The 67,745-nt window shown below is 37.7% G+C and overlaps 3 protein-coding genes across 3 annotated transcripts; 2 read left to right on the plus strand and 1 right to left on the minus strand.

Moving 5' to 3' along the window:
- Positions 1–12,711: 12,711 nt before the first annotated feature.
- On the minus strand, positions 12,712–31,525 carry LOC117344088 (dipeptidase 1-like). The gene is made up of 11 exons (XM_033906737.1): positions 31,273–31,525; positions 26,447–26,696; positions 26,028–26,208; positions 24,904–25,036; positions 21,576–21,726; positions 20,918–20,981; positions 20,363–20,539; positions 19,693–19,789; positions 19,220–19,295; positions 15,973–16,108; positions 12,712–14,578 (listed from the first exon to the last, which is right to left on the minus strand). Exons 2-11 carry the CDS (start codon positions 26,665–26,667, stop codon positions 14,483–14,485), a joined length of 1,332 nt encoding a protein of 443 aa, XP_033762628.1. The 5' UTR covers positions 26,668–26,696; positions 31,273–31,525; the 3' UTR covers positions 12,712–14,482.
- Positions 31,526–42,846: 11,321 nt separating this feature from the next.
- On the plus strand, positions 42,847–43,872 carry LOC117344177 (glutenin, high molecular weight subunit DX5-like). The gene has a single exon (XM_033906833.1). The coding sequence runs from the start codon at positions 42,847–42,849 to the stop codon at positions 43,870–43,872; it is 1,026 nt and encodes a 341-aa protein (XP_033762724.1).
- Positions 43,873–49,925: 6,053 nt separating this feature from the next.
- Positions 49,926–51,071, plus strand: LOC117343255 (uncharacterized metal-dependent hydrolase YabD-like). Its single transcript, XM_033905598.1, has 2 exons — positions 49,926–50,062; positions 50,150–51,071. Exons 1-2 carry the CDS (start codon positions 49,926–49,928, stop codon positions 51,069–51,071), a joined length of 1,059 nt encoding a protein of 352 aa, XP_033761489.1.
- Positions 51,072–67,745: the final 16,674 nt, after the last annotated feature.

Raw genomic sequence — 67,745 nt, forward strand, 5'->3', positions numbered from 1 at the left:
TTCTTTCCATTCGTCCTTAATAGTTAATTAACACCAAATATGGGATATCAGGAAAAACGTTTACCTGAATTATAAGTGTTTTATGTTCCATCTAAGAATCGGTGTGATAAATGTTGTCAAGAAATCAAATGAAAGGTTTTAATTTTATTTCATGTATTCACTTTGAGAGATGTTTCCCAGAAAATTGGACATATATTCTATATATATATATATATTATACATATACATAATAATGTTAATAACGTAAAGTAACGTAAATAGAGCAGAACCTATGACTTTAAGAATTCACAATGCAAAAATTTTATCACCGAATACTTGTAATAACACCAAAATGCAACTCGATTGAAACAGAAAGATGTACCTTCTGTTGTGACGGGACCGGAGCGAACAATTACAATACTTGTATTATCAGAATGGTCTTATGTATTGTCTTCGGTTATCTGTTATGTATCACTTGATGTCTGAATGGGAAATTGACTTATCATGAGACCTATTACTGTTATTTGATACTTTTGAAATTAATAATGAATATAACATATATTTCGTGATTTTTATATTTAAAAACTGTTATCTCCATCTGTGCAAATGATTTATCTTTACATTTACTGGATCGAAAACTTACTTTGAAAAAAATAATTGCAAGAGTGCAGACTACATTAAAAAACATATCATTATATCCTTTTGACAAACTATTACATCGATACGTCTACATGAATAAATTGGTACACACAACATTCTTATACAACCTGTAAATAAAATCACATATGTACATGGCAAAGTTAATGTACATTTTGTTGTTGTAATTTTTTCGGTTTATCGGCTGTCAGCGTCATTTACAGTCAATCAACACTAACAAAAAGACATCCACAAAAATTAAACACCAAGGTAGACAAAAATACATTAAGTAAACGGTTAAAAATTCTTATCAGTACATCACCATATACAATATCGTAAACATATATAAACGGTTGTAAATTAATTGGATTTGAACGATCATATTTATGGTAAGTGGCAATTGTCTTATGACGGACAAGGACAACCTTGCCTCGTCGATTGACCGTTCATCTATATTTGCTTTGCTGTAAACATGGAAATATACGCGAGGGGAAATTTACGCTAGTAACACGGAGTCTTTTTGATCGCGAAATTTTTTTCCACGCGTTTTATGTTGATATCAATTTGCGCAATCTCGAACTTCAAACGAATGTGGATCGATCGCGAAAATTACTCCAACTCGTGTAGTTTACGTATCCCTCCTGGGAAATAACCAAATTTACAGTAACTGGGTGTGATTTTTTCCCCATCCCTAGTTTTTCTATGTTATATTTTTACAGCCATTTTGACTCCATATAATCAAATATAGCATTACCGGGCATCAAGAGATGAACACAATCCTGTTATAAAAATAGGCTTAAAATTAGTTCCTTTGTTATACTGTATCTTTGTAACCAGCAGAAATATGACGTTGCTTTGATGTATATAGTGTTTGACTTGCACAGACCGTTGGCTCCATCCTTAGCGGCCCTGATAGATCCGTCAGGTTGGAGCGTTGGAATCGTAACCTCGTGTAAGATCCTATGTGCCTGTTTTGACGCTCCCTACCCGCGTGAGTTTGTGTTTCCCGGGTATCTGAGAAACGGGTCGGTCGGTGTTGTTGTGGGTCTGTCCTTGAACACATTTTACCCTCTTTACCAAAACCAACAATCTACATTGTACTGCATTGTATTGTATTGTTTTACGGCCTATCGACTATCTGAGTAAGCTACATGTAAATGATTAATTTTTCTTTGTTTTCATGGTAAATACTCAAATGTGATTGGTCGAAAAATTCCTTTCATTCTTCTATGAAAGAAAGTCCGAGAATGGCGCGAAAATTGACGTTGCGTATTGATTTGAGAAAAAGAATCCCATTTAAAACCAATAAAATTGTACATAAAACATGTTTTAAATTAGAAAATCATTTTCAAAAATTAATTATAAGCGTTGATGTCAATTATTTTTTAGTTTCATCGGCGTAGCGGATTCTTACAGAAGTTTGCAAACAAAATTTGTTTCATGCCCCGATGAAACTAAAAAAAAATGACATCAATGCTTAACAGCAAAAACTCTGGTCTAAAAGGACGTTCACCAAATAAAATCCATCAAACTCTAGCTAAAACGTTTATCAAACGGGCTGGTTGCGCATCTAATATAAGTGAAAACTAATATGAAAGCAATTTTCTGTTACAACTGCATGGCTTTGATGTTTGACACAAAATAATGTCCCTGAACGATGTTATCATTCTAATTTATCTCTGCTAATACGTGCATTACAAACGCAGAACAACCTCTAAACCAAATGTGAAGGACATAACCAAGGGCGTAAGGCGGGCCAAGGACGGTTTACCCCAAACACGTGGTTGGGCACAAACGAATATGAGAAGTCGACAAACAACCTAAAACGCAGCAAAACTAAACAAGCATAGTCGAATCATTATTTAAATTTAGTTTTTCTGTCAAATACAAACGCTAAAACTTTATGATGATGCTATCCCTATCTGTCTACTCTTCAATTACGTGTATTTTAGTAATTAAGCTCATTTATATGTATGTACACCCGATAAATTGTCTATTGAATATATATACATACATATCAACAATGCTAACACAAACACGTGATACAGCATGAAAGTCTGAACCTTAACGATATTTGTCGTCATTCAACGTCATCTGATATGGACCTGGTGCAGCTGTTAAACAAAAACCCATTTTTAACGTGTTAAGTAATTTGTGCGCAAGTTAACATTTGTGAAGTTTTCTCTAAACATGTCATACATATTAACACGTCAATGGACAACACTGATATTGCTTCCTTTATATAACATGAACCTTGCACATCATACCTTTCATTTGAACACACTATAAAGTAGGCCAGTTCAAAAATAGTAATTAATTTGAACCATATGATAATGGAATACGCCTTTGGTATATTTTTATTGTCCTTTTAGCTCAATGCCTGAAAAGTTCAATAATGCAAGAGTCAACGATACATGTAATCACCCGAATTATATGCCTATTTTGAAAAACCTAACTAATATACATATAACCAAACGTCACAGGTCCAAAAGTGTCATTGATACGTTTTAAAATGGCAGTATTTGCTACTTAACTGATAAATTGATAAACAAGTCGTACTTGTGCCAAATGTCACATTCTGATCAAGATCAACATATATGAACAGTATGTTCCATTTTTCTTACAAAGTTGTTAATACGGAGGTCACAATCTGTGCCACTAGAGGTATGATAGTACTCCATTTGTTGGTAACATGCCAATTGAAACTTTCCATGAAGCGTCACGGTTTAAATCTTACAACACTGAAAAATAACGAAAGTGCTAGTCCAAATAGATTGAAAATTACCTTTTTTGAAACTGCCTGAGACGGTAAGTGAACATGCCAAAGGAAAACCAACAAAACCATATTATGTAAAACAGTCTCTGAGAACACAACCATGTAACCTTTTTTTGTGAACTGATCGTGATTTCAGAATTGCCTGTCTGAGAATTAAACATTTATATTATCAATATTTTTATTTCATTTTTGCCAGTGTAATATAGAAAATTATCAAAGTAATAAAACTTATATTTTCACTGCAGCGATGTGCAATTTACAAATCGATTAGGCAGTGTCATTACCTACATTAAGTCGTTTCTAGATTAGAAAACACAGAAAATAAACAAGGTGCATATTACATGTAAGCAGACAACGTTTTATTTTAATGACGTAGACCCAATTCATTGAATGAATTCAAACCGCATTTCAGTATGTGCGAATATGTGAAATCTATTTTTTATGACAATCCCGTCACTTGCTCACTATTTTATTTTTCTTCTTTTTGATGTAAGGTACAACAGTTGTATTCAAATATTTAACGTTGTTGCAGTTTGCAGTTGTTGTTTGTCTGTTTTTTAGCTTATGTTGTCAACCCGGCGTCGGCGTCGGTTTTTCAATTGTTTCGTTTTTGATGCAAGTATTGAATGGCATAGTAATGTATGGTAATATGGTCCTTGTAGGGGTTAAACCATCCCCTGCCAGAGTTAAACTAAAATACTTTTTTTGGTGGAAAAAACAGATTTTTGATTTTTTTTGGACTTAGAAAATGTTTGCTTTAAGTTTTTGGTGCAAGTGTTGAAAGATATTTAATGCATTACTTTATAATTATACTAGGCTGCTGATAATTGGAAATAGTGTCCATTTGGAGTAAAAGTAACCCTTCCTGGAGGAAAACTAAAACAATGGATTTTTTCTTTTCAAATCTGTTTCTTTTTTTTAATATTTGTACTTTTTGCGTTAAGTTTATGTTGCGAGTGTTGAAAGTAATACATGGTATTAGGGTCCCTGTGGGGGTTAAACAATCCCTTGCCGGATTTAAGCTGAAAGATATTTTTTTTGTGCAAGTGTTGAAAGCTATTAACACATATTTGGTAAAAGAGTCCCTCTGGAGTTATTCTTTCCCTTCTTGTAGTGAAAATGAAAAAAAACAAAACAAAACAAAACATGTGAAAATGCTTACTTTAGACAATTGATACGGTTCCAAATTTTTCAAGGCAGACAACTCTCATTAGGATAATATGTTATCAAAAAATTGAAGAAATATGTCCAAAAGCAATTATTTGATATATTTATTCAATCTACAACAGCATAGCCTGTCTCCCTAATGTTTGTCAATAAATAATCAACATATATAAATTGGTATGGTTTTGAAAATTGCATGAATACACAATACACAATATGATCAAGTAAACAATATAAATATTATTAATGCAATTTGCGAAACCATACCAATTGATATATTTTGATTATTTATAGACACACTTTTGCGAGACGAGCTATGCTGTTCTCCAACAGCTCTTGTTTTACATTAGATGACAGTGGTCCGTACACAATGATCAGTGATGAGATAAATCCCAGAAAAAACGTTTTCTCAGGTCAAGATTAAATGCTTTCCTAGTAAACCTAAACAACTAGGCTGCTCAATCTTGTTTAGTCGGCCTTTGTGTACAAACGACAAACACAAAACATAAACACATTATATCACTCAGAGGACAACATGTCACAAAAAATCATTTCCTTCACCATCAATTAAGTTTGGACTCTTACGGCTAACACCTGTATTGTTTAATTCGATAAGTTCAGGCAACTGTTTTCTTGTTATCTGAAACACAGTTAGTAAAAGTACGGTGCTGTTCATCAAGTGTGCGTGGATACAAACCATACAATAGCTTATTTTTATTTCAATAAGCTACTGCATTTAACGGAGTTTTGTTTCTAATTGTTATATTGACAATAGAAGAATGAGCTTATGAGATGTAAATGTGATGAAAAAACCTACGTTTCCTGCTTGTACATGTACATAAAATGGAAGAGGTACTGCAATTTGACCGCAACATTGTTTATGGCCTAGTAATCATTGAAAGCCGGCTTCGCTTGTAACGATACGAAACATTTTATCTTTGAGGTAGATTAGGATTTCCATTCGAAATAATTGAGAATAAAAAATAAAGTTGTATGTATTTTTGAAACGCGTATACGAATATTTTAAAAGAATATGATCAAAAACTTGTTCAAGTATTGAAAGCATTACAGCATTACACAAATAATCAAAATAATCTGGAATTTTGCCCACGAACCAATTTGACCAAAACCAGGTTATTTGTAGCACCCTTAGAGTGAACATTTGAAATATATTTGAACAATTCAAAAGGTTCCAGGGGGCTGTGATATGGCTAAAGTTGCCCATTAGAAGTGCAAAGTGTTCGTTGGCAAAATGCTATTGTTCGTGAAAGAGGTCCTTTAATATTAAAGATGCAACAGTGCCGACAACCTATACACAGCATGTCACAAAGATGCTTCAACGCCGACAACCTATACACTGCCTGTCACAAAGAAACTACAGAGCCGACGGCCTATACACAGCATGTCACAAAGAGGCTACAGCGCCGACAGCCTATACACTGCTTATAACAAAGATACTACAGCGCCGATAGCCTATACACTGTCTGTCACACAGATGATACAACGCCGACAGCCTATACACTGTCTGTCACACAGATGCAACAGCGCCGACAACCTATACACAGCATGTCACAAAGATGCTACAGTGCCGACAACCTATACACAGCATGTCACAAAGATGCTACAGTGCCGACAACCTATACACAGCATGTCACAAAGATGCTACAGTGCCGACAACCTATACACAGCATGTCACAAAGATGCTTCAACGCCGACAACCTATACACTGCCTGTCACAAAGAAACTACAGCGCCGACGGCCTATACACAGCATGTCACAAAGAGGCTACAGCGCCGACAGCCTATACACTGCTTATAACAAAGATACTACAGCGCCGATAGCCTATACACTGTCTGTCACACAGATGCTACAACGCCGACAGCCTATACACTGTCTGTCACAAAGATGCTACAACGCCGACAGCCTATACACTGCTTGTAACAAAGATGCTACAACGCCGACGGCCTATAGACTGCCTGTCACAAAAATAATACAGCGCCCCTTTCTGTTTCCTTCATTTTTAACCTTGCTACCAAACTGAATTACTAGAGTATTGACATAGAAAACATTCAACAAGATACTCCAACGACCAAGAACAATCGATTCTTAACAATTACTAATCAATACAATATAATTGTATATATTTATAAATTTGGTTTATAAGCTGAACAGATTGATGTTATTTAACATTTTAATGTAAATGAACGTGCATTCAATGGAATCATATCAAATCTAAACACATTGAGTGTATGACACGGGGACTTTTAATTCAAAAGATACCAACAGAAAATAATTTTTTGGAAGGTGGTAATAGCATAAAGTATCAAAATTTGGGTATTGTATTAATTAATCAGAATTGCCCTTTGCCGGTCGTAACATCCGTAAGTAATCAAAAATGCTTTCAGTATTTAAATCGTGGCTAAATCGCTCGTTGACAAAAGGGAGTCGGATGAAATAAGATCCTCTTTTTTAAATTTACTTTTATATGTGTTAAGTCGTCCATGTTGTGGTATTCGCCTCCTACGCTTATTTGTTATTGTCCAGTACGGATATAGTTGACGGCCAAAACAGAATAATTGACTTTAACCTAATAATGAATGGTCATATATAAATCAGAATGCTACTGACTAAAATACCAACATACAGTCAGTTACTTAATTAGCTGAATTTCTAATGGAAACCATTTGTAACAAATATATTATATTGATATCGTTATCCACAACACAAAGCCACATCTCTTACCTCTCCTTTAAATTGCAGGCGTCTGCCAGTCGCTGTGATGATACTGGTTTCTCAAGTCTTTTAAGCTCGTCAAACAGTCCTAGGTCCTTTCCTATTGTGATGGCAGATGTTATGTAGCCTCCAGCGACGAAGTCTAATATAGTTTTCGAGTACTTTTCCAAATCCATTTTTTGCTATCAGATGTTAAACAGCGTTCCTCGACAGGGACCAGTGTATTAGCAGAGCGAAACAAGTATGAAAAACTGTGCAACGGTTAGCCAATTTTATGTAAGAGTTAGCATAAAGTACGACAACTCTTTAGTGCCGTAACGAGGCTTTCATTATTAACATACGTTGTAGTTTAAACTCGTATTAAAGATATCTCATTGCGTATATAGGACAAACAGAATAGTAAAGTGTAAACAACTTTTTTATTTTATTTTCACAAAAGGCAGTGTTACGGCATACTGTAATTTCATATCTCAATAGATTGTTATGAATTAACTTGTTAAAAATTAACGCTTCAGGCCTACTATAAAACACATATATGTACAGAATCATACATCAACAACGTAAATTAACTAACATAAAATTCATATAAGATTAAAAAGTCGTCAGATAATTATACTCAAGCTCACGTCACAGTCAAATAGAAACTACAATGTATGTCTGAACGCAACAACACAAATCTACATACACAGGTTAAGTCACAACCTTGAACTGGTGAATTTGTATACTGTACTCCATAGAGCCTTCAACAGAATAAATCAGCAATTATACTGTGATCCTATTGTTTTTCGACATTTTCCAATACTCATTTGATTACATTTACCAATAATTTGCTGTAGATGCTATCATTTTCTTCTATAGAGTTACTTTATGGTAAAATAGTAAAAACAGTCTTCTTGCCATTTCGAGAGTTCTTTATGGTATCAAATAGGAGCATTTTCGACTTTTGAAATACTTCCTTTATGCCATATTTGTGCGATATTATTCACGACCGCCATTTGCATTTCAAGGTCAACATAAAACAGTGTTTATACATAAAATAATGTCGAATCTGGTTAAACCAATTCTCTAATTTTGTGCTTTAGACACTTTAGAGCAAAACGACATGGCTATTTTCTGCAATATATGCGATTGACATGAGCTAATTATAACCCCTGGAATATGCATTTTTCGTATGATTTGTTAAAACAGCTTAACAAATCACACGTCAGCAGCAAGTCCCACGGTTTGCCATGATCCATACTAAAAGTTCATCAAGTTATTTCTGTTAAATTGCACCAAAGTAGGACTGCATAGGCTTGTAACATATCACTGTTTTGACTGGATTTGCTGTTTAAATGCCCCTAAAGTGCTGCAAATACTCGATGTGTACTGTTTTTTTCTCTTGTCTACGTGGCTATGCATATACAATGTCTTTTGTGACAAATGACGTGCTGTTAAATTGCACCAGGTGGCTGTGTACTTTTCATGTTACATCATAACATGAATTCCATGCATTGTATGACTTCTATCACTGGTGTCGGGAAATGAATGTCTGAAACGTATATTTTGTTGAGATAATGATCTTACAATATAAAAAACAATACAGGATAGCAAACCAAACCTTAAAACTCGCGCTACTCATATTACATGTGCTATTTAAAATGCAGAAGTGTCTGAAGATTGTTTATCACATTATTATTACTTCATTCTACGCTCAAGCCATGGCATAGCTTAACTCCTGGACTGTTTACTTAGGATACGGTTATTTGAAATTAAATACCTAACACTACCTATCACCTGTGAAAGCACAGGACAAATGCTGACTTTAAAGTGCTACCTCACTGAAGTATACTGTCCAAGACATCCAGCAATTCACTGTATCGAGTCTCATTATCATCCAGTATTATTGATATTATTATGCTCATCATGTACTAATGCTCTTATATTGGTGTCGACGGACCGTTAACAACTCGCATGATCTGCTTCCGGAGTTTCCGGCCGGTGGGTATGCTTCGTAAACTTCCTCCAGGCGAGGTCTGCTTCGTGAGCCACCTCCTGGCTACATGTAGGTCTGCTCCCGAGAACCCGCTCGCTGAGGCATGCTAAGGTTTGGGTTGGTCTAGTATTGTTTAACGTTCTATCAAATGAGATGATATGGAAAAAACGACCTACCTGCAGAGCATATTTGCTAAGGCACTTTCTATTTCTTGATATTAGTACTAATCGCTATAATTGAAGAATTCACCTAACTTACTATTCACTATGTGTTTCGATTCTATTCTATACACATGTTCTAAACAGGAAAAACACTTTTCGTTTAATCACACCATCAAATATTTACATTTAGCGCCACAGTCCCCAATTAATTACCTTAATGCTATTATATAAACGCATATATGCTATTTAGATTATGTACATGATGTGATCGTTACACCCTTTTGACCAACGTCACATAAAATGCCTCGCATGGAATAGACTGAAACATGGGCCTGAATTGACATGATAACCTTAGAATTAGGCAGGAATTGTTTGTTTATTTTGGTTTTTAGGGGTTTAACGCCCTCGCGAATGCAAGGATTATCTGAAGACGGACGGCAATGGTCTAATCTAGGGTTAGAAAACAAAGTACAGAAAAATAGATAAATAAGGAAAGAAAGGAAAGATATATTAAATACGAAACGCTGCATCAAAGAGTCAGGTAAATGAAATCGTATCAAAAACTTTGATTTTACAACAATTGCGAAACAGGTTATATACACTTATACAAAATGTAATAACCACGCTGTGTTGGCGCGGATGGAAGCGGGCGAGGGGTCTTACTGCGGAAGGAAACCTGAGAACCCGGGGAAAACCCACGTTTTCGGGAAGTTTAAACCCATACTTTGTCACGTCTGATCGGGAAATAGAACCCCGGCGGCTAAGGTAAAAGGCTAACGTGTTACCACAAATAATACCGTTAAACATGATTTTACTGAAATGTATTAAAAGTCAAATGGTGGATATAAATATAGCTGTGTCGTCGTTGGGGCTAGGGACTAAAGTTGCTGACATATATGTACAGAGAGGAAGAGAATCAAAACAGGCCAAACAGAAGTGATATAATAGGCGTTCTGGCCAATTTTTTAAAACTAGTTTGCAGATGATTTATAATGGAAAATTTCTCAAATACATAAAATATGTGTTGTACGCCTATCCTCGTTACACTGCAACTGTATATCAAACCTGCTTTAACGGGTGCTATTTAATTACCTCCTTAAAGTTTATCTTGTTGGTTCAAGAAATTCGTTGGGGAACGTTTCAATGAGATACGATTAATCTACGGGTCAAAGGCCATCTGCATTCCAATAAATAGCATGAGTTGAAACCAAACCTCTGGAAAAGTTTAGAATGATTGACGTCATTAGAATGATTTACGATAGCCGCCTATAACCACAGTAAGTTTCTGCTGTGATTACCTAGATTGTTTTAAGGAGATAAAAATGTATATGGAACTCTCGTTTGGACAAACATCGGTGAATAGCCTCCTTGCTACAAGGACAATCGCCGCGACGAGGTTATCCTTGCCTGCTTTCGGAAAGGACATGCATATATAACACAGCGTGAGGACCAGCCTCATTTTATCGAATGCAATAAACTATTTAGCATTAAAGATTGTTTCATTGAGTTGCATTGATGTTCAACCGATTTACAACAACATAGCAAGTCTAAAGTTTCTTTTCAACACCGTTATACAAAATCTAAACGTTGCTTATCTGTATCACGAGTATCTGAGTAACAATGGCCACTTTTTTCATTTAAACGTTTGTTAGTGCACCACTACTTTATTTACATTCTTACATGTTACGTTTGTATGATGTTGGTTCGTCTTTTGTCTATTTTACTCAAAATTCTTTCTCGCCGTTTTTGGCCCTGATGACATGTAAAACGTTGATAGATAGCTAAGAATTTATTACTAACTTACAAAACCATAATTATTCACAAAATTTTGTACAATCTAAAACCTGTTGGTCTGTATCGCAAGATTTAAATAACCGTAGCCACTCCTTTTTATTTTCAAGTTTAAGTAAGTGTACCAATATATATCAACATTTTTTTCATATACACGTATATTTTGTTGATGTTGTTTCGTTTTGTACATTTTACTCACCTGGTCCTAATGACCTGTATAGTTGTATTTGGCCCTTAAGATATAAAACTAACTAGATAATCAAAGGAACCCTTTTGAGACTGAAGACGTGTATAGTTGTTACGTAAAATACAGCAGAGAATATGTAAATGATTTCTGTTTATCGAAACATATATATGTACATTTGTTCCTATCTATACAGTTAATGGATTACTTCCGCTCAATCACAACACCGTAAGCTTCTAGATCCTCCATGGATAAAAAGCTTTTAAATTAAGATTGTGTTGACAATTATAGGTTGTCAAAGGTATTTCTTCGTAAAAGGAGAGTTTACTTATTAATGATTTTCTTATAATTACATCGTAAAAACTTTCTCAACAGATTGTATTCTTAGATTTGTAATACTTATGCAGATGGTTTTATTTCAATAGTTATTTGTATATACATTGATATAATGTCTTGATAAACTGACCACACGCTGTATGTCTGTTCCTACAAACCTGCTAGACCAAACTGGAAACACCATGTCTGCCGGTTCCTACTAGACATTCTGGACCTGTATACCGGTGCATTTGGTGGTTCTTTCCTGCTATCTCCAAAAGCTAATATATATTGTGATGGACCTATGAGTCAATCTAGAGACACAAGCGAGCATGTATACTAACCAGTTGACTTGGGATCATTTCCCCTCGGTGTCTTTTTACGTAACGAGACATCCGAGATGCAAACATCTGCTCATTATCCCGGACTTTTGAATTTTTCAAATTCGTCTGTCAGTTTCTACAAGGGCACACGCCTTCATGTGCGTGAAGCAACGATAATGTAATATATATCATGCGACGGTAACAGAGGAAATAGTCTAAGGGAGAACATTTGAACGCTAGGACAGTCTGATTCTTTGCTATTCAAGCATTTCTTCAAGCAATTATCTTTTTTTTTTTTTTTTTTTTTACAAATACACCATATCAAGACAATATGTGTATTTGTGGACGAATGTAGGATAAACGATATTTAGTGTTCATGACTGCACACATTTTAGCCTGTACTTATAAATCCGTTGTCCAAATGGCTAAGGGTACTATTATTCAAAACTTTAAAACTATTCTTTATTATATTCCGGAAATATAATAGGAGTTGAAATCACTTCTCTCCATCATAACACTTGTAAAATTATTCAAATTTCGGTTTAATTTGATTTGAGTCTCGTAATGTTTTTTTGGGCCAGGCAGCAAAACGGAATTCATCAAATCAAAAGTTCATAGGTACGTTCAAAGAATTCTGTCTAACCTGACGAATGATACAGAAAACGAACAAAGTGTCAGCGTATTGTTTTTCTTTATTATATATCTATATTCAGCATAAGACACTGATTTACATATAAAAGTTAAACTTAAAAGTACCATGTTATTTCAAAACATTTTCATTTTAGTTAGCCGCCATGATGAAACAAATTTTAAACTAAAATTAGAGCTTCTTGGTTTCGTTGAACGATCCTAACGGATGGAATAAAAATCTCACGAATCTTCCCTTATGGAATACCCACCTGATTGTTACCAAGATTTAGTACAGCATCAGACAAAAATGATTATTTCAGCAATAACAAAATATAACCTATGTTAAAAATATGACATATGCCATTTTATTACATATCGAATAACGGATGGCTATTGTAAAACTAGTTGTGTTTCCCTTTTACATTGTCGATCTAAACTAGATGCTAAGGGCTGACCAAAATGATATGTAACCTTGATATAACCAACAATAATTATGCATAGCTATTATGTATGTCAAATCATCCATATGGAAAAAGAAGGGATACATACTGATCTACATAATAAGTTAAACAAAGCAGGCAGTATTATTCCTAATAAAGATGATATGGCGATTACATAAGGGAGGAGGGGATTCACTGAAATATACAAATCCCAATTAGAAAATATCTGAATGAACTGTAGACCACTGAGGAAACTTGTACCGACACTTTCACCGAAATATTTGGCCCAAAAAGGTAGTTGCCTCACCATGCGAAAATTGAAAAACAAGTTGAATATATTTACATAAATTTCTTCTGCATCTGACAAAATACAGCAAGATGTTCTTCACATATGATTTGTAATGCTCAGCTAAGTATAAATAATTCAGTTATTATACAATGAACCATTTACCGTTAAACAATTTTATTAGATTGCATTGATCAACGTCTTACAAAAGAAGTTTCACAAACGCATGGCAAGGCTAAAGGTTATTTTAAAACCTTAAACATATACAAAATTTTGAACAATCTGAAAGCTGTTGGTCAGTATAGCAGAGTTGAGTAAGTAGCCTTAACCACTTTTTCATTTAAACTAAAAGTAACTGTAGCTATCTACCTTGAATATTTCATACTCCTTATATTTTAAGCTATTCTCCTATCCTTACCATGTATCATATATTCAAATTATTTCCATTTCTGACATATATTTGTATTTGTCACAAGACACCCTCTCTCCTCTATTCAACTCAACACACATTCTTTCGCTCTCCTCTCAATCTCTACCTCCTCAGCTCTATGCCTCTCGTTTTTTTTCTCTCTCTCCTCCTCCCTCACGTCTCTCTCCCCCTCCAGAGTATATCTCCCCCTCCAGATTCATCTCTCTCCCCTCTCTATTATCTTTCTGTCTTTATATGATAATGTTAAATAAAACATAATTGAATAAATTAACAATATCACAAAAATATTACATATATTATTTGTATGTCGCTTTGTACCCATATAATAGAGCTGACAATCAGATCATTTCTGAGTGCAAAAAAAAAAAACAAAAAAAAAAAAACTGTACAAATAGATATTCACGTCTTCACCTTTTATACTCAAAATAATTTGTATTCACTTCTTTTTGGCTCCAATGACCATTATAGTGTTGATTTTTTTAGGGTTTTATTACTATATACCCGATTTACCGTATCCTCCCAAAACATACATACGCACTCACCACACGCATGCATGTCGCACGCACGGGAGGCCGTCCTTAAATGACCTTAGATGTTAATAGGACGTTAAACACATAAAACCAAACCATACCAATCACATAACTTATCCATTGGAAGCTCTAGAAACTAGTGGTACAATTGAAGTGAGGCAGCACGAAATCAGCAGAATCGATGATGTCTTCAAAAGGAGCCATCGCTATCTTTTCATCACGTACCTGCGTAAATAATATTATTCAAGACTATACATCAAATGTTTACACAGAATTACAGGTAATGTTTTCGGTAATTGTCTTTTATAAACGGAACAGCTTGATACTCAAGGAAACAGCATAAAAGAGGAGATAGGTCTTACCATGATAAGCATAAATGATACACCTCTGGACGTACCATGATAGGTAGAATGATACACCTCTGGACGTACCATGATTGGTATGAATGCCACACCTCTGGACGTACCATGATAGGTAGAATGATACACCTCTGGACGTACCATGATTGGTATGAATGCCACACCTCTGGACGTACCATGATAGGTATAAATGATACACCTCTGGACGTACCATGATAGGTAGAATGATACACCTCTGGACGTACCATGATTGGTATGAATGCCACACCTCTGGACGTACCATGATAGGTAGAATGATACACCTCTGGACGTACCATGATTGGTATGAATGACACACCTCTGCACGTACCATGATCAGTATAAATGATACACACGTGGACGTACTATGATAGGTAGAATGATACACCTCTGGACGTACCATGATTGGTATGAATGCCACACCTCTGGACGTACCATGATAGGTAGAATGATACACCTCTGGACGTACCATGATTGGTATGAATGACACACCTCTGGACGTACCATGATCAGTATAAATGATACACACGTGGACGTACTATGATAGGTAGAATGATACACCTCTGGACGTACCATGATAAGTATGAATGACACACCTCTGGACGTACCATGATCAGTATAAATGATACACCTCTGGACGTACTATGATAGGTATAAATGATACATCTCTGGACGTACATATGTACCATGATAAGTATGAATGATTCACCTCTGGACGTACCATGATCAGTATAAATGATACACCTCTGGACGTACTATGATTAATATTAATAATACACCTCTGGACGTACTATGGTTAGTATGAATGATTCACCTCTGAACGTACCAAGATAAATATAAATGACACACCTCTGGACGTACCATGATAAGTATGACTGATACATCTCTGAGCGGATAGTTATAAACATGTTACACACTTACAACACTAAAACAAATCTCCATCATATATGACAAATTTGTACAATTGGTGGTAGTACATGTAGGTGCGATAAATTAGTAATTACAATCCCAGCATGACGGCCTGTACAATTGTTTGTTTACTACTGTAAAGAACAATGATACTGCACTTTCTTAAATGATATATTAACAGTTTCTACCGGTCGAAAGACCCATAAGAATGTGATACCAAAATTACATTGTACTCAAAGAGTCCGATATAGTGATATCCCTTAAAAAACAATGATAACACATCCCCATCACCACCAAAACAATGTTATCTAATCTATTGCTAAATTTTCTTACCTTTTCCACTGCCCGAAACACCCGGAGCAAGTTCGATCCAGCAAGCTTCACAAGATCCTCTGTGGACCAGTTTCGTTTCATTAGTTCGGCAAACAGAACAGGAAAGGTAGAAACATCCTGGAGTTCAATTGGCATGCTGCAATATAGATATTACTTTCAATATTCCCATATATCCTGTTAGGATAATATCAATGTAACCTCATTTGTATCGTGCAACAAGTTATTATTAAGTTATTTTATTAAATCTACCCGAGTGGATTTGGAGATTTTGAAATACTGTTTATCTCATAACTAGCTTGTTCTATAAAGTCATACGGCCATGTCATCAACACCATAAGGCAAATGTTTAATAACACTTTTTTGTGGTCACAATTATCTGTGATGTCATTATATGTGACGTCGCACAATTGATTCTGTAGAGAGAAAAGGAACCATCCTAATCGAAATCCACCTCTTATATGGAATTAAATATGAAAGCTTTGACTGTTGTGGATTTATGCAGGCTAGCTTGTAGGTCGTCATTTTGAGTCTGTCCAGCTTTTAGATAAGATGGCATACTTGTTGTAAATCCACGCGATTTCAAATCTAGTCGTAACTTCCGTAAACCCTCGATCAACAACGGCATTGCCACCTTTCTCCAACCAGGAGTGACTATACGTGATGACATCCAGGAGAAGGTCCTACTTTGTCCAGAATGCAAACATCAAGTAAGAAAGTGTGCTGAGGACGTCTTATGGATTTAGCATATTTCATGGTTTTAATGTCTCTACTAAGGACAACCTCACAACCCACACCAACATACCTATCTCCCATTATGGGAACTATACTGTATTAGGTGTTAAAAGTCTCCGTTAGATGGGGTTTTATGCATAGGAAAGAAGAGTGTTAATATTATATTTCAAATCAAGGACATAGATTCTTTCTATTTGAAGAAAATTTAAAATGTAATGTCAAAAGTACACTAAGATTGGGGTATATGGAGTATATTGTTACCAGATTTTCTTAGTTATTATCATGTAATACCTTTCCGATTCTTGTTATCGGCCCAGGATGATATCACTTCAATTATTACGTCAACAAAGAAGGCGTTTTTTTTTTTATTTCACTACAATCTGAGCTAAAATTACTTTGGCGTTATACACCCGTAACTTTACACATACTCGGACGTGAACATATGACATACATATATATTCGCTCATTGCTAGTGAAGTCCAACTTTCCGGATATATTTAAAAAAAAAAACAACAACAAAAATAACAAAAAAAACAACAACAAAACATCGACGAGAAAAAAACGGCTCCTTTGAATGTCAAAATATTTGTTCATAATTGTCCCGCTATAAATATGATTTTGTTAAATTGCTTCTTTTCAAACTATGTGAAAGAAATGTTATGACATGACCATTTTGATAAAACTCCCTTTTATCAGCCCTTGACCTCACATTTAACGACGTGGTCTACGCATGTCAGCATTACTTGTATGCGTGTTATGGGTTATTATATATCAGGAAAGGCACATGTGTTCATTAACGTTTGTGGTGTTGCAGGGTTGTCTGTTATGTCCACTATAGTTCAACAAGTCATTGGGGTGACCCACATCAAAGCCAAAAATCAACACTAAGCATAAATGATAACGTTTTGATATTTCGACAAAATTAGGGAAGGGATCAAGTTCCCTCAACGCTAAATAATTTTGAATGGACTGAAGATGGAACATTCAAAATGTCATTTGTTCCCCAAAAAGTGACGTTTTTCACAAAATAAATAGTATCGACGGTTTAATAACTGCTCAAGTATTTTGATATTTAGTTCATGCTTCAAACTTTCCTATTTCTTTAAAATAATTATTTTCTGTCTGTTTTGTGACAATTTGCGTTCTTAGGTAATTTGTTCACGTTATATTTCAATTTCTAATCAAGTTGGACACAATAAAACTACAATATTTTCATTGTCCATGATTTTGATTTCTGTCCGATCTTCTACAGTTAGTAGGTCTCTAGGCCTAACCCATATGTACATTAGTCCTAAGTTGTGTGGGGAAAAATCTCAATAGATTTTGCTTTTGCAGGAATAGTTCTCGGTCAGAAATAGCATAGATTTGATATTGTCAGGGCTTGGGAGGAAAGGCATGGGATCATTCTTTTAGATGTACATAACAGGCTTCATGATCATTAAGATTCTTATGATTTAAATGAGATTTTCAACGAAAGTACGAGTAAAAATCCCTCCTTCCCGCCTTAGAGTAATGCTTTAGTTTGTATGATCATAATTAGCTAATCATGCTTATATTAAGCCAATATTTAATTAACATATATAGATCATCATCGCTTAAACGGTCCAATTTTATCCCGATCTAGAAAGTATCCGAGTGGCCAGTCAACTAGGAATCAGGCATTCGAGTTAAGTCCTTTTGTGTCGGGTGGTCGCAACGCCACCATCTGAATCAATGTATGCCAGGAAATTAAATAAATCAAAAAGCACGATCACTAAACTTTCAATAAATGAATATTCGTCTTTTTAATCAGTTGTAGAGCTCGTATCAAGGTAACATATTTCGTCAGGAGTAAACAGTCTAGTCATTATTCTTCCGCGTGGTGGCGGAGCGTTTTTATAATAATTTTTAAATTCAGGCTTTTTAAAAATATAGTTTTATGGTAAATATTTTGCATAATCGTATTGTTGTCTCTATAATACTGTTTGGTTATCATCTAATAACGAACTATTTCCTTAAACACATATAATTAGACTTGTTCTAGTTCTTGTAACTCAAGACTCGTACGTCTTCAATTTATCAGGAAAAATAAGTGTTAACTGAAATAAAAGGATTGGGGGTGTTGAATTAGTTTGCTGCTGAGACAAATTCAACATGAGCTGCTTGGCAGTTCATTAAATTTTTTCCAGGAGCAACTCAATTCAATACCCAATGAAGTCGATCAAAGCAACATTAAATCCAAGGGAACAAACTCTAACGGCACACAACAATGTATCAGTGAGTTGTCTCAATGTGTAAAAAATCTTTAGGCCGACCCTTATTGGACATTTACATTGGGGATACCCCACCTTATCGAATTAACTGTATTAGGTATTGATATGTGTTGTTATATGTGAACTTGTGGGTTGTCATCTTGTATAGCGAATCTATATTAATTCCATTAGTCTGTTTCAAACAATCATATTCTATTTTACGTTTAATAATAATTTTGTTTACCTATCCAGGGTACCGCGGTGTAATTTAGTACCATACTCACGTTGCCACGCCATCGTAGTCAGCTCCCATACCGACATAGTCAGCGCCTATCAGATTCCTCACATAGTCGATATGATCTGTGAAACAGCAAAAACCAGTATAGTTGTATCTTTACGTCTAACCTAAATCAAAATATTTAATTTTAACATATTTTTACATATAATAGTACGTTTGTACATGATATTTACCTGTTACCTGGTACCTGAGGTACGTATAATGGTACATTATTGACATGCTACCTGATATGGTAGAAATTATTTGTACAACATTTTTACTTGCTACAGATATTGGTGTTTTTAGCAATAATGACCTGATAATATCAATCTATATTTGTACACAAAAAGTGCCTGCTACATATAAGGGTACGTTTGTGCAAAATAATTACCTGCTATCTGATAAATACAATGGTACGTTTGTTCTCAATACTTACCTGCTACCTGGTGATATAATGGTACGTTAATACACAATACTTACCTGCTACCTGATATACTGTGGTTGTATTTCGGTGGTCCGTAGCATTGTTGATGTAACCCGTGTAGAAGTTTATCATGATAATACCATTGTTTTCTTTCTGAAAAGAAGACAGAACTTGTAAGAAATGATTCTTATGACTATCCGTCTCCAAAAACGCCCATGTTAAGGTTCCATCAGCAAAAAAAGTACAAATCAAAGTTTTGCTTCCCTTAAGATTTAACAAGTCAATGTATTTGTTGAAAATGCACAGTCAATAACAAAGTTCATGTTAAGAGCGTGGTCATGGGGATCCTAGTTTTTGTCACAGAGATTTAAAAGCCGCACAAGTAAGTGCAAAAATTGTACCCTCGTGTTTCCTGAAAAAAACTATAACATATATTTTTGCATTTAAACAATTAGGCGTATTGAATCATAGTGGAGCTAATTTACAAGCTTTTTAATTGTTATATCGCATGCGAATACCAATCAAATACATCGTTACGATTAATTAAATGAAAACAGTATATATATTATATTTCAATAGGAATTATTATCATGTAAGGCTTCGGTTATATCCATTATTGCAAACAAACTCAAAATTTGCTCCACTTGAATAACTTTTATATAACAATTTTATCAAGTGATCATTTCCCACGTATTCTTTATACATATTATCTATCTCTTATCTTACCAGCTTTAGGAGTACATCGTCCTGGACATTGCGGTAATGGCTACAAAGCGAGAATACTGATGAATGGCTAAAGATGACAGGAGCTTCTGATGTTTCCATGGCGTCAAGCATTGTCTGATGTGACACGTGTGACAAGTCAATCATCATCCCAATTCTGTTCATTTCACGGACTACGGTCTACAACCATTGTTATGCCAATTAAAATTTAGCTGTTTACATAGTCATTTTAATACATAGTCCTTAATCTAATGTATCAAGTTCAAGTTCTTTATTATCTTTTAGATACATATTAAATTGCACAATCATTTTGATTATCCTTTAATGAAAAAAAAATATAGAAGAAAAAAGCCAAACCTCCTCTTGGTAGAAAACTTTCCCAAATACTATCTGAACCATGCAATGCTTTAACCTTCTTAACCTCAGTTTACCTGCTTGAATATTTTACCTTTCCAAAGTCCATAAGATTTAAACTTTTTGCAAACATTGATCAATGCACATGGTAGAATAGAGTTTTACACTGAACCTTGGAACCAAACATAATTGTTTTAACCTTACCCTACCGAAGTCTGTGAGGCCTTTAGATACGCCACCATTTTCGTCCGCCTTATAGTTATCGGCCCTGAAAAAAATACGTTAATTCATGCATTCGTTCTAATTTGATGCAATGTATGTGATGGTGGTTTTCCTCCATCCAACCTGCAGGTAGGGCTTAAAATTGACCTGCTGCCCACATCGCATGATCGCAAGAGACGATCAAACAGAAGATATGATCTTTTTTGCTAAACATTTTTTCTCTCCCTAATGTCTCACTTGACACTGCCCCATAATTGACCCTCAGTTCACCGTTCACCCCTTGGTCAAGACAGAGTCCATATACTGGTAGCTTCTATCCCTGCATACTGCTCAGCATTTTAGAGAATGGGACGAGTGATCCATCCGTTCTCACTATGATTTGTCTTCCGCAGTATGCTTTAGTGAGGTAGCACCATAACACTATGAACTCGACATTAGAAGGTATTACAAGAAAATATCAAAACAAACGCATACACTTCACGCATGCATCTCGACCACAGAGGAGGCCGTCCTTAAATGACAATTGTTGATGGGATGTTAAACAATACAAACATCCATGTGATATCTGTACCCTATAACATCCCTCTAGTGCATGGAGAGACATAAAATACATGTATCTGACAGTTTTGTTACCACTTACCAATCGATATCACAACTGTGTGTCAATGTCATGTAACGAACACCAGTTTGATAAAACATCCGTAGAACACCGAGGGTATTTGCGATCATGTGACCACCTTCTAAGCCAATCAGACTAGCAATTTTACCGTTTGCAAATGTTGTTTCAATATCTGTTGAAAACATAGATACAATATGAATATTCATCAGTACATGACAAAGGAAACGTACATCAACAAAACAAGATGTCGTTTACGATATTTATTATAATCATTACATTTAAATTATTATAATGTGAAATTATCATGCAGCACTTTCTAGGGACCACAGAACCAAATCAAAAATAGATTTTAAATTGGTTTAAAAACTATCTTTCTAATAGGAAACAGAGAGTTGTCTTAAATGGAAGTTCATCTTCTTGGATAAATATAAATGCAGGTGTTCCCCAGGGATCAATTCTTGGGCCCCTTCTTTTTTTGATATATATAAAAATGATATTGTTGACAACATTCAAGCAAAAATCAATTTGTTTGCTGATGATACTACTTTATATGTTATAGTAGATTCACCTCTAACCGCGTCCCATATATTACAAAGTGATTTAATGTTAGTACAAGAATGGTCTTATAAATGGTTGGTTGACTTTAATCCCAATAAAACGGAGAGTCTGGTAGTAAGTAAAAAAGTTATCAAACATCCTCATTCGGTCCTAAATCTAAATAATACTCCTATTTCTGAAGTGACTTCTCACACACATCTTGGTGTTACTATTTCAAACAATGCCGATTGGAAACAGCACATCGATACTATTATTACTAAAGCGTCATTTCGTATCAACATTTTCAGGAAATTAAAATTTAGAGTTGACAGACGAAGCCTTCAACAAATGTACTTGTCCTTTATCCGTCCCTTGCTAGAATACGCTGATGTCGTATGGGACAATCTAACAATTGAATATACAAAAAAAACTAGAGAGTATCCAAATCGAAGGTATTCGGATAATATGTGGTGCAACTAAATTGACTAGACATGATTCCCTTTACCGGGAAACTGGTATAGAGCCGTTATCTGAAAGAAGACGTAAGCATAGAATTATACAGCTTCATAAAATTATTAATGGGCAGACACCTAGTTATTGAACAGATATATTACCAAATAGAATACACGAATTGCACAATCATAATACTCGCCAATCTCAAAATATCACCATTCCGAAAGCTAGAACCTCTTTCTATAACAACTCGTTTTTTCCCTCTACTATTACCCTATGGAATAGTTTACCTCCGAATATAAAAGAAAATCCTTCCATTTTTCACCTAAAATTGTATCTCAACTCTGGAAAATTGAATATTCCCACATTTTATTTGTCTGGAAAACGAATGGGGCAAGTTTATCATGCCAGACTTCGTTTAAAATGTAGCTCTCTTCGAGATCACCAATTTCATAAAAATCTTATTGAAAATCCGTATTGTACCTGCAGTCAAATTGAAACAACAAATCACTATCTCCTGGAATGTAATATGTACAACATGATACGCCATCATTACATCTATCCTATTAACAACTTGTCACTAGACTTGCTTCTTTACGGTGATTCACTGCGTACCGAAGCAGAAAATATTAATATTTTTAATTCTGTCCAATCTTTTATTATTAAAAGTAAACGCTTTGAGTCTGTATGATATCCCTTTCACTATAAGATATATAAACATATATATTATTCTTAGAATATAATGTATGTCAAAAACTGAAACCCATGTCCCTCGTTGACACTTCTTTATGAGGACTCACGGAAAAATGTTGCACTAACATTCCTATTCTTCTACCACCATCACCTACCCCCCTCCTCATCCCCCTCCCCTTCCGCTCCCCCACTACTCAAATAGATTAGTATTAATGAGATAATTTCTTAACCTATGTATTAATGTAATTACTGTTTATTACCATTGTATGTTAATTTCGACAGTATTGCAAATTCTCTGCTGAGATTACTTTATTTATATGCGTACGGGCCAGAGTCATGCCGATCTACATACGTACAAGTTGTATGTCTGTAGCTCACCATGATATCTGCTTATTATGTTATCTGCCTGTCTCAAAGAGAAGACGGATTTATATAAGTACGAAAGTACTTCTTTCTGAATTCTTTACTATTCTATGTTTGTGTAATATTCTATGTAAATATTTGAACAATAAAATACTGTTTAAACCAAAAATAGATTCTGGGTTTTCCCCGTTTGGGCAGAAGATTTAATAGGAAGGTGAATGCATCGGGGCCTACTGATTGGATATTTAGGTGAGAGAAGTTTCCAAAGTTTTATGTGTGGGCTGGGCAATACATGTAGATGTAAAATAATTAGAAAAAACGTTATATTTTTCCTAGCCTGTTTTTGTCAGGGGGAGTTAATTAAGTGTGTATTTTGTTGTAAATATAAATGAATTTTTGGTGCTGAATTCAATACAAGATGGCGGCCCCCATATAAAAAAAAGTTTAAATTGGTAGAATTTTTAATCATTCTATTTACAGGTTTCTGAGATGACATTCTTCAAAATTATGGCTAGTGGACCAGTGTTGAAAACTCCATTTAAGCAGTACAGTGGTAAACGTTAACATTATCGTCTATGGGAAATCATTTGGTTCCGTGGTCCCTATACACTTATCCATGCTTTGGTATCTTGATATATGAATCATTTTCAACATCCTTTTTACCGACATGGTTTTATAATAATCTTATTGAAACAATAATTCTAATTTATGTCTTTGTGACTTAGTTCTTCATTTCAATACATGCATTATATTGTGAATTAGAGAAGTAGAAAAATATTCCAAAAATGTATCAAATTATTTATAAGAGTATAACTTCCTCGCAACATAGCTAGGATTATATGAGGACGTCTATACCCTTACATAACAGCACATCGGGCACACAAAAAACATACACATATAAATACATGTTATGAATGATCAACGACCCATCAACACTTTCAGAAAATCACTAGAGCTAAAACTGTTCTGTAAAGATGGGGAAAAAACGGAACATCGAACGAACGAATTAAGTAAAAATGTAAATATATATTGAAACAATCACGTTTAGTTTAAAATGACAAAAGCTCGTATGATTACTCAAATCTTTTGATACAGACCAAAAGTATTTAGATATTTCAAAATTTTGTATATGCTTACAGTTTTGAAAATAATTATTAGAGTTGCACTGCTGTTAGAGTTAATGAATATTTCAGAATGAACGATGGGTACTAGCACCTATCCTTACTATATGCAGTAAAAAGCCCGTATCATTGTTTCTTGGTATAACGTTGTATACTTTTACATGTATATGGCATATACCCACCATCTGCAGTCAAAGCCATTGTAAAGGTCTCGGGGTACTTAGCGATAAACTTGTGGATTACATCAACTTGGTCAAATCCCTGTCGCACTGCATCCTTAGCTCTAGAAGCACAAATGATAAATGCTGCCCAAAACTGAAAGTAAAGCAAGACGTACCGAGTACTGCCCTTGATTTTCAACAGCAATCGACGGAGTGTGAACATAGCACCTGTACACAAATACCTGTATACGAGCGGTTATGTCATCGCATGGTGCTTGTGTCTCCTCCCATAGTCTATATCAATACTGACAAAAATTTATATCAGAGTACCTTTCTATGAACAAGGCAAATGCACAGCAGAGATATACACTTTTAAGGGTAATTCACACTTCGAAACATACACAGATATATTCTGAACGGCCCGTCAACACCTATCAGGTCGTTATGTTAAATGAATGATGAGAAAAAATGTATTAAACAAAACATCAAACGGATATATAAAAATATAATGGCACACACACGTACACACTTTAAAAGTAAATGTGGCTATCGTAATTCGTATCTTTTCTATCTTTGTGTATGTTAACAGTTTCGAACATAAATTTTAGACATGCTATACTGTTATACAAACTATCTCTTGTATGTAGGTTTTAGATCAATTTTATTTCGACGATCAATAAACTGTTCAAAGAAGCAGTAAAAGCACACTAAAAGCTTAGATATGGTAACTACTTAAAATATCATTCTACAGTTCAAGCACTACCATACCACGATGCAAGATTGACTAATGCAATTACGTGCCTATGCAACTTTTTTATCAATATGGTTTGAAAATGTTTCACTACTTACAAAAACAATAAAGTCTTTTAAGTAAAGCATCCAGGAATGACTGAGCCACTGACGGACTAGTACGACATATGTTGCATTTTATATATCACACTAAAAAAGCCATACCAACATATAACCTACATCCACTGCAGATATACAAAAATGTCTACCTATCGGTAAATCGAATCATTGATTACTTACCAAGATCTTAACCAATATAAATATGACGATTAAACTCTTATACAAATTTGAAATAGTAACTTTACCTACAGTCAGGTGTTTCGCGCACACTAGCTCCTCAACGTGATGGAAATTACCTGTGCTCCTACTCGACCCTCCCTTAATCTGGGGATGTCTGTCTGGGCATATATCGCTTCGTAGGAGTTATCGTTCATGGGTGTCCCTGGGGGCCACTCAATGCGTGTGTCTTCGTTCAACTTGATGTCATTCACCTTATTGTATGCATATCGGCGGTACTGCCATGGAAGGTCATTGTGACTAAAACATATAAAAATGATTAATAACACAGAAAATCAAATTAATATCTACTGAATACGGATATCTGGTCACAAATTAGTGCTTGCATGAACAAATTTGCTTGCCTCTCGTAGCCTGTTAAAAAGCAGCGTATACATTCCCACATTCTTACAATGAAATATTGCAAATTTAGTCGTCCGTTACAGCTGCAATTATCATGCTGTAACTGCAGGGCTAATAATATATAAATCTTACTTACCCATCGATCAACACATTTGTTTGTAAGAACTGTTTGGCGGACTCGAGATGGGATGGTGCAGTGTGAGTATCTCTTTTAGACATGGGGATTGCCACGGCGAGTCCGATCAGTAGGGCTACCCCGCCAACAATTACCAAACCAAGGATACACCTGTCACGATTTCTTCCCTTGGTGAAAGTCATTTCCGATGCCAACCCCTGTTTGGAACCCGTAGTAGACATGTTGAAGTTACTTCAAATGTTCCAAAATCCTAAAAAAAAAAAAATATGCTATATTTGTCAGAAAGTAGTTATATGATCATTGAAAGGTTATCATTATTGTCATTTTGTTTTTATTTTCAGGTTATTTATCAGCTTGTGTTGATATGAACAACGTAGGGAGGACGCAATATCGTAATACTTCCTTCAAATTTGACGGCGTATGAAAACATGCATTGCTCTAAATGTCTTTCTAGTTATACATCCGCCCTGGCCCATCAGCACTTAAAGGTTCATTAGGGCCCAAAAGAGTGAGTAAAGTGGTCCACAAGGAAACAGCATAAAAAATAAAACATGTAAACATATCAAAATATATTGGTACATGGTTATGGTTCAAAATTTTGTCGGTGACAAAACTTCGACAAGTACTGTTAGTCTCGTCATGTTGTATACTTGTGGTTTTTATGAATACTGTTTATAGAAAAAACGCTGTTACGGTTCGTTATGACATTGGTTATGGACTCAATTTTACATTGTGTATAAACATCAAATTTGACGCCAAGGAATGCATTGTTCATATCTGAACCGATGCACAAATGCGCAATTAGTGTGAATGTGTAATGACTCTTTTCGTTTCTGTTTTGACATTTTGTCCTGATAAAATATGAATGGAATATGGTAGAATTACCTATAATATAACGATAAGAAATAGATTTGGTTTGGTTTGGTTTATTTTGTTTAACGTCCTATTAACAGCTAAGGTCATTTAAGGACAGCCTCCCGTGCGTGCGACATGCATGCGTGTGGTGAGTGCGTATGTGTGTTTTGGGAGGCTGCAAATTAAGAAATAAAATGTTTGAAATATCTTACAGGAATCAAATAAAAAACGATATAACTGTTGAATTATATTTTGTTTATTCATGTAGTTGACAACCTTTCCCGCCTAATTGAAATCAGCTGTTTAAAGATTCTATTAATTATCCGGCTGTAACGTCTATGTTTTGATAACATTAAGTAAACACATAGGTTAAATTGTAAATAAAGTAACGTGCGTCTTACAAAATATCCGTCAAAATTGTAGCTTACACACCAGTTAACGATAAAAAAACAAGAATTATTCCTTAAATAGTTGTCTGATTCCCCTGTGTTTACCTTTGCTTTGCCTGAGAATCTCAGTTTGCCATATACATACAAAACATGAGACGTCACCACAAAAGTGGGTCTGGTATCTGTACCTACATACCATCACGGTACAATGGGTACCAGGGTATTCACTATACTTACCTTCCGTGTGCACTATACAATGTACATGTGTGTATTTACAAATACATATATATTGGCGCGATCATTGTGTCTGATACATCTTTTTTCTGATGTTTTGCGATGATTCAAGCTGCGTTTCTCTACATTTTCTTTTTTATAAGACTTTTTGTGTGTCAAAATGTATTCATAATATCGCTATTCCTTTATCAATCATTTGCATGTACCTATATGTATACGTCATAAATGTTGTTTGAAGTAAAAGTAGGTCACTTAAAATGATTTTTTGGCGGTAAAGGTAGCAGTGAATAGCAAAAATGCACAATTCTGTAAAAATGAGGCACCTATTTTATATATAAAAACATAGCCATTTAACCCTTCATATTACCTGTACTAAAGCAAACATATTTTTGATCTACTTTTGCAATTTTAATACAGCTGTGAAGGATAAGAACAAAATATTTGTTTTTATATGTTTTCTGACCTGTGAAAACCATGGTAACCACTTCAAAAAAAACTTAAAAAACTGCAAAATATCATACTTAACACAAAATGGCACACTTCACTACAATTTTTTTCTAAAACTTATTTGAAATTAAATATCTCTATCCCAAAGACAGAATTGATCTTGTCTTGACACATGTTCATAATTAAGGTTTTTTCTGCTGTCTAACCTTATATGCAAAGTACCGTTTTCCATTATAGGCAGAACTAAATTTCCAGTGTAAACAGACATTCGGAAAACCGGAAATTGAAAATCAGGAACCAATTATTATTATTATTATTTAACAAGTATACACTACTTTATAATGCATATTTCAATAATAGTTTTTTTTTCAAATTTTAATGTAAATCACAATGCAGGGGTTATTTGCTTAACAAACAAGTAATCACCCATTGCCAGGCCGTTATTGTAGCGTGCTACAATAACAGCTAATATTCTTTATCAGTTTGGTTTAAAAATTGTTTCTATCGACAGCTAAGGTCACTTAATATTGTATATTGTCGCGACTTGTTTGCATATCGCAAATTCATTTTATGTATGATGTTAAAATGTCATTCATGTACATGTATATTTTATCATGATCTTCAAGCTGTAAGGGGAATACCGCTTTGATTTGACGAAATCAACAAAGTTCTTATTTATCCGGTTGTTATAATATCGGATATTATTGTTCACTAACACAATCCGGTATAAGTTTGGAACTGTAGTCAATGTGAATTTTATGAAATAATATTTTCATTGTTCTTCAAGCTTCATTCCTCATGTTTGTCATAATACTTCACATGAATGTTTATACCACCTTACATAATCACGTCGAAGACTACGTATTAATGACAAAGATTTCACGAAGTGTTGTCAAAAATCAAAAGGTTATCTTTCTTGAACATATTGCTTTGTTCTTTTGTATATTTTCAAGGATCTTAATACAAATTTAGTATAGTATATGTCCTTGTTCTATCGCGTCCTTAAATGACTATGACTGTTTTTGTCGATTTTAATTTAGAGTTACCGTTTCGTTGGTTTTCCCTGTGTTAAGGTAATCGTTCATTTTCATTAATTGCCAGCCTCATCACTCAACCGTATCAATTTATTTTCTTATTTTCATGACTTTACCAGTACGTGATGTGAAAATACACGAATAATTTGATGCTTAACAAATGCATTCACACGGTATATAAGAATACTGCAAGGTAGAGATTTATAACCAAATAACAAGAACGAACCCAATAAGCTAACTGCTCAGGTAAATATCAAAAGACATCCCATTATAAAGCAAGATGTATGCTAACCATGCAAGACGCATGGATACTCGGGTGAAAATGAATTAACATAACATATCCTTCACTATTCCTATACAAATAAGATTGTACAGATAATGACTGCTAATAAACACATGATATGCAGTTTTGCCCTCTTTTGTAACTATGAAATTATCAGCATTCAACATACAAGTATCAACGTCAACACAGATATCCCCACTGACCTATACAAAGTACTCAAGCGGGTACATCACCTAACCTGTTTTATAAAACGTGTTCATTATATAAGCCGCGTGTCACCTTGCCATGGGTTACTTTGGTTGTGTATTTTTTAACGTCCTGACGACCTCTCTTGTGATGCGTGTCTATATTTACCTATATATATACATGTAGTACTCAAGCGGGTACATCACCTAACCTGTTTTATAAAACGTGTTCATTATATAAGCCGAGTGTCACCTTGCCATGAGTTACGCTTGTTGTGTATTTTTTAACGTCCTATCAACATCTATGCTTATTCAATGACGACCCCTCTTGTGATACGTGTCTGTATTTCGAGGCTAAAAAAACGGCCTTATCCCAACCTGGTTTGAGTTTGGTTTAGTTTTGATTGTTAACGTCCCATCCACCGTTTGGTTTGGTTTGGTTTTATTTGTTACACGTCCTATTAACAGCTAAGGTCATTTAAGGACGGCCTCCCGTGCGTGCGATATGCATGCTTTTGGTAAGCGCGTATGTGTGTTTTGGGAGGCTGCGGCATGTTTGTGAAAGGTCTCATTGTACATGTAATATGAAGTAGTATGGTAATATGCGGACGGATGTCGAGGCGGAAACCAGCAAATCAAACATGTCACAGAAAGAAAACATGGGGAAAGAAAAAGATACCAAAACATTTGAACGAGACAGTATATCAATGCTGGTCTGCGTCAGCACTGTGTGTTAATAATATGATTATTACATAAATAACTGCCCATCAACACATACAAAGAACATTAGGGCCAAAAAAGGCAAATGAAATGAGCGTAAAACAAAATAACGTCAAACAAACTAAAAAGTTCACAATTTGTAAAAATGTACCCTCAGTGATATGCAATTTAGTTAGTATGTTTACTGTCAGTCTCTGAAGTTTAGTCATTAGAGACAGCAGAAGAATTAGTGTTACGATATCGTACTTCCCGTCAAATTTAAATCATAGATTCTAATTATATTAGCAATGCGTTTATGATGTGTTAAGATCAAGGCTAATGAGAAGTATCTAGTTCTCCAAAATCAAGGGTTTAAATGGTTGAAAAATATACGATCATAAAACTGCTCTATTATATATCTAGGTATGCGTTGTACATTTACATATACATTTGCTGTTTAAATAATAAATCATGTTTCTTACAGAAATGTGAATATGACCGAATGTCAACACTATCTCGAATAATTTATATGCACAAATACAAGTGTTTTTACTTTTTAAAACCACAAAGCAACCATGCGAGAACGATGTGTTCAAATAATTCTAGTGACTATAAAAAACCTGCATTTAAAGTTTTACATTTGATAAGCGAAAATCAAAATAAAGTAACATATAAGATATGTCTAATATCAAGCACTAACCTTGCAACATACACACTGCAGATGGCTATTCGCATACGGGCACACACGTTGTCACGTCCCAGCAAATACCCGCTGAATGATCACAAGTCTCAAAAATGGTGATTTGTCAACCGTAACTCCAATGTATGCATTCCAATCACTCACCCACTAGGTATGTTTTCACGAGACGTGTACGTAAAGCTTGGCATCAATATCCGTGACATCTACATATGTTTCCGTCAGACATGTATCTAATGCGTGGCATCAATATCCGTGTTATTAAACAATTAAACGCTTGGTAGATTGTATTTATTGGCAAGATCAATGCAATCTGGGTGACAGATAAATAGAATGACGCCGGTTAGGTCGTCATGAATATTTATCTGCCACCCAGATTGCATTGATATTGACAATAAATACAATGTAACAAGCGTTTACTTGTTATATTTACATTAAGATACGTCAAACTTCACTTTCTCTTTGCTAAATCTGCGGTTTAAGTTCAGCTATTCCCCTGTTTGTTCAATTGAAAGAACGGCTCATGTGAAATCGATTTCATTGTAGTGCTTGGTTTGCATTCAAATCTATGTGTTATACAAAGCCTCGGCGTGACTATGATCAACAAAGCACCAAAATGACGTCATAATTACGCGATTGTTCTAAGTCGAAATCTTTGCTAGGTTTGATTCACCTGGAACGCATTGCCAAACATTTTTTTGACGCTGACGGAAGTGACGTCATGTGATCTGGGCTGCATTTATACAGTGATCAATACCATCTGGTTTAACACAGGAGTAATGGGAGACTGTCACACAGAATGTAAATATTTACGTATGTTTCCATGAGACATAAATTGAATGCGTGGCATCAACATCCGTGTCATTTACGAATGTTTCCATCAGACATTATCAAATGCTTTGCTTAAGCATCCGTGTATCGTGTGTATGTAATCATAAAATATGTGTCTAATACGCGAGTCTGACTGATGTCTTTGATATTCCTTTCTATAATGTGTGTCGCAAAACTTTGACATGAACAAAAACGTTCGTGTAAAACGAACAAAAATATTTGAAATGAGGCATTTTCTGATGGTGTATAGTGTCATTAAATGTTTACAGATAAGTTATATAATGATTAACTTTATACAAAGAATGGTCAAATTTTGTACACACGCACAATTACTCATGTGGGTGTAAATTATATTTCTATCACAATATGCTGTGTTATTCCACTCCCAAGCCATGGTATACATGTGCTGACTGTTGCATGGATACATATGTTTTCTCTCATATCTCGCCATGTTGGATAGAGTATGCCCATGTAAGATAGCTATGTAAGATAAATCTATCTTACATAGCATTTCACGCGCGCGGAGTAATCTGCTATCAAGGGGGACAACTCTCACAACGTCGTCTGCTTGTGTTTACATCCGACAGTCCTTATCGTCGGTGTCGGTTTTGAAACGTTGGACTTAACTATAAAAATACATACATTCTTAGATAAATATATATCATATCAGCAGTAAAGCAATATGGCTACACGGTTAAACGATTAGACATTTCATCTGAGCGAACATATAACTCTGTTACTGTAGACTAGGCCTACAGGCCTGTTGTAACAGTTACAGTACTGACCAGTACAGTACAGACTTGCCTACCCGACAGATTTGTCATTTGTCATTAAAAACATGTAAACACACACAATCACCTGGCAATGACAGGAAGTAAAATAAAAGCCATACATAAAAAAATATAAAAAAGAAAATGTCAAACATCACAAACTATGAAATGGTTCCGTTTGCGTCAGCAGGGGGCCTGGAATTTGTTTACTCTACTGTACTGTCAGTAACTGTTAGGCCTACTCAGTAACCTGTGTATTTGGAAGTTGGCTCTTAAAATAAATGAACGAACATTCGGTAAAAATGACACCCCTCGATGTTCATATAAAAATGTGTATTTTAATTGTAACTCAGAGTCTATATTTGTGTAGAGTAACCATGAAAACTAACTGTCATCCTAGCCTTTCAATATGATCATCGTTATCGACTGACCTACCTTCGTCATTCCATCAAGACAACCGGTTAAACACATATAATCCTATGTCACAGAAAAGATCGAATACTCGTATAGAGTCACTGTTCGCTGGTTCACACACGAAGTTGCCAAAATCACAGTGAATTTAAAATTACCAGCCACGAAACATCGCCGCGTCCTGGCGATCGAGATCGACATCACTCTCAATATCCTTGAACTATGAATGGAATTCCAATGACAGTCGTGACGTCATGCAGTGACGTAGTATTTTATTAAAAAAAAATTGACTTGACATTTAAAAGTACAGTGTGTTCTGTGAAATGATTTAATATGTCGAGGTGCAAATCAAATTATATGTAAAGTTGGAAAACTCATTTCAGCGTTGGCTTTCAGTATTGTTGATAGAACTTCTTTTTCTCGGATGTTGACAATTTGATCACGGCCACGTAAAAGTCGGTTAAGTTACGGTAATTTTTATCGGCGAACTGTTCATTCGTTCATCACTTAACCACAAAATGAATGAAATTTGTGTGCAAACTATGTTTGCCAAAATAGGGTATGATCTTTCAGAGTATCACAAGTATTTTTAGTAAAAAAGTCAAATAAAGAAATTAAAAAATTGAAGAAAATGGATGGCTGAGAGACACTTTCGCCAGAAATTCGGTAATGATATGAGAGAAAAAGACTCTTTCATTATGTGTGTATGTAGGATAGGGATATTCCACCCTCGGGATCACAAAATGTGGTAAAACCCTCGGCAAGCCTCGGGTTTCACCACATTTTGTGACCCCTCGGGTGGAATTTCCCTATCCTACATATACACATATGAAAGAGTCTTATAATATTCCACTAGTGGAATATGACTTCCGGTATTTCGATTGGTCAAGAATTCGAAACTTTACCGAGTTGCAATTGTTATTGACGTCATCAATAATCGAATGACGTCACATCACCGGGTTCAGGCCGTCACCTGTTCATCCTATGTGCATACGCGAAATAAGACTTGGCCACATTTCCCTTTGATAATATTGTGGTAGAAACACGTCGCACACGACTCGTAGTTTTTGGATATGGAATTTATTTCACGCTCGCAAGTTTTAAAAGTTACAAAAGACACTCGCTAAAGCTAAAAGTGTTTTTAACATTGATTTAACATTTTATTCTCTTGATGATCTTTCTTTTCTTTTTTGTTCCTAATTGTAGAATGAATACAAACTTTTTGTAATACCATGGCTAGTTATAAGCAATTAAGTGTGTTTTTTTATGTATTGGTTGTATCTGTGTTGATAGTGAAATATTAACCAATATTAAACCTATATATACAAAACTAGATGCCTTACAAATTCTTTGCATTGATCAACATTATTAAAGATAAGTCAAAGTCCAAAAATACATAGATAACAGTCGATATGAAATTACTAAAATGCAACTTCAATAATGACTGGAATACATGGAAGCCTTTTGTAGAACTTTATTTTGATATTACTTTAAATATGTGTTATTCCTATTGTCTATTGTCTACTAATGCTATCTACTTGTAACATACCATGTTACTTTTGATATAAATTGCATATAATGTTCTAATTAATCGTTGTATGGCCTGATCAGCCGATTTGCATTATGTTTCGCTAGTTATTACATAAAAATAACTTTTATGTTATATTGATGTTATACTTCCGGTGTTATATTGATGTTATACTGCCAGTGTTATATTGATGTTATACTGCCGGTGTTACATTGAAATTATACTGCCGGTGTTATGTTGATGTTATACTGCCGGTGTTATGTTGATGTTATACTGCCGGTGTTATGTTGATGTTATACCGCCGGTGTTATATAGATGTTATACTGTCGGTGTTATATTGATGTTATACCGCCGGTGTTATATTGATGATATACCGCCGGTGTTATATTGATGTTATACTGCCGGTGTTATATTGATGATATACCGCCGGTGTTATATTGATGTAATACTGTCGGTGTTATATTGATATTATACCGCCGGTGTTATATTGATGTTATACTGCCGGTGTTATTTTGATGTTATACTGCCGGTGTTATATTGATGTTATACTGCCGGTGTTATATTGATGCTATACTTCCGGTGTTATATTGATGTTATACTGCCGGTGTTATATTGATGTTATACTGCCGGTGTTATATTGATGTTATACTGCCGGTGTTATATGGATGTTATTCTGACATGTTATATTGATGTTATACCGCCGGTGTTATATTGATGTTATACTGCCGGTGTTATATTGATGTTATACTGCCGGTGTTATATTGATGTTATACTGCCGGTGTTATATTGATGCTATACTTCCGGTGTTATATTGATGTTATACTGCCGGTGTTATATTGATGTTATACTTCCGGTGTTATATTGATGTTATACTTCCGGTGTTATATTGATGTTATACTGTCGGTGTTATATTGATGTTATATTGCCGGTGTTATATTGATGATATACCGCCGGTGTTATATTGATGTTATACTGCCGGTGTTATATTGGTGTTATACCGCCGGTGTTATATAGATGTTATACTGTCGGTGTTATATTGATATTATACCGCCGGCGTTATATTGATGTTATACAGCCGGTGTTATATTGATGTTATACTGCCGGTGTTATATTTATGTTATACTGCCGGTGTTATATTGATGTTATACTTCCGGTGTTATATTGATGTTATACTGCCGGTGTTATATTGATGATATACCGCCGGTGTTATATTGATGTTATACCGCCGGTGTTATATTGATGTTATACCGCCGGTGTTATATTGATGATATACCGCCGGTGTTATATTGATGTTATACTGCCGGTGTTATATTGAAGATATACCGCCGGTGTTATATTGATGTTATACCGCCGGTGTTATATTGATGTTATACTGCCGGTGTTATATTGATGTTATACTGCCGGTGTTATATTGATGTTATACCGCCGGTGTTATATTGATGTTATACTTCCGGTGTTATATTGATGGTATACTTCCGGTGTTATATTGATGTTATACAGCCGGTGTTATATTGACGTTATACTGCCGGTGTTATATTGATGTTATACTTCCGGTGTTATATTGATGTTATACTGCCGGTGTTATATGGATGTTATTCTGACATGTTATATTGATGTTATACCGCCGGTGTTATATTGATGTTATACTGCCGGTGTTATATTGATGTTATACTGCCGGTGTTATATTGATGTTATACTGCCGGTGTTATATTGATGCTATACTTCCGGTGTTATATTGATGTTATACTGCCGGTGTTATATTGATGTTATACTTCCGGTGTTATATTGATGTTATACTTCCGGTGTTATATTGATGTTATACTGTCGGTGTTATATTGATGTTATATTGCCGGTGTTATATTGATGATATACCGCCGGTGTTATATTGATGTTATACTGCCGGTGTTATATTGGTGTTATACCGCCGGTGTTATATAGATGTTATACTGTCGGTGTTATATTGATATTATACCGCCGGCGTTATATTGATGTTATACAGCCGGTGTTATATTGATGTTATACTTCCGGTGTTATATTGATGTTATACTGCCGGTGTTATATTGATGATATACCGCCGGTGTTATATTGATGTTATACCGCCGGTGTTATATTGATGTTATACCGCCGGTGTTATATTGATGATATACCGCCGGTGTTATATTGATGTTATACTGCCGGTGTTATATTGAAGATATACCGCCGGTGTTATATTGATGTTATACCGCCGGTGTTATATTGATGTTATACTGCCGGTGTTATATTGATGTTATACTGCCGGTGTTATATTGATGTTATACCGCCGGTGTTATATTGATGTTATACTTCCGGTGTTATATTGATGGTATACTTCCGGTGTTATATTGATGTTATACAGCCGGTGTTATATTGACGTTATACTGCCGGTGTTATATTGATGTTATACTGCCGGTGTTATATTGATGTTATACTGCCGGTGTTATATTTATGTTATACTGTCGGTGTTATATTGATGTTATACTGCCGGTGTTACATTGATGTTATACTGCCGGTGTTATATTGATGTTATACAGCCGGTGTTATATTGATGGTATACTTCCGGTGTTATATTGATGTTATACTGCCGGTGTTATATTGATGGTATACTTCCGGTGTTATATTGATGTAATACTGCCGGTGTTATATTGATGTTATACCGCCGGTGTTATATTGATGTTATACTGCCGGTGTTATATTGATGTTATATTGCCGGTGTTATATTGATGTTATACTGACATGTTATATTGATGTTATACCGACGGTGTTATATTGATGATATATTGTCGGTGTGGTTCTGATTGTGATGAAAGTGTGGATAAAAAAATTGTAATTATTGTTTGTTTTCTTGGGTTGTGATTAGTGTTCAAATGATGCCTTACTGTTGATTCCTCATGTGATAAAATTACATAATTTGCTGGGTTATTTTGATTGGTTTGGTGAACAGCTCAGTCATTTAAGGACGGCCTCCCGTGCGTGCAATATGCATGCGTGTGGTGAGTGCGTATGTGTGTTTTGGGAGGCTGTGGTATGTTTGTGTGAAGTCTCCTTGTGATGGGCCGGTTCTATTGCCGATTTATAGTGCTACCTCACTGAGGCATACTGCCGAAGACACCCAGCAGGACACCCAACCCGGCCACATTATATACTGACGGGGTGTTCTCTGAACGCCAACATTTTTTTTAACAATAGGTAGGTGTTGTTTCAGGAAACAATGGGAGGGTAATTATATACTGCTTCATATAAGCTGTCTTTTTTTTTACCTGTACAGTCACTTGAGATTTACCTGTGTTTTACAAATCATACAGTAGAATTGTATTTGTTTTTTTCCCATTTTCTTAGAACACACATGTATGCATTCAACAAAATGAGCAATTAAGTAATATAGAACATATATAGTTTTAAAAAATAGCAACAAATCTATGTTATAACAACATTTGTTCATAAATGTACTTATATATGCCACTTACAGTTCCATCATAGCACTGAATAGTTTTTGTTAACTAATTACTTGAAAAGTTTATTTCACCAATCTCAGCACTAAGAAATCTATACTTATTTATTAATATTGTACACATAAAATACATATTAATACGATAAATGAACAATGCATGTTAATATTCAAATGGAAATGATTAAATATATATAATAAAAAGCCTGACATAGAGAAAGTAAGAATATCTGAAATAAAAACTTACATGATATTACATTACATTACAAAATATGCATATAGAAAGTTGAAAATGACTGGACACACATACATGTACATGTACCTCTCAACAAAGGCAATATAGGAAGCACCTACGGAAAACCAATCCACGTTATAATGCAAGAACAAACCCCATTCTGATAATGTCTAGCAGAATACTGATTTACATGTTGATATGGACTCTAGATCTCTGTTTTTGGAGCTTGACCGTGATATCTATCTACGGATGAATTTAAAAGTGCTATAAAGCTTCTGAAGGCATACGGCATTGACAGTCTCAATATTACAACGAAGATTTCGTAAATCAAGCCTTGCTTACTATTTTTAACAATTGTATTGGACTCGGGTGGAAATGGAGGCCTTTTACGAAATGCATTTTTGACGGAAAGAAAATAGAAATTAACTTAATCGGGTTTTCTTCCCAATTGTGTATACCCAGTATTATAATGTAATTAAGTATTGATTAAAGCTATTTAGTACTAAGAACTGCATTGAGATACTTTTTTAGTATTAAAATGTATTATTGACAATGCACGACAAGATATGTTTACATTATTTAGTAGATTATATATCACTACAACGTTATCTATATAAATATATACCAAAACGTACAATAATTGCTTTGAGTAGAATACGTTTATCAGCGCATACTCTGAATATTGAAATTCGTCGATATAAGTGAACGCCTGTGTAGAGTTTGCAGCTCTGGTGACATAGAAGATGAATATCACTCTTTGTAATTTGTCAAATTTTCAAGTCCTGTATTGAGAGGTAGTCAATAACATGCGACCAAGGTATTAATTAGTAGTTATTAAATGTGTACCTGGTTGTACAATGGAACATTCAAGTTTTGGGAAGTTATATTTTCAGGTATATTGCTGTTTGTGCAGACTTTTATGTAGCTGTATATATTATCATCAAACTTTCTAAAGTAGTGAAATTAGTCTCAATTAATTCAAATTATCCATATGCCTATATGGAAATTAATGTTGCAACGAGAGAGTTAAACCATTTTATTTATCTAAATGCAAATGTATATATATTTTAAAAATGAGCATAAATGATTTTTTAAGACTTTAATAAGATAAAATAAAATCATAATTTTGAACATAAAGATAATTTTCAAGCAAAAAAATATTGTATTGTCGTTTTAAATTTGAAACTAGATATCAAATAAAATAAATATTTTTGATATACATATATATACATGATATTTAATTATTAATCATTAATTTCACCTACAGGTAGTATCAACTGGTAATTTTTACAGGTAAATGACCTGTTGGCATTGAGACTACTTTTAGGGAAAAGACTATAATCGCTATCAAAACAAACTGCCCTACAGGTAAATTCAAAATGTTGGCGTTCAGAGATACACCCATACTGACAACGGGCGAACCAGTCGTCTCACTCCCAAAATGCTAAGCGCTAAGCAGAAGTAGCAACTACCATTGTTAAAGACTGTGGTATGTCTCGGCCAGGGGACAGAACCCAAAGCCTTCCTCACAAGGGCGAACGCTCAACTAAAGGCCAAAAGTGAGATGGTCAATAACATGATACAAGCTGTGACGATGAATATCAAAGTACGGCATTTTTCATTTGTAACATTCGCTTTCAGCAACCAGAGGAACGATACATGCCAGCTGTGCCTTTTATTGACTGACAGAAACACTTTCAATAAAATGTATCGAATATAACGATATGATATATAATATGATAGACTGGTAGGGTTAGGCGACGACCTGTATGTATGCACATTTTCGATACGCGTTTCAAACTTTACTTAGTAATCCATTTAAACATCACGTTACATATGACCTGGTTTTTGCACAGAAATGCTGACGGGTATAATTTGTTCAACCCGTATTTCTTTGTCCCCACACTGAACATCTAGTACACACTGTTTAAATAAGTTCAAGGACTTTTTTCTTTTTTTATCGTGACATATTTCTACCATCGTGTTAAGTTACCGTAACACAAAAAATAACACTTGTCCTATTATTTACCTTAAAGTCTGGTCAGCATCATGTAGGCAAGACAAGTTATATACATGTACTCAACATAAGTGGTTTATTATGTTCAAATACTTAACTTTACGGTAACGATTATTTGTTATAAGAACCAGCATTCCAGTTTTCCGTAAAACCTACAGTTTTCCCCTCCGACCATTCTGACCCTACGTATCACAAAAGTTTGTCGGCGCTCTAACGGCTTCTTTTCTTGAGTGATTCACACAATTATAAACCGCCATTATAACTTAAACATGTATTTAAAATTTACATTAGATTAGAACAATATAGAGTACCTTGGTATAGGGTATATCATTGATACCTAAATTATTATACAAGGAGAAACTAGTTTTCTATCAACAACAGTGTATCAATCAGAACCTTTAACATATATATATTATTAAAAAGAAAAATCACATCATATCGGTTTGGTTTTATTTGTTTAGCGTCCTATCAACAGCTAAGGTCATTATAGACACGCCCGCCAATACCCAATCATCAGCGGACATATTGTTTTAGTTTTTTTTGTTTTTGTTTTTGTATTTTTTAAAGTCCTATCAACAGCTAAGGTCATTTAAGGGCGGCTTCTCCTGTGTGTGTGGTGTATGAGTAAGGTGTATTTATTGCTTAAGGCGAAACTGAATTTGCAAATAAATTGTATCACAAACAACCCTTTGAAATTGAGATTGACTTTATATAAGCTCTGTATGACTGCACTTTAACACAGTTATGAAATAACATCTACCTTCATGGGTACCCGAGCTTAAAGACACCGGCCCAATTAAGACCCTTTTAGCGGATAATGAGTTGAATATGATTTTTTTTCCCAAATATTGCAGTTTTGTCATTCATACAGCATATGGAAAGCACGATCGTTCTTGCGAGAGGAACATAAAGATTATACAATAACATTGTTGGTTACGATCTTGTGTTGTTTAACAAGAGGCCAATGGCCTCGTATTTGGTTTGGTTTGGTTTATTTTGTTTAACGTCCTATTAACAGCTAAGGTCATAAAAGGACGGGCTTCCGTGCGTGCGACATGCATGCGTGTGGTGAGTGCGTATGTTTGTTTTGGGAGGCTGTGGTATTTTCGTGCTAAGTCTCCTTTTGATAGGCCGGAACTTTTGCCGATTTATAGTGCTACCTCACTGAAGCATACTGCCGAACACACCCAGCAGCACACCCCACCCGGTCACATTATACAGACAACGGGCGCGTATGTCTAGCAACTTGCTTTTTACCATTGGAGAAGACCCATCGTTTTTTTTGTTTTGTTTATAATATACAACTCACAAATAATTGGTTTGTGGTGAAACAGGCCTGAGCCAACAGTAATTGTCCGCCTTGCCGGAATGCCGTGGGCATTCGGGAAGTCTCGGGTGTCTTCGAGCTTCCGGTGAGAGCGCGCGAGTCAAGCCAGTCTTGAGATCTACGCCGACCTGTCAACATCGGAATTAGAAGTTCTACCTGTATTGTTATATTATATTGCTGTTTGTGCTGCGCCCGCGCTGCTTGGTAAGCATACTATGTGATATGTCAGTGACCATCATTGTATATGTATGTTATATGTGGTGACGCTACACTTGGTTTCACTATATTGGCGTCGTCGGCAAATTTTCGAACTGGGCATATTTTTGTAAAGTTTGAAAAGCACGTGCAAGCCGTCGCCATTTTTGAATTTTTGTGTCGCTGATAATTTACATGTAGTATACTGCCATTTATTATTGTTTCATAAATATTTCACTGTTTTATTATTGTTAAACAGTGATAATTATCCAAGACTCAATATTTTGACAGGCGTTATATATAATTTGTTGTATTTTTCTGTGTGTGGAACTTGTCGTCTGCACATATTATTGTAACAGTGACAGTGAATTTTCGACGTTGTATTTGTCATTGCTTGGCATGTGCATTTTCGAAGAAGTTTCACTGTTATTAGGTTCTTGAGTATTTACATATTGAATAAATTGTATGTTAAGAATTGTCAGTGATTTTTTTTCAGCGTATGTGATTGTCAATTGTTGACAAGTTACATAGTCGTAGGATATTTGCTGATAATACCTACTTACTCGACAACAACGAGTCGTTGAGTATTGTTCATTGTTGCCTTGATATTTTCGTGAGTTCCCTGGTTCTAAACTGTTTAATTTCCTGTGAATAACACGATAGTTAACTGTTGTCATGGCCACTGCTTACACTATGGACAATACTAGTACTCTAGTAAAGTAAACTTTGCAACAGCAAAGGAGCTTAAAACTTTAAGTGGGGTAGGAGACAGGACAGCTTCATCAATAATAGAGGCTAGGATGAAAGGGGGAAATATTACAGAGGAAACTTTTGAGTCTATAAGACATGTAACGGCCCATGAGTTAATGGAATTTGTTGACTTTGAGCCAAATCCAGAATTTGATTTTTCAAATATGGGGGGTGAGGACAACAAATTTCAGCTCGATAAGAGTTTGGACAGTCAGCCTTCACTCACGGAGGACACAAAGGATGGTATGTCCAAAATGTTGGCCAACGAAGGAAGTCTTGTAGATAACAAGAATCAGGATGTAAAGGCCAGAGGTCATGCCAAACAGGAGCCACCCAGCATGGATCCAGGTGTTAAACCTAAATCTAGGGCACCTGGAGCTCAGCTACCGGGTCAGTACCAACTGCCTACCTTGCCACAAACTCCTAGGACCCAGGTATTTTCACCTACAGATACGCTGTCTCCTGCAGTAGCATTGAGTACATTCACACCTGCGAGTCATCCTGTTATGTCTATGTCCACCGTTATGACACCAACAGCTATGTCAGGTTATCCCAGCAATCATGGTCAGACTCCGGGATATATGTCACCAGGGCAATATAGTCAAACCCTATCTGGTGTGTACCCCTCAAATCACTATGGTATGCCTAATGGCATGTATGGTGGAATACCGTCACCATATATGCCACAGACACCACCAGGGTACCCCCAGGGTTATCAGCCCATGTTTCCTTATGGGAACTACCACGGCCAGCAGTATGGATACCCACAGTATCCCTATTACCCCATACCGCCACCACCTGGTTACCCTAACATGCCACATCCTGGTTACCTGCCACTTCAGGGTCACATGCCATCCCAAGGTCAGACACCTGATCAAGTCCAGATGCCACTTCAAGGTCATGTGCCACCTCAAGGTCATGTGCCACCTCAGATGCCAGTCCAATGTCATGTGCCACATCCAATGCCAGTCCAAGGTCAGGTGCCAGCCCAAGGTCAGATGCCTCATCAAGGTCACGTGCCACCTATGATGCCACCCCAGGGTCAAGGTCCGCCACAGATGCCACCCCATGGTTAAGGTCCGCCACAGATGCCACATCAAGGCCAAATAGTGCCACCTCAAGGTCAGCCCCCACTGCAACTTAGGCAACGGCAACCACCGGCAGGCAACGACCGACGAAATGACACCCCACCCAAGGGGTTGAAGCTTAATGGAAAGGACAACTGGGTGGGCTTCAAGCACAAATTCATGAGATATGCTGAAGTAAAAAACTGGACTGTCAACGAAATGAGGAGTTTGGAAGGAAAGGCTAGTGACTACTACGCCAACACGGTCCAGAGGCATGATGGGATAGGTTTCCACGATTTGCTTCAAAAGCTGGAAAAGCGTTTTGGTGGTATGCTGTTACCAGACACAGCACAAGACCAGCTAGCAACTTCCAGTCAGAAAGTCGGGGTACTATTGAGGATTGGGCAGACAGGGTGATGCAGTTGGCAATACGAGCGTACCGTGATCTTCCCGAGGAGTTTATGCAGCGACAGGCTATGAAAAGGATCTGTCACGGCTGCATTGATAAAGAGGCCGGACAATACGCTGCAAACTTGAGTTGTGATTCGGTCCAGTTGGTGTTGGACAACATAAAAAGTTTTAAGTTCAATCATCAAACGATCTTTGACAAATCAAGTGTCAAACGCGAAGTTCGCGAAGTTTTGGTGTCCCGTGACACTGACTCGAGCAGTGATGGTGAACCAGAGTCGGCACCCAAAGCGCGCCAGAGTCGACGTTCCTTCCAGTTGGGTAAGCCAAAGAGAGACTTGAATGTCGACAAACGGATAGACAGCCTGGACGAACGGATGGAAAGTGTCCAAGCTGATATTCGCTCATTACTGCGCCACCTGGAGTCTAAAAAATCGGAGCCCAGGTCTGCTGGTCAACCAAGGTCACGGTCACCTTCGCCACTTCCGAATAACGGCCGATGCTTTTATTGTGACGGTGCCGGGCACATGGTCCGGGATTGTCCAAAAAAGAAAAGCGACAATAGCATGTGTCCTTCTCCCAAGATTTAAACGGGGAGGGATCAGCCTAGAAGGCCAAGGTCTGATCCAAGTTGAAGATGGCCTACAAAACACGCCGAGACCTCTAGTCATACGATAGTTAAAGTCTCCATCTATGATCGTTATACCGGTATTAGTCCATGGTAAGAAAGTTAATGCTATAATTGATACTGCGTCGGAGGTTACATTGATTTCCGACAAGGTTTATCAAGGTTTACAAGACCCACCTGTAGTCATTGAGGAATTTACTTTGCGAGGTGCCGGTAGGGAGATGGAGATGAAGGAATGCTTGTTGGACTTAGCCCGGTTAGAGCTTGATGGCCTTAACTTCCAAGAAAATCTGTATGTTGCACCGATTGGGTTGGACTTTATGGCCAAGCATAAGGCTACGGTGGATATGAAAGAGAATACTTTTCATATTCAGGACAAAACAGTGCCCTTCAAAACGAAACTGGAGGCCTCCGTTGACGCTGTCTCGGCTATCAGGATCAGAATAGCTCGTCGGGTCACTGTGCCAGCGAGATCTGTTCTTCGTTTACAGTGTGTCGCCGAGCAACCCCTTGAGGAGAAAAGCTACTTCATACAGCCAGATATTAAGGAAGTGCTTGCGTGCCGTGTATGCTTCGACAGTACCAAGGTCCAACGATGTCATTTATCAACCCGTCCGACAAAAAGGTTACCTTGTTCAGAAATCGGCGGGTTGGTGTCGCATATGAAGTAGATGAGATTGTTCCCGAGGGGTCACCGGAAATGGGTACCACATTTAGTATCCGTCACCTCTCTACATCAGAAGCCACGGACAGTTCCAGAACATTTACAGGACTTGTATCATCGGTCCTGTACAGAGCTTGATGAGAAGCAACGCGCAGAGTTAAAACAGCTGTCAGTTACTTATGCCGATGCTTTTTTCTGCGAGCGAATTTGATATCGGGAATTTTCGGGCCATAGAGCACGCCATTGACACAGGCGATGCTCGCCCAATTAAACAGCGTTTCCGCAGAACGCCAAGCTGTTTTGTTGGGGAGGAAAAGAAGCACTTGGAGAAAATGCTCAGAGCTGATGTCATTGAACCCTCAATGTCGGAGTGGGCGTCATCTCCAGTGTTGGTACGAAAGCGTGACGGGAGTGTGAGATGGTGCATTGACTACAGGGCTCTCAACAATGTTACCAAGAAGGATGTATTTCCATTGCCGTTAGTGGAAGAATGTATTGACACTCTGTCAGGGAACATGTGGTTTTCAAAACTGGACGCCACATGGGGCTACTGGCAGATTAAGGTCAAGGACGCAGATAGATGTAAGACAGCATTCACCACCAAATACGGTTCGTATCAGTTTAAGCGGATGCCCTTTGGTTTGACCAACGCACCTAGCACGTCCTCGAGAGTCATGAGTTTGATATTGAGAGGGCTGCACTGGAAGATAGTACTCGCTTTTCTTGATGATGTGTTAGTCCACGGTAATGATTTCACGGATCATATGGACAACCTTGCCCAGGTGTTCGAACGGTTTCGTGAATACGGCATCAAACTCAAGGCTAAGAAATGTGACCTATTCCAAACAGAGGTCGAGTATCTCGGTAGGGTTGTAGGGCGCTAAGGGATGGAGATCAGCAAGGGATCGATCGAGACCATGCGCAAGTGGCAGACTCCTGAGGGTACAAAGGACGTCGAGCGTTTCTGCGGGTTTGCCAACTACCACAGGAGTTTTATCAAAGACTTTGCTGAACTGTCCGTACCGCTGTACGCCCTGACCGGGAAGAATAAATTTCATTGGGAGTCAGAACAACAGGATGCCTTCGATAAGCTCAAACAAGCTTTATGTAGCGCCCCTGTGCTGACAATACCGACGCCGGAGGGTAAGTTTATCTTGGACTATGACGCATCTGACTTCGCTATCGGGGCCGAGTTGTTACAAGTACAGGACGGGGAGGAGAGATACATTTCCTATTGTAGCTTTGCGTTTACTCCAGAGCAGCGCAAATACTGCACCACCAGGAAGGAGCTCCTCGCGGTTATTCGTTTTTCGCGACATTTCCGTCACTATTTGTTGGGGCGCCATTTTGAAGTCAGGACTGACCACAGTAGCCTTCAGTGGTTGATGAACTTTATAAGAATCCTAACGGCCAACTGGCACGCTGGTTGGAAGAGTTAAGTCAGTACTGGATGGAGATTCATCACCGATCCGGAGGTAAGCATGTCAACGCTGACGCCCTCTCGCGAATGTCCGAGACTACATCTGCCAGGAATACAGACATAGCGTCTTGCCGGAACAGCTGCCGTGTGGTGGATGTGATTACTGCACAAAGAGGCACCGTGAGTGGAGCCATTTTATTGACTCCGTTGACGATGCCGTGCCGCTAGCAAATCCGTCACCAGCAGTTAGAACGGTTACTCAGGACGTCGACAAACTCACCTGGGTGCTGGGGTATACTTGGGCAGATATTATTAAAGCTCAGCAGGAGGACCCTAAGCTAAGCATTTGACGTTCTTGGCTTAGATCACGTCAGACTCCCGCCGAAGATGCTTTGATGTTAAGCAGCCCAGAGATAAAACATTATTGGATTAACAGGGAAACTGTTTGCCCTTGTGACGATGGTGTTTTATGGAAGCGGAATGCAAGCTGCCTAACTAGCAAACTCTTGGTTGTCCCCGAAAATCTGAGGAAGGAGATTTTGGCTCTTACACATGACTTGCTGTCCGCCGGACATCAAGGTCAGGAGAGGACAATCGGAAGATGTAAAACCAAGTTCTACTGGTACAACTTATCAAGGGATGTCAGAAACTACGTTGCTCCATGTCCAACGTGCAATCGCAACAAGAAGCCGAGCAGGAAGGCAAGGGCTAAATTAACATCCTATCATGCCAGCGCGCCCATGGAACGCGTTCATTTGGATTTCATGGGGCCGTTTCCTGTTAAGCGTAGCAACAACGCTTATATCCTAATGATAGTGGACCAGCTTACCAAATGGGTAGAATGCATCCCACTTCCGAATCAGTCTGCGGAGGACACAGCAAGGGCTGCTGTCAATCAGTTTTTCTCAAGGTTTGGGTACCCCCTCCAGATATTCACAGACCGAGGGACAAACTTTGAGAGTCACCTGTTCAAACAGCTTTGTGAAAAGCTCCAGATACACAAGGCTCGGACAACACCATTTAGGCCATCAGCCAACGGACAGGTTGAGCGATTTAACCGCACGGTAATGGACGCAGTACGGTGTTTCACAAGTCAATAGCCAGTGGGACGAGTTCCTACCGCATATAGCGGGGGCTATCAGATCGGCTGTAAATCGTAGTACTGGGTTCACACCTAGTATGTTAATGTTGGGGAGGGAAGTAAACACACCAGTTGAACTTGTGTTCCCAGGTCCTCATCCTGATGAAGATTCTGAGGATTATGAGTTGTATGTCTCGACTCTAGCTACAGAGATACAGCGCGCTCATGAACTCGCTCGTAGTAAGCTGGTCACGAGTCAAGCTATCAACAAGCGTGACTATGACCTTAAAGCGTATACTAGATCATACTCAATGGGTGATGCTGTATATATTCTAGATACAGCTACAGTCAAGGGAAGATGCAGTAAACTGTCCTCAACCTGGAAAGGACCCGCATTAGTGGTACGTAAACTCACTGATTACGTCTACGAGGTAATGCTCAGGAAGAAACTTGTAACGATTAACCATGATCGTCTCAAGCTTTGCAAAGATAGAGATCTACCTGCCTTGTTACTAAAACAGCGCAAACATCACGTTAGCAACAGTGTTCAGGGTCAGCCTGCTGTTGTCACAGCTGACAAGAGTATATTCTGTGTATGTCGTGGCCCTGACAACGGTGAACTCATGATACAGTGCGAGGAATGTAGGGAATGGTATCATGGGTCATGTGTGGGTGTAACCATGGAACATGCAGAGTTAATTGATGTTTATCTCTGTCCTGAGTGTTTGCCAGGGAATAATTAGTGTGTTCTTCTTTCCTCAGAGATGTCTGACAATCCAAACCAAAAGAGATCCCGGAAGCAGGGCCATCCCAGGTCAAAAACCCGGACGTCCAGATCGTCAGCGGGGATGCGAGGCCCTCAAAAGATCCCCCGACAGACTGTCAAGGATCTTCGTCGCGAGGAGGAGACAATCCTGCAGTGTGTCCGTCGAGTGACACAGGAGGGGACGTTGCTGGAGCCTACAGCATTTTATACATCTGTAGTGTCTCTAGCCGCCCCTGATTTGAAGGAAGTGGTTTGCCTCCAGTATGATCTGGCCCAGAGACGGACCGATAGACGATGGATCCACGAGACGAGGACCAACTGCAGCTACGATCTGCCAGACGAGTGGATCGAACAGCACCTGCCGTCCGTGGATGGAAGTCGTCTATCCAGACCCAGAAGGAAAGCCGCTGCTACGACCCAGGAGCCGGCACCGGAGATGTGCAAAGACATCCGTCTTAAAACTGACCCGTCACTGTCGGTGTTCCGTGGCAACGCCAGTGGTAGAGAGCCAATGGCGACAGCCAATGACAATGATGACTTGGACCTTACGTCTGGTGTTCCAGTATCTACACCTGTTGTTTCCTAGGGACACCAGGAGGAGGCCATGGACACATTAGCACCGTTGTCGCCAGCACCTATCCCTTCAGCCAGCGAGACCCAGCCTTGTCGTCCGTATCACGAGAGTGATATGGGCGTTGCTGGAACCAAGAGGCCTTTGGTTTTGACCGCCAGGGAGCAACCCCCGAAGAAGGTGACCAGACCTGTGAGCCCAGTGCGTGCACCCTCACCGTCGCCATCACCGTCATCAAAACCAGCCCTGCAGCCAAAGACTGTGCCTATCTTCTGTCCTCTATCTGGTTGTGATTCGAAGGACAAGCGGACTAAGCGACATGCAGTGGCCAAACATCTGCCTGCCGTTTTTGCCGACGTCTGTTCCAACGTTCCTGGCTAGGTAGAGGCATTGAAGTGGCTAGTTAGGAGAGCCTATGGGAGAAAGGCAATTCTACAAACAGCTGTGGACAAGGTCAACACATCTAGGATGATTCCGGTAGGGAGCGTCCTAGATCCATGCCATGATGACGTCTTCAGACAAGCATGTGGAGTGCTGGGAATCCAGAGACAGGAGAAGTTCTCCCTTCACCCCGTCAACTCCCCAGCAGTTCTGCTATTCTGGAGATGCCTTCTGACCATTCTGGAGTCCTGTACCTCAGCCCAGAGACTGGACTTTTACAGTTACAGGATGGCCCGGACCACAGTGGAGCTGCCACCAACTCAAGTGGTTGAAACTAGCGTCACCGAGGTTTCAACACCAACCCCAGAGACGAGGAAGAGCTACCCGGACTGGAGGAGTACGTCGTTGTGGACCAAGTCAGCTCGGACGAGGAAGAGCCCTCGCGCCTCTCAGGACTCCGAGTGATTGACAGCCACTTTCATCTCGACAGGACAAGCCGCCAGATCTGGGGAAATAGTAGCGGTCACACCGTCGAGGACCTGCTGGAATACAGCTATTCTGATGGTGTGATCGAGCGATCGGGATTGCCAGTGGACGTGGTTGGAGGTGTCATTGTCTACAGTGAGCCCAGCACCTATCCACCTGTGGATTTCACGCTGCAGGGGCCCTGGAGAGTGGCTGTGGGTGTCCATCCAAAGCATTTTGAGACACTCACAGTCGACCGGAAGATCTGCCTCCAGCGACTACTGGAGCATCCAAAGGTTGTGGCCTTAGGAGAGTGCGGACTAGACCGTACCATTCCTGTCGTCAAGTGGAGACGCCAAGGGGAGGTTTTCGCCAAACTACTCAGGATGGCGAGACCAGCGCAGCCTCTGGTTCTGCACTTGAGGGGAGTAAAGGAGGACGGCTACGGCACGGATGTCTACAGGTCTGCTCTAGTCATGGTGGAGGATGCATGTTCCAAGGAGCAGGGGATCCATCTCCATTGCTTCATGGGGGAAGAGGACGTCGTGCGTGCATGGCTCCGTAGGTTTCCGAAAACGTATTTTGGAGTCACAGCCGCAGTCAGACGGTTCGACGACCCCCAGATTGAAGGTCTCCGAGCGATCCCTAGGGACCGGTTACTCCTGGATACTGACTCTCCGTACTTCCCACCCGCTAAGACCAGAATAAGCACTCCAGCTTACATCGGAGAGACAGCCGTCATTTTAGCCGCCCACCTGGATGCTAGGACCCCGGAAATCCTGGAGCTTGCAACCAGCAACGCTACAGCCCTGTACGGGTTGTAGGAAGTAGATTCTCCAACTTGTCACCAGGGGATCCATTCAGGTCTCAAGCCGTTACCACTGATGAGCAGAGACCTGGACTGTAAATATGTATTATATATATGATACTCAGCCTCTTGGACGTGTTCCCAGACGGGAGACTGATGTTCCTATTATTTATACCTTTAACGGAGTAGGAGGGACTTTAGAACGGGGAAGAGTGTGGTGAAACAGGACTGAGCCAACAGTAATTGTTCGCCTTGCCGGAATGCCGTGGGCATTCGTACACCCCAGTTTTTTTGTGTTATTGCTCAATAACGTAAAAAAAAAGATATTACAGTTAACCCTTAATTCATTCAGCTCTTTCCTCATCCATCCTCAGTTTCATTTCCAGTATCTCTTGTTTAAGAGCAGATTAGTTAACATTTATTTCTTCAAGTCCTCAAGGTTGGTTGGTTTTGTTTTATTTGTTTAACATCTCATCAACAGCTAAGTTCATTTAAGGACGGTCTCTCGTGCGTGCGATATGCATGCGTATGGTGAGTGTGTATGTGTGTTTTGGGAGGCTGCGGTATGTTCGTGTTAAGTCTCCTTGTGCTAGGCCGGATCTTTTGCCAATTTTAGTGCTACCTCACTGAAGCATGGCCATACCGCATAAATATTGGTATTAAAGCAATCCGAAAAACCCATCAATACCAATTTTCAACAGAACGGAACACTATCAAAATGTTTACCAATCCGATGACTCGATGTGGTTGCTATGGCAATGATCGGTCCTTCGGTTTAGGAGGAGTTGTCCGGACAAATTTAAAGTTATGTTTCTTATCGGAAAACCTGTTTATAGTGACCAGTTGCCATAGCAACCATAATTTTGAGGAAAAGAAAGTGAGATACACATCTACACATGATCCTCTATACTTGTGTGAAGTTTCATTGAAATCAGCCCTTCGGTTTAGGAGCAGTTGTCCGGATAAACTTAAAGTGATGGTTCTTATCGGAAAACCTGTTTATAGTGACCAGTTGCCATAGCAACCTTAATTTTGAGAAAAAGAAAATGGCATGCACATCTACACATGATCATTAATATTTGTGTGAAGTTTCGTTGGAATCGGCCCATTGGTTTAGGAGGAGTTGTCCGGACAAAATGTGTCTACAGACGGACGGACGGACGGACGGACAGACAACCTGATTCCAGTATACCCCCCTAACTTCGTTGCGGGATATAACAACTCTGTATGTCGATCCGATCCAACCGTGTATCCGCCATAAACGAAAGGAAGCGTCAAGTTTTTCGTCATCCAAAACGTTCTGAACATTCTAGAACATTCAAATGTCTATTTATAGGTTTGCCGAAGACAAACCGAGATAAACACCATTTTCAAACGCCTCTAGTGAGCGTTCAGTAGCAGGTAAAAAAAAGTGAAAATATCATTTTCTTCAGAAAGCTTTTAACTACTACTAGCTGGAATCTCAGTTCTTTAGATTTAAGCATCGATTTTTAAGGCCGAATTAAATACCGGTCAAAATGACGATTATGCTTTGTTTTAACTGAAACTATTTCCATTACTAGACCTTTCCCAGATACACAGGACATGTCAGGACCTAGTTTCCATAAAATTTTACAAATGTTGAAAATTTCAGAAAAAAATTTCGTGCCGTTTTTGAGAAAACTAATCTCTGCAAAATACAATAACAGGAAAACTTGGTTGATTATCAAAAAGGTTTCTTTAGGGCCTAACACAATTTGAAAAAAAGAAAGTCTTTAAAAATAAAAGTTAATAAAATAAAGTTTCATGCTGGTAAATTGTATTCATTTTTCATAGCATTAGCCTCATTGCAGTTTGTAGTGATGTCAGGGATCGCGTTACCACGGGTAGTACTCGCCGCCATCGGATTGTTTTCTTTTCGTTCTCTATTAAATAAAATCGGTCCATGTAATATTTACATGAATTCAATGTTGTTTTAGTCTCCTAATTGTTCAAAACATTAAAATCACTTCAAAATTTGAAACTACATTTTGGTTTTGCTGTTATAACGGTTGCTAAGACCGTGCCATGACCTGTCTGGCACTTTTTCCCGAAAACGGCTATTCTCTCTCAGAAATAGTAGTTCCGCTAGGTGGCGCATTACCGTTGATTTCTCCAATCGTTATCAAGTGAGCGGAGCTTAAGTATAGATGTATGAAAAGAAAAGAAAAATGACGAATCAGAAAACAGCATTCTGTGTACAAACAGCGAAACATTAATGATTTCAGTATGGCGAAAATTCGCTTTTCAAACAGGGCTTTATATTATTGACGTGGTAATATTTTTTTCAAAAGTGTGCTGAAAATCAAAACATTTTTCATAAAACAGTTTATACCAGACAATGAGGTTGATCTCCCTTTAAAGGTGTGTGTGTTAAACATGAGCTCCCCACTAGAATGGACGAGAATGACCTCACCCCTCCTGATTTCCTTGTTATCGGGATATTATCTAGAGTGTAATTTATTTTCAGTGAATGAGATTCTATTTGTCATCACAAACAATGAACAAACGCATGTTTATAAACAGAAAGCCATGTGTCTATGATATTAATCAAGAACGAAAATCACTAGTTCAGGTCGAAGTTATAACCTGTTGAACACGAGCTTACAACAATAACATATGCCACAGTCCTTGGGTTTCAGAGGACTATTTAGGTAGTACACACGGTGTTCCACCCTCTCGCAATACCAAGTTCTTGCAGCAAGACTGTACTCTTTAGCGGCCAAACCGGCACGTTCTGCGTTCGTCCAGCTGTGACATGCCCATTGACCTTAAATAAAATAAAATGTATTTGAAAAAACATCAGTAAGAAAAAGCTCAATGAAGTACCAGGTATACTAATTTGCTTCAAAACGTTTTAGGTTTATCCTCTTATCAACAGCTAAGGTAATTTAAGGACGGTCTTCCGTGCGGGCGACATGCATGTGTGTGGTGAGTGTGTATGTGTGTTTTTGGAGGTTCTGCAGTATGTTCGTGTTAAGTCTCCTTGTGATAATCCAGAACTTTTGCCGATTTATAGTGCTATTTCACTGAAGCATACTGCCGAAGATAGCCAGGACACCACACCCTGTCGCATTATGCTCACAACGGGCAAACAAGTAGTCATACTCCCAAAATGCTGAGCACACAAGCAGGGATAAAACGGGACTTTTCTGTCTAAGCCATATGAAACAAAAACAAGGACAGTATTGAAAAAAAATGGACATGGACGAACCAATTCGAATTGTTAAATTAGATGAAGAATGTTAGATGTATTGGTGCATGGCACAAACTTCAGATAAAGTATTATAGAACACTTTAACAGATAAATGATATCATTTTCTCCCACCTTTCACTGATTTGTCTCCCGTTTTGAGTGTACAAGATTTCTCTGTCTTTTTAGCGCGTGCAATCTGTCATACACTAGGGTGTGACAGATTGCACGCGCTCACTTTCTTCACCGGAAGTACTACCGGAACTACTTTTTTTGTTTACATTACGTCGTCTGCTACGTCAACAAACAAATTGTGTACACAATAATACAAAAATCCCCAGTCTTTAAACAACTACAGACAACTGAACAGTTTCCAAAAACAAAAAATGTCTGCCATTCTTTCAAATACAAATGAATCCCCCAACTGTAGGCCTACAACTGAAACTGAGAGCACAAGTGCACCTACCTGCACCGATCGCGACAAAATTGTTTAACTGTCACAAGTAAAAAGATCGCACAACAGCATTTCCTTGTGCCCAACTCCGTCCGATGTCACAAGATCGGTGTTTTATGGATCCACAATCAGTGGGGGAACATTTAACATCCATTTCCACAGCCATAATGACAACACAAAGTCGATTTCAAAGCGACCTCGTGTGATTTACTCCGAGTCGGACAGTGATGAGTGAGTGACGTCACCCCACGTGAAATGGATGAATGGAAATGTGTGCATATTTCCCGCGGTTATTTTGACATGTGTACTTGTTTACAAACAGACGGAGATCGCCGATGGGAAAACACATAAAGAAAAGAGGTGGGAGAAAAATAATCATTCCCTACCTTGAGGGTGTAACAAAGAAATCTCAACCTTCGGGGGAGATTCTTGAATGTCCAAACCTTCGGCAAGCCTCGGGTTGGACATTCAAGAATCTCCCCCTCAGGTTGAGATTTCTCTGTCACACCCTCAAGGTAGGGAAAGATTCTATTAATCAAACATCGGAGTAATCAATTAACAGATAAATGTAAAGACATGTAATTTGTTGTCTACATATTGATTTTGACATTGACGATATAATTATACGTTCACCAATTATATATGATAGTGTATATTACTTGTAAATTAATTTCATACACTGAATTAAGCATCTCCCTAGTATATTTGAGCTTCATCACCGTCATCCCATAGTGTGTTAAGATGTTAAACAACTAAAAACAACTTGAAAAAATGTATTGCTGTAAATGTCCGTGATAAATGACTTCTCTATGAAAGGCGTCTATGTCAGATCGTCCCGAAGGTGATGTTTGGCCGTGCGTGAATAAAATTGGGATTGTTTAAACCTGGTCAAGCTCATATACGGACTAGGTCCCTGCACTAGCGCGACGGTAGACTACACTCGTCATTGTCAGCATATCCTATCTAGTTATAAATTTGATTCTGCCATCTTATACAACATTTGCGTCATTTAGGGGTTAAGTTTGGTTTGGTTTTATTTTGTTAAACTTCCTATCAACAGATAAGGTAATTTAAGGACGATATCCCGTGCAACATGCATGCGTACATGTATGTGTGTTTTGAGAGGCTGCGGTATGTTCGTGTTAAGTCTCCTTGTGATAGTCCGGAATTTTAGCCTATTTATAGTGCGAACTCACTGAAGCATACTGCCGAAGACACCCAGCAGGACATCCCACCGGGTCACATTATACTGACAACCGGCAAACCAGTCGCCCTGGTCCTAAAATGCTGAGTAGCAACTATTTTTCTCTCTTAGACCTGGTGCTTTTGAAATGACATTATATCAGCGTTTGGCGCGTTTTGTTCATGAAACCCTTCCTGTGCCGAGCGGCAGGTGATATCGGACAAATTGAACGAGGAGCAAGGATCGCCGCGATAGTCCACTGCCAATTTGCAAGTCTCCGAATTAGCCTCGTATTGTCCATCCTGAGTAGAATGTTTTCCGTCCCGGGCAAATGTTTGTAGTGGTAGGTCCGGCTGATTTTGGGGACTGCAGCGAAAACGTGACGCCTGTGCTGCATGCTCTCGGGGATCACAATTTCCTTGACGTTCATGTTAAGAATAAGCCATTCAGGGATACAGAATGACGGAACCCCCCGAATAATGGATCAACAACTTTAGAGGTTGCACAATATCCTCAATTAGTCCTTACATTACAAACGGTTGAAATATTGGCCGATGCATTGCTAACTTTTGTCGACCTTCTACTGAGAGCTTGAGTCGTGTCTGGTTGGGGCATTGGTTCCAGCTACAGAAAAGGAATTTCTAGTTTCTATGTCATTCCATAGAGCACTTTCATTTATGAAAACGAGGATGAATGAATGTACTTGACAAGCTGACTTCTCTACACGAGGTGTTTATGACCTGGCTTTGGAAGTTTTATTTCTGAAACACTTTCCAAAATCCACGCTCAATACACTTTTTAGATATTTTCAACGACCTATATAAAACCGGTCAAGTAACTCTTTCGTTGAAAATGACTATACTCATTCCGATTCCTTAGCCATGAAAATAGAATACCTACTGACCCTAGCTACGAAACTGTATGCAGGTTTTCTAAATCTAAAACAGTTTGTTTGTACTTCTGTCAGTTACGCAAGACAAACGGCGATCGAGATCTCTCCCTCGATGGTACACCCATTCTTACATGTATATGTTTCTTGGCATATATATGACAGAAAATCGTCGTCCCATTCCCATTTTTAAACACATCAAAACTAAAAACCTCAAGACACTCACTAAATATTCTAAAAGTAGTGTCCCACACTGACTGGGGTGCTGATAGGAAGGTTATTCTGAGGCTCTACAGAGCTCTTATCAAAATTGGACTACGGCTCCTTAGTCTATGGTTCCACTAGAAAATCACACATGAAATATAAGATATTAATACTGTACACCATTAGGATCTGCGACTCGTTCTTGGATCGTTCAAAACGCAACCATTGTGTTGTTGCTGGGTAGTTAATAGTTTATAACTAAGTAAATAACCGGCCTGACAGTTCGTACGTACGTGACAACAATTTACGTAGTCTACACTGAGCTAGCTGGTATATAGAGCTGTTTACGTACCCGTGCTAGCGTGATCGTAAACTACATTTGTTGTGTATTGTATAAAAAAACCTATGAAATGCCGTTCATATCAGAAACAAGTAGGGTAGTCGGGGCAGTGCTGCAGTAGTGCATTGGGCATCCTGCCCACGGTGATCCGTTCCCTTCATTGATCTTATCAGTGAAGTATTCAACAATATTTGTCAAAAAATAATCCAATGTATCTCTCCGATGTGTGGGTCCCAATTAAAGCGTTTAGTTTGTTTTGATCTGCAGGGGTTGTTGTTTTGGAATTTCAAACCGTTTAAAGACAGAAAATTACAGTAGCGTTGACGGACGGAATATTAATCCGTCAAAATAATCGGTATTTTTAAAAGCCGTATTTTGAGATTTCATCAATATTTAATTTCTTTTATTATGCCTCATGTATGTCTGCGGTTTTACAAGATAAAGTCTACATTTCTGCAACTGGTATATTCTGGTGACGTCACATTGTTTACAGACCTGTTCCAAGATGTGTATGCACTCATTGGCACGAAGGCTGAATTTTGTGAATTTGTTTTGCTAGGTTTGTCACGTTTGATAAATTGTGGAGATAACTGAAAACATATGTCAATATACATATACATGTACCATGCTAAATCTGCAGTTTACGAAAACCGACAACTACTGTGGTATATTCATTACACACCAGTGTTTTGTCAACCGTGGTCGGCTTTCATGTTAACGCTGAGGACAAATACAAACACACGATAAATTATTCCCTGTAAATCAGCAAAATAATTGCGGCAGAATAGTCAATATTAGTCATGAAATATCAACTGTTTAAGCAATAGGCAGAACTAACCAGTTTTCATTTTAAGTTTTTATACTAGTCCTGATGTTTATCTGTTTTTGAAATGAAGAAACCATTGCGTATGATTTGTCCCTATATCAAACTTGCTGTAGCCCTTGTTAATAACTGAAAACGCCAGTCTGTTACTTACTTTGAAGGTAACGCAAGCAAATGTGATCCTCATTCAAGGTTGGTATGCATCTATCGTAGACAGAACAAGTATGGCTCCTGCAGACGCCTGCCAAATCCTGCATACATAATAATATGTTTTTAGCAAAAAAAAAAAGTCAATTATGTATTAACTATTCGAAGTTTTTTTCCAGGGTTGTGTACGAACGAAGTACAATTAGTTGCTTGAGGTTTTAAATAACTTTAGTTAAAATCAAGAAACTCATATGTTTGCAAAGTGTTTCAAGACATATCAGAAACGAAAGCCGCAACCTGCAGAACCCAGCTCTCGTTGGTGTTTTAAGAAAACTAAACATGATAGTATACTTGCAAAGCAAGATATTACACTTTGGAATACATTTTAAACAAAATGTAAACTAATTTCTAAAAAAGGGTGACTCCTGCTTTGTAAGCATACGAGATATCTCCAAAAGATCATTGATGAATTTTCTTCGATCTGGAAGGTGGCTAGGAAATATATAGATATTTCTCTTTTATCAGTTTTAATTTCAACGTTAAGGTTAAGATCTTTCCCTATAATTAAGATGATGAGAACAAATACATTAGGACGAAGGACACTACATTTTGTGATGAAAGATGAGTTTGTGTATTTCGCGCTTTATCAAAATGGCCGAGTTTGATTAAAACTATTCATACTACATTTTGTAAGTCTGCATTTGGCGTTGAAAGACTGGCCATAAAATTAATCCTCTATGAATAATAATAGGATTTTCCCCTACGATTTTCATCAACAAATTAAATGAAATTGAAGCAACCCCCATCCCCAATATTAACAGGAATGATTTAAATATCAATATTGAGTCAGCAATACAATCATGCAGGAACTCTAATACGCTTGGTCAAAGCGGTGTATACATACATACTAATCCGATTATATAAATGATAAGTCTTTCGTCAGAGTAACTACCCTAAACAAAAGGCCCATTAGTCTTAACATTCACATGAATTTTCATATAGTTTGGCAGATCAGACTCCTGTGATCTTGCATTTAAGGTCAATGTGGTCATCCCAGCATGCTACAAGCCAAATATCAGCTTTATAACTGTGTTGATCCTCCAGAAGACGTCATGCTCATTAATGCATTAAATTGAGCAATCGTTATAGACCTTTCCCCAAACATGTTGTAGGCCAGATATAGGGTTTTTAGGTCTCTTGGTTAATGAGAAGCCGTTTCAGTTTTAGCATATCTGAACCAGTTGGCTTTAAATGAAGGTCAAATTCATGCTTATTCATTTGAACAGTCTTGTACAATCGTTATAGCCCTCCACCCCATGATATAGGCCCAATACTAGGTCTCTGTGCCTCTTCGTATTTGAAAAATCAGAAATGTGTATTTTTTACGAACGGAAGACGCCAGACAAAAGGCGATTAGAATAGGTTACTTGAGACTTTGTCTCAGATGACCTAACGAAAATAACGACCTGCCATATTAGTGTAAAAAGTCCAAATTCAAAAAATGGACTTTACGATGTTTATTTCCAATTTCCAAATGCTTAAAAAAGATTTTTAAGGAGATTGTACAAAAAGGGATTTTTGAATGTGCTTTTCTAAAAGCTGACATATTGAAAGCGCACAATCCCCCTCCCCATCCAAAATTGCATTTAAAATAGTTGGCAAGCACTGATTTTCTAAATGGTCCATCAGTTAAGCTTCAATTTGATCGTAACAGTATGCATGTCTTATTCAAGACATGGTCCGGCGAAAGGTACACCCTTGTTGATTCCCCTGTTCACATTTTAAGAGGAGCAGCAATATAAGATTGACTCTTGTGGATTCTTCTACACTTTGTTGCAAAAATGATGCTTTCTCGTCTCATTAGCACACACGTCATGTTTGACTTAACCACATTGCAAATTATGAAATGACTTGTACAATGTGGTAGGTTACCTGTGTTTTAAGGGTAACGGCCGTCGTTCTACAGTCAGGTATTGCTCAGATCTCCATTTCTTCTCAACTGCAATCTAATTAAAATATATCTAACAACATCCCATTAAAGGTCACGTCCGGGTGACCTTTTGTATTAGCCAATCGTATGGCAACTTCCAAAATCTTGGAAGTGAATTTCATATATCCGAATTAGCATGAGTAGAGTGCATAGCTCGCATAATCTGAGAAAGTCCATCTAAATTTTAATAAGATTGTCTCAACTGGAGATGTATACAGTGGTCAATGGAAGATTAAGTTTAGAAGAGCTAAGATAATTGGGTGGGATTTTTCAGTCCTACCATCAGGCTAGAAAAAGACCAGTTTAGTCTTCCATGCTATCGTTTTAGTTTAACATAAGAATCCAGGGACAGTTTCAATACTAGTGTAGAATAGAGAAATGGCTTGATGTCTTCATTTCAACCACTGGTTTATTCGGTATAGGTAAATTGACTTGAGTTTGGTTTGGTTTGGTTTTGTTTAACGTCCTATTAACAGCCAGGGTCATTTAAGGACGTGCCAGGTTTTGGAGGTGGAGGAAAGCCGGAGTACCCGGAGAAAAAACCACCGCCCTACGGTCAGTACATGGCAACTGCCCCACGTAGGTTTTGAACTCGCAACCAGAGGTGGAGGGCTAGTGATAAGGTGTCGGGACACCTTAACCACTCGGCCACCGCGGCCCCAATTGACTTGAGAGAGATAACTTAACAATCAAACACAATGTGATGACCAGTCGAAATCGGTGGATTTTTTCAGTGAGTTTTACATTTTAACATTATAGTTTGAGTTTTTATGTGTCTTATTTCTGTCAACTATCCTCTGTCCCGAGTTTTTCTGAGCACAGACAGCATTCTGATGGGATCCTTCTATTTTGCCTTAGTCGCAGTCTTTCTAGCCGTTTTACTAAAAGATTTATTCAAATAACATGCAAATGAGTGGGATATTTCTTCAGAAGATGTACAGCCATCAAGTTGTCAATTGACCAATACTCACTGTAGGTTCCAAGGCTTCACCCTCTTCCGAATGATGCAGATATTTCCCCTTCTCATAACAGCAATGCTTTCCCTGCCATCATTTTTTATGTTTAACATGTATTATCTTACAATATCACCAAGTCCTTCGTAAAATTGACACTTAAAAACGGTACAAACAATGGTAACTATGATATACAATTTGGTCAAAATATGACATCTATACATCTGCAATCTTATCAATCGGTGTGACCTTAATACCTGTGGAATGAATGAAAATATCCAATAAAATAAAATGCTGCATGTGCTATTCAGATGGTTTAAACACCATACATGTATATATTAAGGCGCGGGAAGGATGTCATAATTAAATATTTTTGCCTAGGCAAAATTATATTCTGCTTAGGCAAAATTCGATTTCTGCCTAGGCAATAATCGAAACAAAATTAGTTTTGCCTAGGTAGAAATGATTTTGTCTAGACAAAAATAGAATATTGCCTAGGCTAAAATATTTTTGCCTAAGCAATATTCGATTTTTCCCTAGGCAGAAATAATTTTGCCTAGGCAAAAATATTAAATTACGACATCCTTCCCGCGCCATAATATATATAAACAACATACCTGTGGAATATCCGTTGAGTTTACGTAGTACATTTTGTTCTGGACCTCAATACCAGACACGGAACTGAAGTCATGTTGATGTAGATAACACTTCCTCGTTTCTTGGTCGAAGTTTACCGATTTGCACAGACTAAAGTGTAAGCATGCTGCAGCGCACTGATAAAGCGTTGAGAGAGAATCTACATAAAACGACTCTGTTATAAAAAGTCGTCGCGATATTTTAAACACTGATGGTTGTGTACCTCCACATGTAGAGGCGGAAAGTTGTTTGAAAAGAAACACTAATATAAGACACGTGGCACTATTTAACAGGTCCATAATTGTCTCCACTTTGGTGTTAATGATACTGAATACGTTAATCACAGAACGGCTTCCATTCTTTGCGTAAGTCCTAAAAGTCTGTTCATCTTAATATGAATATTCAAAGTACAAATCACTCTCCAAGGAGATGTACATTTATTATCCTTACATACTATTCTGTAAATCCAATGCAGAGTTGATAAAATATATTGTTAAATGGAAGATACAAGGACAGTTGTGATGCTGCGATCCAAACCCAACAAATTATGAACGAACCAATACACGGTCAGTGATTCGGTAATGGATATGGATAAACACCGACAGACTGATATACAGAATCAAAAGGGAATATTTGTATTTCTAACGTTTGAGATATTAAATATAGAATCATTCAAGCAGACATGTTTCAAACGGTAAATTTTAAGACATTATCTTCGCTCTATCGACTTCGCTTTCATGTTGCTGCTACATATCATTTATTTATTGAGTATGCCTAGTCAATAATAAACACGACTTCATCAGACATACCTGAACGATCCGAGATTGTTTGGTTTGGTTTGGTTTATTTTATTTAACGTCCTGTTAACAGCTAATGTCATTTAAGGACGGCCTCCCGTATGTGCGGCATGCATGCGTGTTGTGAGTACGTATGTGTGTTTTGGGAAGCTGCAGTATACGATCCGAGAATGAGTATCCTCACCAACTACGAATAAAATTAAGTTTTACTGGGAACAGTCAGTATTGGTATCCCTACTGACTACGAATACAATCAATTAAATTGTACTGGGAACAATCAGTATTAGATTGAAACAAACACGTCTTATCAATTGTTAAATACAACTATGTACGTATTATTTGAACAAGAGGCCCAAGGGTTTGGTTTGGTTTTATTTGTTTAGCGTCCCATTAACACCTAATGTCATTTAAGGACGTGTTTGCGATATGCATGCGTGTTGTGAGAGCGTATGTGTGTTTTGGGAGGCTGCGGTATGTTCGTGTTAAGCCTCTATGTTATGGGCCGGAACTTTTGCCGATTTAAAGTGCTACCTCACTTAAGCATACTGCCGAAGACACCCAGCAGCACACCCCACCCGGTCGCATTATACTGAAATCGGGCGGACCAGTTTTGAAGTTATAGCCCGGAAAACCCCGCGACCGCACAGACGGACGGAGCAAAATTTAATATCCCAGCAAATGCTTTTCGCGGGGGATACAAAAAACATGCACGGAGTTTTCTTTTAGAAAAGTCACGGGATCTACATATACACATGTATATGGAACACGATTATAATTATTCATAGTCATGATCCTGAGAGCTGAAACCAAAAATATACCGTTCTGGAGACACGAGATTCTTTATCTCCCCGAGTGTACCAAGTGCACCTTCAGGAAAAGAGCAATCCAATCTAATTAAAATCTCGGTGGTCATTCTCACTGCGTTAGTAAGAATGACCATCTATATTTTAATTAGATTGAGAGAAATCAGCTACCTTCACGAACAAGACATTTGTACGATACAGCTACCATAAGTCAGTTGAAAGGCCGACTTTCAACAAAATTGTCAAAACTTATGACAGAGAAGAGCGATGACGCAGAGAGAGACCAGGTTAATAATGTGACCGGGTGAGGTATCCTGCTGGGTGTCTTCGGCAGTATGCTTCAGTGAGGTAGCACTATAAATCGGCGAAAGTTCCGGCCTATCTCAAGGAGAATTAACACGAACATACCGCAGCCTCCCAAAACACACATAGGCACTTACCACACGCATGCATGTCGCAAGTACGGGAGGCCGTCCTTAAATGACCTTAGCTGTTAATAGGACGTTAAACAAAAATAAACCAACCCAAACCAAATAAATTTGAAATCAATTCATCATACTTGATTGAACCGATAATAATAGATGATGGTTGATATGGCCGACTAATTGATTGGATGATGAGTGTATAATGAGCATACAGTACTGTATGATAATGATAACTTCATGTATATAATTTACTTGCATCTCGTCAACCTAACATTATCCATAAATATATAAAAACCGATATAAACTGGCCGTCATATTTCATTATAGTTGTATTGCACGTACTGAATAAGCATAAGAAAATCTATATTCCCCTGTTACATTTGGGCACATATTTAAGTTTGGGTTATCTTTCTTTACTCGTTTCAGAATTTGTTCTCCGATTCATAGGCCGTGTGCTTGAACAATATACAAGTACATTGTTTTCTGTTCAGGGTTTGGTTTTACTTGTTTAAACAAGAAATATCTTTAAAAAGATAAACGGCATAGTTTTAATGCTGGTGGTTATAATGTAAAACTGATAGTGGAGTAAATTAATGAACTCATGCGTTTCAGCACTGATAACACAATTATATCAGTTTGAATCATGTTTGGTGATAATAAGACTGCATTAGAATCAGGAATATAATTGTATTATTGTGTCATTTGAAAAGATATATCTACTTATTTCGCTTGCATTCAATCTTAACTTTCTTTCGTTTTTAACTGCATATCTGCATTTTGCATTTACCGCTACATTGACCAATCACATACTTCATATCGACCAGTAACGCCACCTGTCGCGTCATATCCGGGGCCAAAAGAATATTATACGGCTATGCCGAAAAAGTCTAATAAACAGCTAAGGTCAATTAAGGTCGGTTTGGTTTGGTTTATTTTGTTTAACGTCCTATTAACAGCTAAGGACATTAAAGGACGGCCTCCCGTGTGTGCGACATGCATGCGTGTGGTGAGTGCGTATGTGTGTTTTGGGAGGCTGCGGTATGTTCGTGTTAAGTCACCTTGTGATAGGCCGGAACTTTTGCCGATTTATAGTGCTACCTCACTGAAGCATACTGCCGAAGACACCCAGTAGCACACCCCACCCGGTCACATTATACTGACAACGGGCGAACCAGTCGTCCCACTCCTAATATGCTGAGCGCTAAGCAGGAGTAGCAACTACCATTTTTAAAGACTCTGGTATGTCTCGGCAAGGGGACAGAACCCAAAGCCTTCCTCACAGGGGCGAACGCTCAACTAAAGGCCAAAAGTGAGGCATTGTCAAGGGAGACATTAGGAAGAAGAAAGTTGTTCAGAAAGAAGAGAAAAGATAAGATCCCAAATTTAGTCGCCTCTTACGATCATGCAATGGGGGCAGCAGGTACAATTCTTACGCCCTACCTGCAGGGCAAAATTAAGGTCGGCCTCCTATGCGATATGCATGCGTGTTGTGAGTGCGTATGTGTGTTTTGGGAGGCTGCATTCCGCTTCAGCAGTGAGTTTATTAAAAGTTACCGTAAACTGGAACGCTTGAATTGCACTATATTTACCAGCGGCCTCGGGCGGCCTTCATAATTTTGTCATAATATATCGCGCCCGAAAGTTCTATTTCTCAAGCTCAACATAACTTGCCATGTTTATTTTCAAATTTATATGCGAGTGTTTAGTATCTGTCTTGGTTTAATCCATGTTGTTTCCGTTTAAAGCCGTTTCTATCCAGTTTATTGCATGTTACGGCACTTTAATTAAACTATAACAACGCTATTAAATACAAAGGCAGTTTATAACAATAAAGGGGTTCTTACCACCGAAAAAACTTTAATGAAACCCATTTTGACATTATTACCGAGCTGGCTAATGTATTGCCAGTATTCATGGGATTCCGTAAGATTACTGACCTCTCGATGGGTCAAATCATTCAATGTCACAGGGATCAAATATGCTTACATCTTTAAACAAATTCTTCTTGATAACCAAAAGACACAAAGACCTGATATTGAGTTTGTAGGAAGCTGGCATGAAGGGCTACCAAGTTTATTTCAATGGATGACTTTGATCTTCATTCAAGGTCAAATGGGTCAAATATGTAACAAAGAGGCCTAAACACCTGATATTCGATTTGTAGCATTCTGGGGTAAAGGGTATTACGTTTGTTCAAATTAATGACTTGTCATTCATTCAAGGTCACAGGGGTCAAATATACTAAATCATATCAAAACCCAGGAGACCGTTAAGGACCGTGGGCCTCTTGTTTATTTAGCTTTATAAATCTTCACTGTTTCTTATGAGGTATAGTATTTCATCATTCAGATATTTTTAATCTCTCTCATGTTAACTTGTACATGTATATTAAATCTTCTTAGCATCTCACTATGTATACATGACAACTACTTTTTGTTATTAAACATACAATGTATAATAAATACAGAATGCTGCTATTTCTAGTAAGTTTATCTTTGTATATTGTAACGTAACATCAGGGCTCCCTGTTGATCCCTTACTTTGGAGTCAAATCACCATTTTTCAGACATATAATGAGTCAAAGTATATGTCAAACAGATTTTTCCTCGAAAGCAAAGAGTGAAATACCATTTTTGAAAATCATACTCCCAATGGTCTACTGGATGTCCTGTCCTGGTCTAGTATTAATGTGTGAGTGATCTGCCCTTGAATGAAGAAGGTTGGTGAGATTTTGAGCTCCGGTTTATACGTATATTTAGGCTACTGACGCCTTCAGCCGTTGTTCATATTATGTGAGTTAGTACTGTAGCTTCTTGAGTCGTTATATCGTGTTTATTGACTGTATAATTTACAAGGTAACATCCCATTAAGACATGCTAGTACCACCTTCATCAGTTTACTCGCCCCATATCTCGGCCATTATAGTCCATGTATCACCTGTAAGCGTGTTCACTCACCTGTGACCGCAGGTATTGGAAGTATCGACAGGTATATATATTGAGCGAGTTCGATCAGCGACCGTAGTTTGGTTAGCGATGTAAGAGGAAGCTGTAAATGCGCATGTCCGTGATCGAACTCTCTATGGTCAACAACTTTAGTCGGAAGATGGCGGCATTTTCAACTTTTCATCGAATGCTGATTACATTCGGTGAAATATTAGACGATGACGACTTCTGGTATTTACAATTACACATGCAGAGAGAAGAACTTTGCTCAACGAAAGCACTAAGGAGAGACAGTGCTCCAAAAGTATCTAGATACATGGATTCCGTATTTGCACTCATGGATGTACCACAGAATGTTGACGATTTTCGTTCGCATTTCCGTATAAGCCGAAACACATTCGATATAATACTGCAAGATATTTACCATTCCTTACTCTTAAAAGGAAAAGGCCAACACGATACTGTTTCACCAGACAAGCAGCTGGCAGTGTGTTTATGGTACTTAGCCAACCAGGAATCTATGAGAGAAGTGGCACATCTATTTGGTTTATCGAAGTCGACTGTACATGGAATCATAATGAAAGTATGCAACGCATTGATGGACTTAGGGCCACGGGTAAGTGTAAATGTGACGGAGTATCAGCTATGCATAAATCGAATGGATCCATTATACAATATTAAATTCTTTCCCCTCTTTCCGTGTACCACACACACACACGACATAATTTTCACTATGTTGAGGCCAGAGGAAACTCGGGCTAGTCATCAACTGGTAGAAGTACATATATATATAGATCAACATGTACCCATATGTCAGAATTGGTGAAAATTTCAATATTATGATATGTATACATAACATCCCATACATTTTATGCATTTATACATTACTA

Source organism: Pecten maximus, chromosome 15 (genome assembly GCF_902652985.1).
Source record: "Pecten maximus chromosome 15, xPecMax1.1, whole genome shotgun sequence".
Taxonomy (NCBI): Eukaryota; Metazoa; Mollusca; class Bivalvia; order Pectinida; family Pectinidae; genus Pecten; species Pecten maximus.

Coding starts and splice junctions, on each gene's coding strand:
- LOC117343255 (XM_033905598.1), top strand. CDS start 49,926: ATGTGGAGTGCTGGGAATCCAGAGACAGGAGAAGTTCTCCCTTCACCC. Junction 50,063..50,149: donor CCAGAGACTGGACTTTTACA/GTTACAGGATGG, acceptor CACCAACCCCAG/AGACGAGGAAGAGCTACCCG.
- LOC117344088 (XM_033906737.1), bottom strand. CDS start 26,667: ATGTCTACTACGGGTTCCAAACAGGGGTTGGCATCGGAAATGACTTTC. Junction 25,037..26,027: donor AGGGTCGAGTAGGAGCACAG/GTAATTTCCATC, acceptor CTTTACTTTCAG/TTTTGGGCAGCATTTATCAT. Junction 19,296..19,692: donor CACAGTATATCAGGTAGCAG/GTAAGTATTGTG, acceptor GCTGTTTCACAG/ATCATATCGACTATGTGAGG.
- LOC117344177 (XM_033906833.1), top strand. CDS start 42,847: ATGAAAGGGGGAAATATTACAGAGGAAACTTTTGAGTCTATAAGACAT.